Source organism: Orbicella faveolata, unplaced genomic scaffold (genome assembly GCF_042242905.1).
Source record: "Orbicella faveolata isolate gen_17 unplaced genomic scaffold, um_ofav_v1 contig_1, whole genome shotgun sequence".
Classification (NCBI taxonomy): Eukaryota; Metazoa; Cnidaria; class Anthozoa; order Scleractinia; family Merulinidae; genus Orbicella; species Orbicella faveolata.
In genome coordinates this window covers 14170995-14235000 of record NW_028301536.1, presented here as the reverse complement: position 1 = coordinate 14235000, position 64006 = coordinate 14170995, and the positions used below count along the sequence as shown (strand labels likewise).

Below are 64006 nucleotides of genomic sequence, written 5' to 3'. Positions count from 1 at the left end.
TTTCTATCGTCTTAACAGTTGATAAAAGCCCTTTCGTGCTTTCCCACATTTACAATCACGCAATCTAGACAGTCTAGTCAAAGGTTTTACTCACGAACTGTGTTTCATCCTTTAGCTAAACTTGAAAGGCAAACCTACAACAAAACACTGAAGAGGTTCAAAGGAATCCAGAGCAAACTTTTCTTAGCATGTGAAATAAGAGAAAAAAGAAGAGGAAAATTTGTTGGAGTCACTGTAAGTATTTCTGGGGTTTTGTCAGTTCTATTTAAGGTGCTATATCACGGAAATCTAGATATTCTTCTTTTAGATGAGCTCTATAAACTTCAAATTGGCAGGACAAAAGCATAGGCACATAACAGAAGAATAATTTTTGGGTATCATAAATGACGCTTTCATATAAACTGCTGTAAACTTGAAAATATTGGGACAACGTTTTCAAGTTTATACGAATGCAATCCGTTTTAATCTTCTCCAATTTTATGCATGATCCACGCCTCCTTTTGGTTTTACCGTGCTTCGTTTGAGTTCATGTAAAGTTTTCAGCCGCTATTGTGATATTTCAGTTACTACTTTGACCAGTTGTTGAGCGTTGAAGTCGCCCAAAATTGCAAACCTTATATCAAGGACAACGCAGGAGACGATGGGAATATCCCCTTTCTAGCGTTTCTCGCGCGCTTTCCTTCCCCTCCTCCCAGGCCTTCACAGGGTGTAAAGCAGCGAAATGCGCAGATGCTTTATACTTGTTTACGTATTTGAAACCATTTTAAAAACTATTTGCGTTTTTACGTTAGTTACTTAATAATCACAAACGCGGTGAGATTCTTAAACGCTCCACTGAAAAATTTCTACTATATTTATTACTGTTGATAACGTTTTTCTTTCTTTTCACCAACAGCAGCAGAACCTTGATACCAACTCTCTGTTCGTAGAGCACATGGAAGAGAACGGTTATTTGACTTACAAGCCGCTGGATTTCCCGGTACATCCAAACAACACAGGCTATCTCGCCATCAAAGACAATGGCAAGTTTAGAAGAATAGAACGCTCAAAACCAGGAATGCAAGCCTCACAATTCACTTTTCTACCGTCACTTACATGAATGGACAGCAAACACGTGACATTAACTTATACGTAAGACATCAGGATAGAAGAATATGCATTCGTGAGCAACATGTTGAACATGGATAAAACAGAGTATTTGTTCAAGGTAGAAGAGAAAGGAAGAAGATAGAACAGTTCCATAGCTTCCCAGCCATAGTAGTTGTAGCTTATACAAAGAAGGTTTCCGTCGCGATTTTAAGGTGTAAGCGATTTCATTTATCTTCAGCGTCACATTGCCGTCCCACACATGCCAACGGATCTTTAGAAAGTGATTTCCTGAGGCCTTGGGGCGGAGAGTTACATAGTTTATAATTTAATTGAGATTAACTACGGACAATTATTACTTAAAATGATATGTCAATATTCTGCGAGTTAAGGTTTTATTGATACAGTACGGGCTAGTATGTTCATAAAGCGAACGGCAAGAGGTATACTGTGATGTGGGCTGGCATCCCCATTGCGCAGGCGCCATGACTCCATAGCAACTCGCAATTAACGTTTGGCTTGTCTAACAAGAAACCACATATAGAGCAGTTTTCAATTGAGTGTTGTAAAATCAAAACCAAAGTAATCACTCTAGCCAATCAAAAGGACACAGTCAGTACGGTGAACCAATCAAAACTCGAAGTAATTACCTGCAGCTCACTGAAAGTGCGGGAAAACGAGTGCGAGCGAGTCACGATTGGTTTTGGTTTTACTTCTGATTGGATCAAAAAGTGGCGCGAGTTTTTTTTAGCCAATCATGTAGAGTAGTTGATGCAAAACCAATACTTTTCGACACTCAAATGAAAACCGCTCTGTCTTGTGATAAGAGAAAATGAAAAGTTCCAGAAAAGCCGGTGTCCAAACAGACATTGTCACGTGAGAAACTTCTCTTCCGTTGCTTTCTCTTTTTCTTTCATGGTGCGTTGTGTTTATGTGAACGAATTAAATTTTAACTGGCTATGAAATCAAAAAGCAGGTTATGTCTGCGTCAAAATTTGAACACAAGTTAAGATTTATGTCTTATGCACGTTAAACGAAGGCGTCATGTACAGACATGGGGCCTGAAGACACTTTCGCTCGCAAGAAACAAAATTTTAAACATTGTTCTGATTTGTAAAAAAAGATACACAACGAAAATCAATAAGAAATGATTGTGCGCATTCAAGATTATCTATGATTCGCATTGATTTTATAAGTAATTTGGCACAAAGTGCATCTATTTATTTATTTTATATGTAGCTGTTGGTTATTTAAGTGATATAAAGACAAAAACGATAAATGGTTGTTTTCTTGTATAGTAATGGCATGCTGAATTTTTAAGAATTAAGAAGACAACATTACATGAGTGAAACCTTTCCCTCTACCAGGATCTATTGTCTTTCTCATCTCTCATTCTCTGAACAACTTTTAAGAGGATAAGCAGGTTTAATCCTCCCATCTGGAAATATCTTAAATATAGAACTCAGTTAACAAATTATAACGCAAGTGCGAAAATCGACCGAAGAGAATATAAAGAGCTATCCGTATTTGTCAAAAAAAGATGAAAAAAAAAAAAAAAAAAAAAAAAAGGAACGGTATCCATTTTAAGCACATCTAATCCGCTTTCCTTTGAAAGGTTTTTTCCATGAAAAAGAGTCAACGTTAAGAAAATCAGACAAAAAATGCTACTTAGGTTTTTAAATTACACTTCAGGAGATCACTTGCAAATCTTGACCAATCTTCTTTAACTAATGGATTGTAATTCCTCGTATATGATCGGTTCTCTCATTAGCTGTCTATTCGCTGTTAGTATAAATCTGTTAGCGTTCTATCACGACTGCCGTTCTCTGATTGGCTACGCTACCCACTATCTATTTTGTGATAGATAGTGAGTGGCTTAGCAGTGTGCCCTTGTTAACAAAATGACGGCCGCTTTTTGGCGTTTTTGAAGTGTCTTTGAAGAGGATTTAGATAAAGTTTTGAACGACTAGTAAATCTATACTAATAAAAAATTAGATTATGAACTCGAGATTTCTATGCGTGACAGTTGACTCGGGCTGCGCCCTCGTCAACTATCCGGCAAGCGACAGAAATCTCGAGCTCATAATCTAATCGTTTAATAGATAGAAGACGATCGCGAGGGCGTTGCACTTGAAAAGGAAAATTCTTCTTGATTTTTGATTGAAAAAATAAAAAACTTTTCCGGCTGTAATCCTTTGAAGTGTCTAGAAAGACAGTTAAGCACCCTGGTTTTTCTACTTGCTCAGAAAACATTCGTGGTCGTAGTCCAACTGTTAAAGAGCTTCATCTTAGAAACATTTCTGCTAGGTCCGGAGGTACATAATGAAAGCAATAACCGGTTACACAGTTTCACTGAACTCCCACGCGCACATACAAATTGCAACAGCACTGAAATTTTTTTTATTGCAAACAGTGTTCGTATTAACTAAAATAGACTTTTGGTGCTTCTTAACGACATGACTTCTTGGTCTCACCCTGCAAAAACACACTCTTTGATAAAATTAATTAATTAATTTTGTATTTATTAGCTGTCTTTCGTGCCCTACGTTTATAAAAATTTCTGTATAAAAAATTTTCTTATAAAACTGGCTGCGACCAGGAGTAGAAGTAACACCTTGACATAACAGCATCTCCACCGGAGACAAACTACTATCTATTTCAATCTTGTTCAACCTGTTAGCTAAACAGGTTTACTGAAGAATGATCGAAGACGTTGAGGCGTGGTCAGTCTACCCTTACCTTCCCGTCCGTAACAAACGAGGCGAGAGGGAAGAGGTGAGGGGAGATCGGAGTTGTTGAGCTTAGATAACCAGAGAGTAAATTCTAAAACGTAAGCACGGCCGCAGTCGTCTAAGAATTCATCAAAAAAATATATTTACAATTTGGATCGGTCGGAGCAAACCTTTAAAACTGATCAGACTCTGAGAGTCAAATGTTTGAGTCCTGTTGAAACATTGTGTGTGATCATTTAAATGAAAGTCAATAGGAGGAATGTATTTCATGTGGTGTTTATCCCTAAATAAGAAGGTTCTGACATCTACGGGTGAAGAAAATGTCTCACTAATGACAACCTCTAAAGCAAATGACAAAGTGTTTTCGAAAATTTAACATCTTAATTACACATTCAGATATTATTCTACTTCTGGGTTTTTAAATTAAATCATTTCTATAGTATAAGTAGAAAGAAGGACGTTTGTCGCAAATAGAATCGAAAATATGTGAAATTTGCAAGCCCAAACGTCATGATTTCAGATAAATACTATTTCTGGAAAATAGTGTCCGAGGATGCTGACGAAATTCCCCGTAATAAGTAACTGAATAAATAGCGCATGCTAATGAGGCCCTTATCTTGGTACTCTGTAGAGCCCCATCACATGACAGGCGTTGTGATGTAACTTCCACTTGAATATCCGAGCGTGTCCATGCAGACTGGTAACGAGCGCGTGGTGTCGCCATAAGTGTTGCCAAATCTGAAACGTCTCTCTGTGAAAAGAAAGATATAGAGAAAGGCTCTGATAAATGAATAAGAAAGTAGATAAAAAATAAGTCAAGAATTGAATTTTCATTTCCTATTCTGCAACTCCAAGGACGCTTTAAACTTGCGTGATGTATTAATTCACTTTTTGCGATGCGTAAAGGAGTTACGTCACGGCTTGCCCATCTTGAAAAGTTTTGCCTAAATTTTTATTAGGAAAATTCTTCGTTTGTAGTCCTTGTCAATCTTCACCATTCGTTGCCATCCTTGTTTTGCTACGGTTCATTTATACTCTCTTCGGTGGTATTCTTTCCTAGTAAACTGCTAATTTCAGCCGAGTTTTCTTCAAGGTAATTTTGATAAAAATAAAAAAAACTCTGAAAGAAAACTGTGGTCCCTGACTGACGTTTTTACTTTGGAACCGAGAGTTCATTAATACATGTGATCACGATAAAGCAGTAGGAAGTTTACACCACTGATCCAGGTAGGCAAACGAAAAAGTCGCTTCAATTCCTATCATCTTCAGTTGATAACTTTGGAGGCTCAAGTCAGCTCTGTGTGTTTACTCACGTGGTATGTAGCCTGTATATTTTGGTTTCATTCCTATTTTCCTGTACAGTGTTCCGTGCTCTGCGATCAGCGGTTTTACAGTCGCCTCTGGTAATCTACAGAAAGGGAGAGGTTTGTGTGTTATTTATAGATAACAAGAACATACAGTCATACCGTCTCTAAGTTTTGAGAGTGATTGGCTTAGAACTAGTGATATTTTTAGCTCTGGAATATGAAAACTAAAATGTTCTTTCTCTTCGAACTTAAAAATGAGACTTTAAACTTTGTCAGAGGTGGAGGAAATTATTCTACTCCAGGTTGAGACAGCCATAACGCTTTGCATAACGACCTAAGCTCAAATTTGGTCCGTCCAGAATAAAACATAACTATAACCTTTTTTAATATCTTGTTTACCTAGTGACGTCAATAGCCTGAGTGGCCAGGCCTTCCTGTTTATTGCGCATTTCAAGAGAGTCCGTAAAGCCGTCCTTAGTCCAGGTAGCGTATCTAGTACCCAGGTCGTGTTCTCGCCTCCGCGGTACGTAACCCGTGTAGCCTGGTAACGGCGCCTCACAAAATTCCCGATGTTCACCTGTGCGATAACAACAAACACGTTGTGTTGGCAAGTTTTTATCATTATGAACACTATAACAAAAGCCTATGGCAACAAAATTAACATTATAAAATGGCTACGCTCTGCTTTTTCACGAACTCTCACTAACATTGATTCCAAAGAAGAATTTATTCTATAATCATAAGACCAGGCAATTTTATCGTTCACCAGCTCATTCTACGTGCAACCGACTTAACTGAGATATAACGAATCATGGGAAGAGATTGGAAACCACCACGGAATCGAGGGCAAGTGGCTCATAACTTTGCCACCGATCTTCCGGCATGGCTTGTTGTCTGCAGCACAGAAAAGCTTTCACAGTGCGCGATGAGCTGAGAGAGCCCATGAAAACGCAATATACACATCGACAAATATTCGGTAGAACCATTTGCATAAGTTGCCTCATTTAAGCAAGAGTACATTTTTTTCAATGGACCACTTTCTTGAACTAATCAAGTTCGAATATCAGACTAGCAGCATGTTTGTCAGTAATCCATACTTACTAGGGAAGTACCCTTTAGCGTATTTTGGTGTCAGATCAGGGTAGTTCGTGGGTTCTCTGTAACTCGGTACAGGCTTCAGCTTTGGATGACTGTACACAGATTTCTTCAAGTCATCTTGTTCTATTCTGTGATTCTTGTCCTTCTTCATGAAATTGCTAACGGCTTGTTCTGTCGCTTCTCTGTATCGGGAACCGTAAAGAAATCGCATTGTGGGAACATAACCTAAATATAACACAATACATGGTTAGTGAGTGGCAGGTCTCCCACTTGGAGATCAGGTCTTGATTTATAACTTCCTAATGCAAACAAAATTTTCCCTTATAGCATTTTTAACTGGTTTTTATCAAAAGTTTTCGCAAGCTACCGGGATTAAATCGGCGAGAAAAAGTGGTTTTGTGGGTCTTGCCCCAAATCGTTTTCTTTGCTTGTCGCTTTTGCTAAATCTTCGCGAAACTCCAGCAAAGGTTTCGTTTTTCATGCTCCAATAAAAACGAGGCGAGGACTCGAGACCGCCATCCCGACTGTTCTCCGAAAATTGTCGGCCGCCTTCGGCCTGGTTCTTCGTGTTGTCTTAGAAACTTCCGCGTAAAAACTGCGGGCTTTATGAAGATCACAAACCTGCAGGTGGAGCATATTTTCATATAAATGGTTTCACAAGAAGGCTTGTTTTAACACAGAGGAAAAAGGCAACTCAGAAATGGCCTATTTTATTCTAACTACGGAAAATCCGAATACACTTAATCATAGTTTTTTTTTTGCCGTTTAGATTAAAGAGAATGCTTTTATGGGAGCGCAATTTAATTCAAATAAGGATTTCAACTGTCAACCTTTTAAGACCTCTTTTTACTTCAAATTGAGTTTTTAAATCCTTATCACACGTAAGTAAAGCTTCACTGATTAAGCATGCCTTAAGTGTGAGTAATAAGATCTGTTGGTACGTGACTTTCGATAAGTAATCGAAACAGTCTTAGTTGTTGAGGATTTATCTCTCTATGGGTTAGAGTACATATCTGGTTTTTGAAACTGAATGCACTTTCATTTATTGTTTATATATAAATTTGTCTACTTTTTAGAAAATTCTGAAATGACTCAAAGCCGAAACTTTCTGAGTTATAAAAATCATTGTAATATCGGTCTTAGGCCCCGAAACTAGTTCAAAACTCACTGAAGGCAATGACCACGTGGTACTAAGTTTTTTTTTCCTTGCCAATTCGTAATGACCAAACCAAACCAATGTACTTGAGGCTACAGTGAGCTGCAAATGCCTTTTGAAGTAGCGGCTTGCCAAAACAAAGGAAGAACAATAGAGAACGCAAACGAAGGCATGGGAATAACAAAAGAGATTCTTTGGTATTAATGAAGTTTTAAGTGTGTAAAGAAATGATATTGTGTTCGTATTGCCTGTGTAATATGGAACCATGGCTGCTGTCAGTTTGTTGTCCCCATTTGGTTGTGGTAGATATGGTATTCTCTCCCGCGGGTCTGGTAGAGTCATTGGAACAAGTTTCTCATTTCGCATGTGTCTCTGCGGCAAAGAAAACAACAAATTAGTTTTCAAACAACTAGTCGTGCACGTATATTGAATTAAAATTAAGATAACAAAGCTACCAAGCGGTCAGTAACAGAATGAATTAACTAACATGTGCTAAAAACGTGTTAGCATCTTTCGTCGATGTTTCATCTATCTTTGCCTTACGTCTTGAAACTTTGCTTTCCAAGCAAGTAAGTCAACGTTTGCGATAGAACATTGCAATTATCTTGTAATGCTAAATATGCGTTTTTCCTCAAAATCCACTGGCGAGGGTTCCTTCAAAATTTTATCATACAATTTCACGCGTCAATGAAACAAGGATACTGTACTTATGGTCGTATACAGGTTTTGGTGTTTATAAGAAACACTTTTAGAGCAAATACTCATTTAAGAAAAAAAATGACCCTATAATGCGTTAAGTTGTTTCTTTTGTTTGGTAAAGTTTAGCGAACTTTGTTTAAAATGAATCTTTTATTTATTATATTTACTTACTGTAGTGAGTTTGTCTGTTGCTATCCCATATGTGTGTCCACATTCATATTTCAACTGGGGACAGTACCCTCGGTATCTGGAATGAGCAAAATATCAGTAATCATTAAATTTGCCGGTGAGAGTTCCTAGCAACCTGCTGTGTAAAGTCTGAGATACATGACGTTTCTAAGCATGTATTAAAGATCAACCTGGACCAAATTAACCAGTTTATTCTTCGGTAATTTAGAGCTGGGGTTGAACTACAGTAAGGAGAAAAAAAATTGGCATAAAATATTCTTGTCCGTCACAGCCAAAAGTAGCTTTAGGCAGGAACTTTATTGTTTTACCCTGCCGAGGCTTTTTCTCGTCATCATTCCCTGGTTTCTAGTAAAAAGTTAACTATTAAGGCTTGGGTCTTTAACTGGCTTAATAAACACAGAGGAGTTGTTTTTCGCTTTCTATTTTTAAAATGTATTTCCAATTCAGTTTTTCCTCTTCCGAAACGTTAGACTTCAAGTCGTCGTACGATAAAGTACAATCTTAACTGAAGTACTTCATATGCTTCATCTCTTCATCGAATCAATAATTCATCCACGATAGATGCTCAATGTTTTACGCTTCTTCAGTATGTATCGTGAACGTTTTCTTAGTTTAGCCGAACGAATTGATTACTCTCGTTATCAACTGCTGTGTTCGACTTGTTGTACTTTCTATTTACACCATATACTACCATTCAAAAGTGTCACCGATCTAAATGAGTCACTTAATGCCGAACCGACGCTATCTCAAACTAAGATAAAATCAGTAATTAATAGTTTTCTACTCACCCAGGCAAATTGCTAGCTTTATGCGGATTCGTCAACTCGGTAAAACCCATTTTTAACGCGTCAATCTTCGACTGCGGTCTGTAGATTCTGTTGAATTACTGAGCAAACTTTTCAGCTGTGCTTCGTTGTCAAGGTACACAATATCCCGTTGAGATGGGAAGAATAAACACCATAATGCCCGGTGAATACGTAATGTACCTTTGAAGCGGTGTACAAAGAAACACGCGTTCTGCACCAATAGGATCGCTAGGCGCGCAGTTGATAAGTAAACTATGCACAAAAGGTGTCATTTACCGTCTAAGTTGACTCCTTAAGTGTTAGTAGTGACAGCTGAAGTGAAAGTTTATGTAAATTTTGCCAAACACACAACTCGTTGAATTTACAATCAATTCGGTTAAAAACCTTTCATTTATTCCGCGCTGGCTCTTTCTTGCATTTGCCAGTGAGCAATTCCTGGTCGTCGAGATGCGTTTAGGGCTATGCCGTTCTTTCAGACAAAGGAAAAATTCAAGAAAAAGTGTCAAATATTTTAAGGAGGTCGGCTTGTTAATTTACAAGAGACTTAGTAACTGAAGCATTAAACGATGAAGCTCTCGAGCAAACATCAACGAATCGTGGGGTAATAGTTAAATGCATTCTCAGTTCTTGTAACATTTGCAAATGAAACTTTGTCAAGTTATACAGGACCAAACGTTCAGTAAGGTTGACTCAGTAGACCTCAGTAACCGTAAACGGAATGCAGTCCCGGAACGACAGTCGACATAACAGAGCAATCCCTGAGAAAATTTGTCAGACAGATCATGACTCAAACTGTTGTTTCATTACTGCCGTTTCACTCTCAAAGCATATGGATCAAAGAATTATTCCAACATAATAGTCATAGTACTATAGAGGCGAAATCAATCTTGAATCAGTTAAATTCAAAAATTGCTTGCACTTCTCGAAACTTTCCAGAGTCGGTTTCAGATACGCTTTTAAAAAGAAAGAGGCGGAGGTGGCCGGGTTTTGGGTGAAGATCAGTGAAGAATGAAGCTTTTCGCTTGAAGGGTCTTGAAACAGTGTTGAAAGGGGAAGGCAGAGTGAAGCTACGGGCTTTCGATGCCTTACCGTTTTGCAATAAAAAGCGGGGACTAATGACCTGGTCTCCATTGCCCCTCCCGTCTATTTTAGTAAAACTTCATGTTCAGGAGTCCTCTTAACTTCTTGTTGTGCGGTCGGGCATTTACTCAACTACATTATGCAGTGCAGATTCATGTGAAAAGTTTCAGGACGGTCACAGCCGCCTCTTCCCTTTTTTTTCGGGGAGAGGCGGCTGTGACACAGGTTAGAACATGGTTGGGAGAGTGACTAACCGAGTGTCCTTGAAGCTTTATTACTATAATCAAGAGAAAATGAGGTCATGCTCTCTTGCTATGATAAAAAAGGAAATATTTTAGCAAAATAATTTTCTTTGCCTACTCTCAACTACTACTCCCAGGCTAAGCCTGGTAAACGTTCAAGTTGCGACTTGGGAAGATTGGGCACATTTTTCCCATTTGTGCCTGCGATTTTCCAGCGGATTTGCCCATACAAAAGTGTCATGGCGGAATACATGTGCAATGGTTAAACGGATTTTTGCAAGGAAATATGTCTGTATTTCAACTTCTTAGAGCAAGGGGCCTTATTTGGAGAACAAATGGACTTCTACGTTATTGTAGAAGTGTAAAAACCAGACGCTTCAACAAAATCGGCCCATCAAAATTGCGTGTTAATGGCGAACGCGAGGAGAGGTTTATAGTTCGAAGATACTTCAGAACTTCGGCTCATCTTTCTGACGAGAAAAACGATAATGGCACAGATTCAGAAGAGGAGAGTCGAGATTTAATTTCATATGACCTCAGTGGTAATACGTCTACTGCGGGGACGCCATCTGAGGGCGATTTCAACACGATATCTAGCGGAGAAACGTCTCTTGTTGAACCTGAGTTCTTGAGCATCGAGGCTTTCACAGATGTTTACGAACAGCCTTCTCCTAAGTGTCCAGGTTGCGGGGCTACTTTTCAAAGCGATGATCCCGGGAAGGGCGGTTACATTATACCTTCCAAGAATCCGACTATTGGTCAAAAAGGCCCAGAGACTCACTTAAACTCTCTTACATTGGTTTGTCAAAAGTGTTTCAATTTAAAGCATTACAATAAACCCTTTCCTGTTACTGAAACCTCAGGCGAGATCATGGAGTACCTGAGTCAAATTCAAAGACAAAAAGGGTTGATTCTTTATGTAGTTGACATGATGGATCTCCCTGGAAGTGTCTTTCCAGATCTTCTTGAAACTGTGGGTGAGGCAAAGAGAATCATTATTATCGGAAATAAAGTGGACATGCTTCCAGTTGAGGGTAACCGTACTAGCAAGCAAGAAGAACACTTGAAAGAAATGCTTTTCACAACTTGTAAAGCTCATGGCCTTGAAGGTGCAAACATCAAAAGTATGTGCCTTGTTAGCACTAAGACTGGCTTTGGAATCACTCAGCTGGCAAGCAAAATAATGGAACACTGGGATCACAAGGGTGATATCTATCTTATTGGTTGCAGTAACAGTGGGAAAACATCTTTATTTAATCTTTTCTTGGATTTGTTTAGTGTTCACAAGAAGGCTGATTTGCTGCAGAGGGCAACAGTCAGCTTGTGGCCAGGCACAACACAAAGAATGTTAAGGTTTCCTATTGGTCACTGGATGTTACAGAAGCTGTGTTTAAGAATGAGACAAGGTGTCGTAAAGGTGAGTCGGTGTAGGAAGCCTACACTGCCTTCACTAACATCTAACTCTGATTTCTTATGGCAGTAAGTGAACAGGTGTCTTGCCTCTCCTCCTTTATAGCTTACATGGCAGGTATAGAAGGGAGCTAATCAGGGGGGAAAGGAAGGCAGAAAAAGAGAGACAGACTCCTACTCTTCCTATCCTTAAGTTTCAAGAAAAAAATCCCAGGCGATTTTTTTTTCAAGATGTTTTGGGAATCTTGGGATCAAATTTCCTGATAATCTGTCCGATTTGCATGCCCAATCAAATACTCATTTCAACAGGAGACATGCATTTGCTGTACCATTATATGGTGCAGCAAATGCACCAGTTATCCAGTGTTCCAGGTAAGTAGGAGGTCTCAGGACTAAAACCCTACATGGTCAGCCACATGACCTGACAAATTAATAGAAAATTTGTAATGATTTGGTGGAAGCAGTGGGAATTGACCTGTTGGAATCTCTTGTTGTCACTCTGTATTGACAACTTATCACTTGACACTGAGCTGGGGCAAATTTAGGGGGATCAAGGGTAGTGGTGGTCTCCCCTTTTCCCTGCAGTTTTGATATATGGTCCCACAATTCCATAAGCAGAATTTCCAGGAAAAGTGGATTTTTCATTTTTCATTTTTTTTGGTGGGGGAGGGGGAGAGGAGAGGGGACAATGGGGAGGAGGAACTTGCACTTTGTCAGCACTGTCTTCGACCCCCTTTATTTTAATCTGCCTCTGCTGTTGATGTCGTAGTGGATGCCACAATTGCAGAATAACAAACCACGTAAAAAACAGAATTACAAACCACTTATGTGTAAATGCTACAATGTTTACTGGGGATTCTGAGGCAACTGCCTTGTGTTCAAATTTGCGACAGTGAGCACATGAAATCACCTCATGCATTAGTGGTTTACAAAGCACTAAATGATCAATCATTTTCATCAAAGATCATGTTGGGTGAACAAGTTTGACTGTTTGGCTACTCCAATTTGAAACCAATTTTTTTAGCCTTTGAAAGAGCTTTGGGGAAAAAAAAATGTTTTTTAGTGAATCACAATCTAAAGTTACATAACCTAAGTTCATTTTTCTCAACAGAAGCCAGATGACAGTGAAATTGGAATTGATGATGAAATCATTAGCAAAGAAGAAACAAGCTACAGAGATAAATTACCAAGAAGAAAATTGACCAGAAAAGGAAATCCAGTAGCTCTGGTTCCTACTCAATCACAGACTGCTCTCGACATTCTTAAACCAAGTTTTGTGATGGATGAACCTAACAAAAGTCAGACCTGGCTGTATGACACACCAGGAATTATCAATGAAAACCAGGTTTGACATGAATGGGTTTGACTGTTTCTTAACGAGCTCCTTAGAAACCTGTCTCCTAGTTTACTTGTGTTTGTTTGTATTGAATGGTTTCATGTGGTTAGTTCAACCTGGGGAGCACCAAATCAGATGAATTGCTTACTTATTAGACAAGGCTTTTCAACAATACAGCTCTCCTTCAATTTAGACATTTACACTGCTCTCAGTTTTCAAATATTATTATTGTTTTATTATTTTTATTGCCATACCCTCTCCATTAATCTTGTAAGTCACAGCTCAAAATACATGTACATGAAGCCCACTATCATTGCAAAGGACCAAGGGCCAATTACAAAATTGGTGACCACTGGCCATGGGCTTTTGAGAGAAAGATGTAAATAGTACAGTTTGGGTCACAGCAGCGTGTCCACTTAGGAAAAGTTTGCTTTAGGGGAAGATTGATAAAAGTTCCTTATTAATCTTACGTGCATCTAATGTGTGCAGAGGCTTCAAAGGTACAGAGTGCTGTTTACACTGTAGATGTAACTGCAGCCCTGTACATATAATGGGGTCCCATGATATTAGTTCATACTTTCATGTACAACATACTAGTATTATATGAAGATATCAGAAGTAAGTCTTTATATCCTAACTTGCCTTGATTACACGTTTATTTGAGTTTGATCATTTTGACAGATAACTAATCTGCTGACAATGGAGGAGATAAGACGTTTGAATCCAACCCTATGGTTTGTACCCAGGACCTTTATTCTCAAACCGGGTCATTCCTTACTTTTAGGTGGCCTGGCCAGAGTGGACTATCTTGAGGTGCTGTAAAATGTAGTTTGTTGTAAAGTAATACAGTTAGATCTGCTCTTGAAATTCAAGTACATGTACACTATGTTAGAACACCGTAACGTCACTGAGGGTCAGGGCTAGGGAACACACAAAATTTAATTTCATTAGAAGACACATGAAGCTTTGTATTCCTTTTTTAAATGTTGACTCCATGACCTTTATCCTGTTTTTCATCAGAGTCAAGGCTCAAGACTGCTGTGCAGTTAGTGGCTATTTGCTTTCAGTTACTTAATAAAACTTTCTTTTTTTATTCCTCGTCACAAAGATAAAAAGAAAAAAGCAACACAGTGACAGTGAGTGGGACACAATTCCAAAGGTGTGTTGTTTAGTAGACATTAGTTGTTGCCATTACGGAGCTGGCAGCAAATACAACTGAGTCTAAGAGACGACAAATTGTACCTCTATTCCAACCCAACTGGTAGACAACCAAAAACAAAACAAAATAGAGCTTCTCTAATTAAATGATCATTTTACTCGGCCCTCATTAGGTGGCATTTGGCCTGCAATGTACACGTGTTTTCTGATTGGAAAATATAAATGAGAATTATCGGCTTACCAATTATCTCTTGTGTAGGGACCACGGAATCTTATTTTCATTTAGGAAGAGGATTGTACCATACAACTAGCAAAAAGAATGTTTGGGAAAATGATAAGTTTATTTAGTGTGTATGTATTGTGCTTGAAACTGTTGATGGTTAATTTAGTTTTTTCATTCCACTGTTCCAGGCGATCGAGTCTGTGTTCTTTACTGTGGTGGCATCTCCTAACTTGCCAGTTCACGTCTGCAGTGAAGAGCGCGCTGATGAAGTGTACAGCAAACATGCTGGAACAGAACTACTTGGGGTAAGATTCTTTTCTAAGAACGAATTCCTAATTTCTCCCTACAATATCAAATATTTCCAAGCAGACTGATAATGAAAATATAGAAATTCGTCAAATAAGGGTATATAGTCTTGATACACCAAGCAGTAAAAAATATTTTCGTTTGTTAAACTGGACTTTAACATGTAAGTCACGTTTACACACGTTTGAAAAGATGCAACGTGGAGGAAGATCTCTGCTACTAAAGGGAGGAGGCTGGGACACGAAACTTTTTTACTGTATTAGCACTTTTGTACCTACATGTTCATGTGTAGCAAAGGTTTGCTTGATAACGAGCAGAAGCTCACATGGTGAGTTGAATGTTAAGGCGTATTTCTAGAAGTACCAACAAAGTTCTATGGCAATGTACAGTGTTTTCCTGAAAATTGTGTACAACGCGCCAATGAAAATACATGTAGGGAGATTTTGCTCTAGTTTCTTGTTAAGTCACTTTTTGCGATTCACAAATAAACGTATCCTCAAAATAATGATGCTTTACCAGTTAGAAAACAGCGAAAGCAAAACTAGAATAAAGATGGCTGATTGTGAAAGGCTGAGAGAGATAACAAGGGAACATTACTTTGAACTTTTTACGTTACCCTTTTTGCCTTTTGCTGAATACTAACTACAAAGTCGCATTTTTGACATCAAAGATGGCCAAGGTGTGCACAGTTTCTTTTTTAAGGTGCAACAGTCGTGACGTAATTCGTCCCATAATAAGTGAATTTAGTACTAGGTAAATTGTTTGTTTGTTTGTTTGTTTTTTTGCACCCAAGACAGTTTCTGATGTTGTTAAGTGTTTTGTCTCAACCTTGTCCCCGTCTTCCCTTTTTTTACAGATACCCGTCGGTGGAAAAGAGCGCATGGAAACTTTTCCACCGCTAGGCTCACAAGACTTCACCATCAAAGGAATCGGCTGGGGCACTAGTGCTGCTGATGTAGTACTGTCCAGTGTCGGTTGGGTGTCTGTGACAGCAGGGGTTGGGTCATTAGTGACGGTGAAGGCACACACTCCTAATGCTGTCGGACTTCACATCAGACAACCAGCCCTGCTGCCAACTAGTGTGCAAAGGAGAGGTGAGTAGTCTGACTCGTGTATTCTGATGGCTGCAAGGGGGAAGGGAGGAAAGGGTAAAAACGCCATGAAGACGGAACTGAACTGCATCTTAATCAAAGGATGAATTTGAGAAATCTGATTGCCTGATTAATTTGGCGAATCTCTGATGCAATCCTGGGAGCGAAACTGTTCCAGTTGAATCACCAGGAAAGGTAATTGCCTCTGAATTCGACATCACAGTGGTAGTTACACCTTGTGAATTATTCAGAATTATACCCAATCGTCCCGACCAGCTTATAAAATCGTCCGGTATGCTTACTTCTTCACAAAGATGCGCTCACAAGACAACTTCCGGTGTCCTCGCGAGAGAGGTCGTGCAATTTCTTGATTGGCTAGCGGGAATCGGAAATGGTCGGGTTGTCTCGGCTGAATTCGCTCTGACCAGGGCAAATGTAGAAATCTAATTTCGTACTTCTTGCGTTTTATTTTTAGGCAAACGCGGAGTGAAATATCAGGGGCACATCAGCTCATCGCGATTTGAATGCACTCGGAAAAAGAACCCACAGTTTATAAGCCAGGTGCGAGGCCAGATTGCAGGCGAGTCCCAGTGGGTCAAGGAAATCGAGAGAAAAAGAAAGGAACAGCGATTCCTACTCAAGGCTGAAAAGCGAAGAAAAGCTAAAGACAGGAACTTACTGCAGCGAAGCGCTGTCAGCGACCCTCCATACATACCAGGGGCTAAGTGGCTTCCGCTACCCCGGAGAAAGCTAGAGGAGGAGGAGGAGAAGGAGGAAGAAGAAGAAGAAGAGAAACAGAAGTTAATTGAATGAATGGGTTATATGTAAAGGAAAAAAGCCAAGAACCCCACGAAATAGACTTCTCCTTGTCGAGAACAGTTCGGATCGATAATTAATTTGAAGTGCATTTCTTAAGCCTTCCGATAAGTTGATCCAAAGGTCCTTGCATTTGGATTTTTTTCTCTGTAATTTTACCCCCGTTATGTCGAACTTCCGTTTTCCCGAACTAATTTACTCAATTTCCCTTTGAGGTTGAAGAAATTGGGATTCCCCTGCAAATTCCCTATTTTTCCTGTGGCTTCAAGACAACTTCGCAGTCCATTGCACCTATGTAGTATGACAGCAGTTTTTGAGATTGTTCGAAATTCCTTCTCAAAGAATATACGCCGCGGCTGGCGTACCTTAGTATTTCAAGCTTGCCAAGTTGTTCGCGATTCGTTTCGTCCTCTGCCGGACTGCCAAGCAAGGCTTGGTGTAAGGCACCATTTACAACAGAAAACGGGATTGTCAGCTTGTTATGTTACTGCATAACTTTAATGGTGTAGTTTAAAGAACGATTGACAATGGTGATGTGATGTGGAAACGGTTGTTTTTGTCTTGCTTACTGGACGAAGTAATTGATTGATTGAACTTGCGCTCAGAATGCCAGAATGTTACGTTGTCAACATGACTGAAACCGTTTTGCAAAAATGGTTCTTTGTCGTTTTAGGTCTTTGATATAAGCCCCATCCGTCACCACTGCGGGAGTTGAGGTGGCCTGATGTCTTTAATAAGTTCGTTGCCCCTTGCTTTATATTGAGGCCTTCGAATGAGGGAGGGCCAGGCATGAGTATAGTGAGTACCAGTAGACAGAGAAAAACAAAGTGACATCTAGGGAGATATGCTCCTTATTACAAAAATTACGAAACCCAGTGAAGCATGTTAAGCGCTGCCACCAGATGAGACAGACTTAAAACGGCGGGACTTAGGGTAGCTTTTGCAAACTGCTTGAATGTTGTTCATTATTTGGTTAACCCTCAGCTATACCTCACTACCGTTTTCCAGCAGTTCCAAGTATTCACTGTCAGTTCTCAAGCTTTAAAACGGGCTTCATTGTCATATTCTAGGCGCATCCGACACAAGTTAAATTAAAGCTCCAAAACATACTTTAAAACAAGAAAAAAACGAGCAAAAACGCATTGCCCCTTTACCAGATATTTTCAAATTTTGGGCCGCGACGCCGCAGTTTTTTCGCTTCAACAGGAAAAAGAAGACAGAAAACTTCTGGGTTCAGAGTAAAGGAATATCAGAGTGCCACAAAGAGGCACGCATGGGTCGATAAGACTGAAGAAGATTGAACGTTTTCCGATTAAGTTATCGAATATCGTGCTGACAAAATTGTGACTACCTGTAACCAGTCCTCCGCGTTCACAATATTCAAGCACGTGGTACAAACATGTCACGTGCTTGACACGGCCGTCTGCTTTTGACGGGTTTTCTTGACTGCTACCAGAAAACAAACAATGCTGTTAATAATTCAGCCACATGGTGTGAGAGCAGATGACTTCAAAACGGGTAACGTATATTGGCAGCTTTTGGACAAAAAAGCGACTTGTGTGAAGCGCGAGGGCGAATGACGCAAACCGTGCGTTATCAACGATGATTTAATGATCCCGTGTGGTTGGACTGATTTGTCCCAAACTGGAATTTTCTCAACAAATCAAGATCGCTGATTTTCCCGGAAATCGCCGGTAATAAAAGGTAAGAAACTATAGTTCAGCGAGGAACTCCGAGACATTGTTTATCCATAAACTAAAATCCAATTAGAGAGATGTATAAATCTCGTGGAATCATTTTGGTGACCGGTTCCATTTTAAGGAATTCGGCGAAATTTGGTAGTTTTATAATAATTTCTGCAGTTGTAGAAAGCGACCCAAGGAAGGAAGATCAGTCAATGGTTTTGAGTGAGATCAGTGAACGAGTGCATGGAGATTTATTTTTAGAAAGTTTTCTCATTGAATAAGTACCCGCAAAACGACGATTTATCTCCAGCATACCATTCTCTATTTTCATTGCACTATATCGCCCTTTTCGAAGCATGCAGATGTTTCTGTAGAAAATCATAAAAGCTTTACATGGAACAGTGTTAAACATAGCCAAACCATGACGACTTTAATTCAAGTTTCGATTGTTGGGCAAGCTTATTTGAATGATAATTGTGTTTAACAAGGAACAAAGAAAACACAAGGACATTTTAAAAGCATCTGTTTTACTTTGGACAGCGTTTCTGAGCTTTTAGAAGATGTCTTAACAAGCGCAGAGCCATCAGCAAAAGGTGCATAAGTTAAACCGCGTGCAACGCCAGACACAAAAGCTTCCTTGTCGTGCTGTGTTTTAATAATGAGTGCAAATTAAATTACCATATTTCTAAGTTCCAACCAGCGACCACGAGGTTTCCAAGAGATAAACAATAAACTAAATCAAATTTTATTTCAAGTTGGAAATCAAAGTAGCTGTATGGTGGTAACCATAATAGCGTATATTTTGCTCCTTTTCAATCCATTTGCGCGCAGTGCTGTAGTAATTAAGTTAAAAGCAAGGGATTCATCCTTTACGTTAGTAAAGTGAAATTCCGGCCTGGCGAAAGAAAATTCATTAGCTTCTCTCCACGTTGCTGGTACCCAGGCTACACTTAAAATAGCAGAATTGTCGACCATCCTAAAGCATAACATCACAAAACCAAGACTACTTTATAGGGACTTTAATATACGCTCACAAGCCTTACGAAGCAATTGAATTTGTTGATGTACGATTTAATTAAAAGTTCTTTTACCCCGACTTCCTTTCTCGAATGTTCAAAGGCAGAGAAGTTGCCTAGCAACATCAATGATTTTCATGGCGGCACATTGCGTGATAACTTTGGGTGTGAATGCGAGCTATCAGTTGATTGGACGAGAACATCGAAACTGATCTTAGAGGATGTCTCTACCGTAGAGGGTAACCGACATCAGAACTAAAGTTGGTGTTGGTTGAGGCTAGGGAATTGATTGGGTTGTAAACCAATTAAGCTTTGAGATAAAATTCTGTCAAGATGTGTCAATATCATGAAACAGAACATTTCTGCTCATCGGGGACTGTACACAGTTTAGCAAGTGTTTGAAGCGACATTCAGGGGGTATTCTTTTGACAGAACTACCTGAAAAGAATAGGAAACTCGTTATATGCGGGGTTTTAAGTTCTAGCTCCAAATTTTCACGAGATTAACATGATGAATAACCTTTGCTAATGAAATTGGCATATGGTAGGAGCCATTACGTAATGGGCTCCTGTATATGAGTACTCGTTCGTGTTTCAGTCAAGCGCATTTGAAAGGGCGCTAAGATGGCATGACCTCTTGCAATATAACTCCAAAAATAGACTCCTGGTCAAACTCTCCTATAAACAGGACGGGTATGCTCTTCGGAAATTTTGAAAACAACCCCTAAGTGGTACCAAGATCCTGTCTTTTGGGCGTGGCTTGAAATTTTGTTCACCCCTAAGAGATATCAATTCTAAAGCAACACATTGACTGACACTCTCGTGATTTTCAGTAGCGATAAAGACGATTGCTTCCAATAACTTCTACTCGTCGTAATTATGAAAGCATTTTCATAAATCTTTATCCTGTTTAATATAAGTTGCTTTTTCGGCTCAATACCCTAAACAGTACCGCGAAAGCTTCCGCTGCGGACGTTTTGAGACTGAACACCCTGAGAGGTACCAAAACCGCGTTTTTTTTTATCCCAAAAGGTATGACAAGCACCCCCGTCCTTTTTACATGGGAGACGCCCGCCCCCCCTGCCCCCGGGGAAATAAAGACGTTTTTGTACTTGCATGTTGCCAACAGGCCACACAACACTGTTTAGACTGTGTTCAGAAATATCAGAAAACTGATAACCTAGGACCGTGAACAATAGAGGCCAGGAAACAAATCCACGCGATAAAACATCACAATTCAGTTCACCAGTTCTCTTTCGAGCGCTAACACGGTACGTTACTGCGCCTCCAGTTGTCCTTTATGGTCGGTTAGGTGTTAGGGAGAGTTGAGTGCTAAGTTGAAGTGACTAAAAAATTGTAAGTAAGCATTTGACCGCATTTTAGACAGAAATGGGTCTGTTCAGTAAAAGTTGAAATCGATTGAAACGATAACTGACCAAAACTTGTCACCTCGTAAAAGCGATAAATAGTTGCTTTCCTGTTTCTCAAACAGCGTTGGTTTTGCTAACTTTATATTTTCAGTGGTTTTGGATCCTCACGTAATTAGTTTGTTCCGCAATAGCAAGCTAAGAGAACGTTTTCTTAGTTAACATGTTGCCAGTAATATTGTCTTGCGGCCTTTGTACATGTACCGTGCGGTATATATAGGAAGGTTTGCCTTTTTCATTTAAATTCTACATGCTTTGTCCGTCTGCCTCCTCCACAGCTGATTCATTCCGTGTCTTTTGTACTATGAAAGGGTGAAGCCGAAGTGTTCATACTATGTTATATGTTACTGATTATTCTGTGTATCTTATACAACGAAATAAACATGTTATATAGGTTTAGAGGTTTAATATTCCTGTGTTTTGAAAACCCACGTTCAATAACTCGATCTTTACAACTCAACTTACTTAATCAGCATTTGGTAGATCAAGTTCTGTTATTTCTAGAGTTTTGACTCGTCAAAACAGGCTAGATATTGAATGTCAGTACTGGCCCCACGCAATTTTTTATTTCGTTGACACTTTGTCTAAACTACGAATATGTTCCTTTTAAAGAGCGCAAAAAAAGCAAATTGTGAAAAAAAAATCTAGATACGAGCGGAGAAAACAGTTCAGGACTTATATTAAAATTTCCCCTCGCGCGAATGGGGTCCAAAGCGGCTGAAAGCGAAACAGCTTTAACATTTGTTTTGTCCCAGACTGAAACCTCATTTTAGATCTAGTCCCACAGGGACACTTCATGCTGGGTCTATGTATTGGTTTGCTCTTGACCTTCGCTCATTACCACCATGAAAAGTTTAAAACTTGACTAACTTGTGTCCGGGGTCAAAAGTATTTTTTTTTAATTCTCTCGCGAGATCATGCGCGAGGTTCTTAGTCGACTCCCGCCTGAAAACGATCTTTCCCTTAGCATTGGAGCATTTATAAGTCTGAATTTTTCCCCTTTCTTATCAATTATTTGTTGCTTATGTGTCTTTGTTGAGACCTCGCGGTTTGGAAGCCTTTAAATAGAAGCTCAAAATGGAAACTTAAGAGGAGAAAGAAACTGATACGGGTCTACACCACGGCTGGGGGTTCTACACCACGGCAAACAAAGCCATCGAAAATGAGCTGTTTTATAAAGTTTCGTGTTCGTGTTCAGCTTTATACTTCTCAGTGACACTGCAAACAGGCTTCAATTTAATATAGAGGATCACGGATAGTTAAGATTAGAAACGAATGATTTCAAACTCACTAGTTCGGGTGCCCGTGACCCACTGTGGCCGTCCCGTTTACTTGGAGAGCTGGCAAATTTTAACTTCACTAGAATTGTTCCTTGGACCTTGGTAGTTAATACTCGGATGGCAGTGGAAACTCTCGAGCGGGCAGTTTTTTGCAACGCTAATGTGGGGGCCGGGGATAACTCTGTGCCACTAGTTCTATAGAGACTATGCTAAGAGTCAAACATATTTTATTAAGTAAATACTTTTGAGAATATATACGCGGGTAGGGGCACGATGAGCGACCCCTCACTTTCACGACTGAGAAAAGCACAGGTTAAATGATTACTAAATGGGTGCAGTGACCATCTGGCAGAGTAAACTTTTATTTTTTCCTGAGATAGACGTAGATAACTTATGAGCCTGTTTTTCAGTTTACGGACGGGACTTCCCAATGCTACAGGCAACTAAAGTTTCAGTAGTCAGATTTTTATTTTATTTGGATGTAAAACGCCTCGTATCTTCTGTCTGAAGTGTGATATTTTTCTCAATAGTTTTTAATTGATAAGTGAAAGGAACTTTATTCAAAAATAAGAACAAATGTAAAATGCCCTCTCCAAAAAGACGTTTTAAGATTGCGTGAACAGATAAATTGCACTCGGCCGTATTGACTTTATCCGTTTTTGTCAATTTTATGACGTCATAGTCTGATCACGTGACTTATTAAAAACATCATCATGTTATCCATGGCATGAACTCAATCTTATGAAAATTTTGCATTGTTAGACAAAATCTGTTGATGGCTATAGGTCATAAACTATTTCCCCCCTCGTCCCAGAGTGTTGTGAAGATGACTTTTAAAAACACATAGACACTTAGGAGGGGTGTACTTTGAGGTACTGTAAGTTTCCATGGCCCACTTGGCCAGCTCCACTGCCATCCATTATTATTCCCTAAGGTCTAAAGAACATTTCTGGGTGAGTCAAAGTCTGCGAGCTCGTCGAGTAAACGAAATCATTTTTTAACCCCCTTTCTCAGCGTGGGCACCCGAACTACGCGCTCATTCCTTTCCTTGGTCAGAATATCGTGGTATAAATCTTACCTAGTAATTATAATCTTGCTATAGATGAGTGTTTTCCTTCTTTCAGCTCGAAGTAGTTTGTTTTGTTTTCAAAAGCCAAGTGCAATAATTCTCTGGTATTAGAATAGCCCATTTCCGAGTTGCCTTGAGCCTCTCTAACAAAGCGAGGCCTGATGCATGACCATTCATACGAAAATGAATTTAATTCGGCATGTGAATGAAATCTCATTTTCAAATGAAGGGATGGGCGCCAGGACTTGCTTTGAGAACGAGCTTTTTCTCTTGATTTGTATCGTTTCAATAAATTGGTGTCTGAATCTAAGCTTGATATATCGTGAACAGCTAGGTAAAATTTTACAAACATTTCTTGATACTTCCTCCACCGGTATATGCAGTTTTTATGAATACTGCTATGTTTTCCAGCTGGAAAAGAGGCTCAAAGCTCGTTGTGTTGTGATTTCAGGATGATACACTAAGGCTTGCTGGAATAACCAAGGAAGGAAGTCGCGTCTGAGCTTTGGAAAAAGACTTGAACCTTGAACGTCAACATGGAGTCCAAAGAAAAATGGTGTCGACCAAATGAAGAGATAGTTGCTTTCTATGTGGCTCAAGAAGCAGCTGTTGAGAAGAGAAGCGAGGTCAGTTGATTCTTCTAAAATAATTCTGGAATATGTCTTGTTCAGGAAGATTTCCAAATTTCCGTTACTAGATGATGAAGTGGTGCTCTATTGCTTAAAGTAAACATTTGAGTCGTTTATGGCTCCCTAGAACGCTCTGAACACCTAAATTCAGTTGAAAGGATGACAGCTGCTAAAACTTCCATACGAACTGAAAAGCTTACAAGATTTTACAGCCAAACCTACAAAAGGACCCCACCCCCCCCCTCCGCGCCCAAATAAAAAAGAAACAGAAGAAAAATTAAATGTTAAAATGCTGTTTCTTTTTTGTCTTATTTATAATAATGTTAAATAATTTTGAAATCAACACCCCTTTGTACAGTTATATAAACAAGGCTAATTATAGAGCCTTGTACTAGAATAATTCAGTGTTAGACGGTACACAGCCACACGCTCTCATCGTTGGTGGCACGAGCAAAGTCGTTGGCGAACGAAGCGAGAGTCAGCGAGCCAAGCGAGCCGGAATACTCTCCTCGCTGACTCATCTCTAGCGACTCTGCTCATCGACTTTGCTCCTGCCGCAACGCCCGAGAGCCTGCTCGCAGGCAGTTAAACGGTCGAGTATGTTCAACTATTTAACGACCTCGGTTAATAAGTGAGTAAATTTTGGTTTTAGCATATGGTCTTTCTGTGATATTTTATAAAAAAAAAACTGGTTGTGTGCACTGGGTTTTGAGAGTTTACTTGCATAGAATGCTGCATGTCGAGGTTACTGTTTTTTTGTTTTGTATTGTTTTGCAGGAAAACAATGTTGTTCCTCTCATCAAATTTCTTTCATTTGTCTGCGTTCTTCTTGGCTTCGCCCTGTTTGCTTTGCGCATGGAATATCAACCTTCTTTCACAAAGAGCTGGTTCAGTAGGCCATTAGACCAACCGATAGATATGGAACCGTTTGATTGGGGAACTGAATCAACGCAGTCAATAGACGCCAAACGAGAAGGGAATTCTGGTGAGTAAGAAAAGAGAATAAGTAGCATCTGCGAAATGCACCATGCGAAAAGGCAATGCGTACTATGTAGGGTCAGAAGTTAAACTTTATTCATATTCCTGCTACAAACAAGCCAATCAACCGAACGACAAAGTGAAAAAACAAACAACTCTCTTTCACTCGTCCCAGCTGGGACGTAAGACCATCACGACATTATTCTCCACTTCTCCCGATCCCTGGCAATCTTTTCAGTCTTCGCCCAGACCAAGCAAACAAAAAAACAAACAAACAAAATACAGAAATATGCAAACTGGTTAGCTGGTTAGGAACTAACGAGCGAACGAATAACCAAACGAAACTAACTGAGCAAACAACAAGCAGACAAGCAAAGAAACGGAAAACAATACTGAAGCAAAAATATCAAAGCATAAGAGCCCATCTTATTGTCAGTTCGGGCAAACTTCAAGTTAATTCAATCTTTGATAATAAGATATAAAGCAGACTTGATGACATTGAAGATTGATCATCGCAGACAGTTATATACATAATATACAGAGCTGTTTATATTCCAGTTCGACCAGGATCGATGACCTGCGTGAAAACCAGCTAAGGCGGATGTGGCTTCCTCTCTAAATACTGTAAATAACTGCAATGATCAATCATGTCTTTATATCTTTCTCCGCGGTTCAAAGATATGATGTTTCATATATACAGTTGTATAAAGTAGACTGTACGTTGACATGCGCATAGATTGTCTTGAGTCACCGAGTCACGCCACTTACTGAAACGTCTTTCAATCTATCAGAAACTTCAGATGTTCTCCCCTTAGCCGTGTGGGGTTTGTGGGGGCCATGGAGTGCATGCAGCAAAAGAAAATATTGCCAAGAAGGACAACAGCATCGTCGCAGAGTGTGTCTATCCCTGGAAGATTCCGCTCACTGTGTGGGTGTCTCAATGGAAGCACGCGACTGTCCGGCAGCCGCCTGTGTCCATGCATGTAAGTTGCAATGTACACTTGTTTAAGAAATCATGCTGCTGGTTTCGCTGAGGTTTAGCCGATGCATACCTGCACCGTTTGTTAACCAATTTGCTTTTTTAAAGGATGAATCGCATACAAGTTTTTTTCAGGAGCGACAGTAATAGCCACCGGATTTTACATATCCGTAACATACGGTCACGCCGTGATGATCACAGACATTAATTTGTAAACACTTATCCAGTGATCGTTCTCCAGTAAAACAAGAGATAACAATAAAGAGCAAAGGGCTCTTTCCGTGGGATAACATTTCGCATGAAGCAGAGTATAATTCTTTTTCTTACAACGACATCACAGTGTAATTGATCGCACTGCTTAGGAATTAGGCTTGATGAGACCAGTTACTGTTTGCAGGTTGTAGGAAGAGGACTGGACTTGAGAAAGTGGCGGATGTCGAGACTCCAACCTGCTTATTCCGCGTGAGGCCTACTTTTAGGCTAGTCTTTTCCCGGGTTCTTGTGATAGAGACTCGAATCAATTTTCATATCACTTTCCTTGTACGTTGAATTTAATGTACCTCTTTTACTCTTGCAGATAGCTCTCCTCCTGTTCTCGTAGATCAATCACCTGCGCCCGCGACATCATTCCTAGCTCAGGAATGTAACGCCACAGTTAAATACGCGGCAAGCGGTAGATACAGAGATCTTGTTCCAAGCTCTGTTTATCATTTATATCCTTCCGCTAAAAAGATGCTAAAAAGTGGATTTTTCGCTGTGGAGGTCATTCCTAAAGTTCTAGAGAAGGAATCTGCCATAACTAAGGTATCAAAAATAGTCCTTTCCCACTATAAACACACAAACATTGGCCAGTCAGCAAGCCAGGCAGTCAGTAGGTCGGTCATGATCAGCGAGTCAGTTAATGAGTGAGTGAGTGAGTGAGTGAGTGAGTGAGTGAGTGAATGACTGAGTGAATGAGTGAGTGAGTGAGTGAGTGAGTGAGTAAGTGAGTGAGTGCCAGAGAGTGGGTCAGTCAGTCAGCCAGTCGGTATCGAAGTCGGTAAGCCAGTCGGTAGATCGGTTGGTCAGTCGGTTAGTCAGTCAGTCAGTCGGACAGACTTCCAGTCCGTCCGTCCGTCCGTCCGTCCGTCAGTCAGTCAGTCAGCAGGTGAGTGAATGAGTGGGTGAGTGAGTGAGTGAGTGCCAGAGAGTGAGTCAGTCAGTCAGCCAGTCGGTATCGAAGTCGGTAAGCAGTCGGTAGATCGGTTGGTCAGTCAGTTAGTCAGTCAGTCAGTCGGACAGACTTCCAGTCCGTCCGTCCGTCCATCAGCCAGTCAGTCATTCAGTCAGTCAGTCAGTCAGTCAGTCAGCAGTCACTGTATCAGTCGTACAGTTAGTCAATCAAACAAGCAAATCAGTAGGCAAACAGACAGACATCATCGACTAACAAACACTTTTCAATTGACTCTGAAGATGACCTTCCGCTCAGATTGTATAAACGTCAGTCACCAACAACAGTTCTTTTCAGAACTACGTTCACCCAGACGATCACACTAAACAAACTACTAATACTCCAGACTTTAAACCATTTACTAAACAAACAGTCAGATGAATGTAAAGTTTACTCTTGTTTACTTTAATCCTCAGGTGTGTTTTGAACCTTTTGGTGTATGGTCCCTCTCAGCGGCTAGAAAAGTGTTCCACCTCAATAGATCCACAAGGGCCTCTCTTAAGGAACTAAAATCGAATCGTCTGGTTGGACTTGCTATAGCTCTTAGACCAGAAGGCTCGTTGTACGGGGTACTACTAGCCACGGGAACTCCAGGAGGACTCTATAGTAACGTTTATTACAGGAGATTTCGAGGCAGAAGTTTTCACGAGGAAATATCGTTCTGAGAACAAGACTTTGTTCAACTGCTTCCTGGTCAACGAAAGATTTTTTACCAGAACAACGTCGCAGAAGGTTTATTGGTTTGCGCAGACAGTTTGTTTATCGATATAACAGTTTTGTAAGTTCGAAAAGATTTTAGGGAAGTTTTTCAACAATATGGGTTAGGAAAATATGCCGTATGGCTTTGGCAAGGACTGGTTTGTACGCAGTTCATCAGAACCTTTTGCGTTGCATCTGACGAAATCATGAAAGCTATTTTTCCTAAGGAAATGTGCGCAGTTATTGCTAGTTAAAACTCCATGCTCCTCATGGTACCGGTAGCTGACTACTCGATGATCAGAGCCTGCGCGTTTCGTTAATTTTCTCCTATACTGTTAGTGAGGGAAGCAACTGCTCATGTATTCACTTGGAATGATGTCTCTAAACATAAATTATGACCGGGTCTGCAGGTTTTGCAATTGATGAATTCTGTCACAAAAAAACTTTTGTTCAGCGAGTCTTCAGACTACTCGGTCAGTGGCGGGGTGCGGCAACAATCTGACCCAGGAGAGCTGGTGCTTTGTTGTGACTGACGAAGAAGTAACGGAAACTTGTCGCGCATATTTTGGAGTTCAGTAATATTCATGTAATTTGTATTAACACCCGATCTGTTTTCACTAGTTGTAGTGACATTGAAACACATTTTTTTGTGCATGAAACATATCTAAGTACGTAATTAGTTAGGTTAAATTACAGCAGATATTTATTACGCTACGAAGTGGAGGTGCAAACTTTAAGTTAAGCTTACAGACAAATGTTGAATTTTTGAAATTGTTTGTAATGTTTGTAAATCTTTTGAATAAGAAACCTTAATTCCAAGAATGTAACGTCTCTTTTTAATAAACCCTGCAAACAAGCCCGTTTAGGTATCTTGTTTAGCAAGCTACGTAAATCTGTTCAGATGAGACATGTTCTCAAGAATTTTAAAAGCAACTGCCTAATAAAACTGAGAGAATTTTTATCGCTTTATTTTATGAGTGATTTTAACATAAATCACACGACATGTTCGTCTTCCAATGGTCTTCCAATGGTCTTCCAATGGATGCTTTATGGGAATGATCAGAGCAACCTCTCTACTAAACCTCAAAATTTTGCGGAACACCTTAAAGCCAAGCACAGTGAAAGTGATGGATGACAGAAACAACAAAATTGTAAAGATCAGAAGTAATACCAAAAGGAGAGTATAAATCTCCGAAGATTTTTCGTGAGTTGGATCCGCGTCATTTATTTGATCCAAGAAATATCTTGCGTTGACTTTGATGACGTAGTAGACAAAGGGGATCTCGAGAATCAGAAGTATGAAGTTTACAAATCCAAGAACAAGGATTCCTTTCTCGTCGCTGCTTAGCATTTCCGCGACTTGACCAAGATGCCACTGAAATAACGTAAAAATGATTTTGTTAAGGGTATATGGGTTATTGACCGAGGGTGTTCATGGACTTCGACTCCTTCTCGATCCATAAACGCGCAATAAAAGAACTTGGCCAATATCCAGCCATCTTGACCGAACAAGCTTGGTCAATAAAGGATTTATTATACGGATAAAGAACACTATTTTCTTGCGGGACACAGCGGGTAGTCCCGAAAGGGTAAGGTAGCGTCATCTTGACCGCTCAGTCATGTTGTAAACTTCGTAACAAAAAAACCAAGCCTTAACAAGCTTTATTTTTTAGTAAAAATGCTAAAAATTAAATAGACTATCCAAAAAGCCCAAAGCATAAACTTTTTTGGTTGAACAGAATTTAAATTCTCAGATTCCTAAACTGTCTGAAGCCAATAAGGTGTATGTTCTCTCTTTTTGTCATCACTGCTAAGTAACGTTGTAAACAAATCTTTCGGAGTGCCCAGTAGGGTTTCTGTAGAAGAAGTAGAAACCCAACCTACCTCGTGTAGAGGTTTAAATCTTCTCTTGGTCTCGAACTTAAAATGACACAGTTCACAAGTGTCTTGGTTGCGCAGGCCCAGCCATTTCCCCATGCACAGCTTGTGCACGAAACCGAGGCTACCTCTGCAATCACAAGGACTAACAATGAGCTCTCCTTTTTCTGCCTCAGAGTTTCCAGATGTCTGGCAGATCCGACAGTCTCGTGTAGAGTTGTCACTTTCATTGACATTGAGACATTCAGTTGACAAAGGCCGTGTAGAGAGATTAATTATTATTTCTTACTTGACCTTTTAGAATTGCAAGAGTTATGGGAGTGGATTTGAATTGAGTTTCGCGGGCAATCCGAAACCTTTTTGGGTTTTCTTGTCCCCCGCTTTATGACTGGCTTAAAAATCTCTTTCTTAATCAATCGAATGCTAAACTAAAACCATTTGTGACTTAGTCACGCGTGTTTTCCGGCGTTTGATGTTGTTTATGATGCTTCTATTTGCTTTGAATTCTCATTCACTTATTACATTGTCGCGTCTATTGTGATAAGAAATTGCATTTCAACCTGTATATGTATGTTGTAGGCACTATCTTGTGGATGGACACCACAGCCTGAAGTGTTCTCAAAGGCTCTAGGCCACTGTTTGCGCATCTTGAGAAGTTCAGCCTAAATTTTTCAAGTTCCTCGCTCGCAATCCGTGTCAATCTTCTCCATCCTTCACCATCCTTGTTCCTCTATGGTTTATTGTTATCTCTTTGGCGTTTTTTCCCATCTTAGTAAACTATTATTTTCAGGTTTCCGTTAATTTGAAGGTAATTCAAATAGCTCAAAATACCGTAAATGAGCTCCTTTAAAAAAACCTTTAAACGCTAATACAGTAATTTTTAAATTATCCCAGTCAGTACAAAGGACTTGTATATGGTATAATACTTATCTTACTTCCCGTTTGTAGGAAATCCCCAAAACGTTTTTTTATCGTGTCCTGCATTAATTTATAATTGGTCTCTACTGGTAACTGAGCTTTCCGACATACTGCTGTTAAAAAGCAACACTAACCAGCAACAAGAACAGCAACAAAAAATAACAACAACAAAAATCAGAACAGTAACAACAACACGCCAACAAGAACGGCGACAGCTATATAGAACAGTAATTACCAGTCTGTAATTAGACAAAAACGGCACAGCAATAGCAATACAACAGCAATGTCAGAAGTAGCGTGAACCGTGACAACAACGACACTGCAAAAAAAAAAATTATGTAGTCTTTCAAGCGCTTAGGCTCTTGGTCAAAACTTCTAGTCGGCCATTCGCTGTAAACTCGAACTGCTAATTTTCTTTTTTATCGGTTACCTGGGGCAAAGGTTTTACTGAACTCGTCTATTTCTGTTCTCATCACAGTAACTTGTGCTACTCACCGAGTGAACTCTTTCATTACGCTGAAAATCCTCTGATCGATTATAATCCACATCCATTATTTCCTTGGAGCAAAATTTCAGTCCAGACTGTTATAATACTTTTTTTTCAACTGCAATGACGCGTAACTCAGTCCTGATGCGATTCGAAGTAAAAAAAGTCGTTGAAATCTGAACAACGCCATCAACGCCTTGTTGCACGCGGCATTGGCTTTCAGTGAATTATTTTGTCGGGGGTAAAAACAAAAAGAAAATATCAAAGTTGTCCAACTGCACGATTTAACTTCCAGTGGAAACACTCGACAACATTCAACCTTTTCCCTCCACAAAAAATAAATCGCCTGGAGAAACAGTCATGGTTAGAATTCGCGCGTGAATCCAAGTGTTAGCGCGCGCTGTAATTGGGCGCGAGATAAAATCTTTTTCGATCAAGCTTGATCAAGCTAAGATTGAAAGGGCGGATAGCGACTAACCTGAATTTCGTCGTCTATTTTGTCTACCTAAACAGTAAAACTCAAAAAAGTCTTTCACGGGATAAAGCGAATTCAACTTCAAGCTAAAGTGAAGAAGGGAAAAGGTAGGTCCGCAATGCATATTTTGGAATGACTTTATGAGCCCGCAATCACACCGCATCCTCTGACGTGTCCTTTTCCAAGATGGCGGACAGGCAGGGTTTTGATTCCTCTCAAAAACAAACGCCTTTACACGGGATTTCGTTGGCAAATTTTGGAGGGAATTTGAACTTTGGGCCAACGCTTGTGCCTGCTTCCGATTCTCCATCGATTTCGTTTGGAAATCAACCTACCGCAACCCCGACTGCCAGTAGAGGTAATGTAAGCTTAAAAATAATTTTAATGTAATTTCTTTTTTGATACTTGCAAAGCGCATTGAATGATAATTTGAATCTTCGCTTTTCTTTCATTTGATTACTTGGTTATCTGTTGAACTCTTGGAAGCTGATGTTTCATCAACCTCGATCAGAGTTTCTATGTTGATTTGTTGGTTTCAATTTTAAGTAGGAAAGATAAGATCTAGATTTGTTTCGCGACATGTTGGTAGCATCCTGAAATACTTCATGTATTTCAAATCTGATACTTGGGAAAACAAGTACTAAAGAAACAAAAAAAAGTCCTTCCGTGCTATTGCATTGCTAAATTCAGCTGGAACTCAATCAACTACAGTTGTAACACCGATTCAGACAAATGAATGGATGATGAATTTAATAACCTTTAGAAAATGGCCCAAAGAAAATACGCATGTGGATTGGTTCAAAATAGTTATTGTGTTTCTATTAAACAATTAGATTATGAGCTTGAGATTTCGATTGAAATCAAGAGCGAATAATCAAAAGCGAATAATCTGATTGTTTTAGTATAACTCTACTAGTTGTTCAAAACTTTATCTAAATCCTTTTCAAAGACACCTTGAAAACGCCAAGAAGTGGCTGTCATTTTGTTAACAAGGGCACACTGCTAGCTACTCACTATCTGTAGTGAGTAGCATAGCCAATCAGAGAGTGGCATTTGTGATAGAATGCTAGTAGATTTATACTAAAACTCGATAGAAACACGTGTGGTACGTGGTACATGTTTTCTGTTTCTTAGGTAACACAATACCTTGAGAGTACTACTTTTGTCGAATTTTTCTTTTTGAGCAAAACAAAATGGTCATCATAAAATTCTAACATTTCCCAAAAAATGAAAGTAAAATCTTAAAATGCACTTGAGTTATTTTAGCAAAAAAGTATTTTTTTTATTAAATTAATGAAACAGTTAGGTGTCATAGTCCTCATAGCGTGTAGACTTTTTGTGCAAAGTGGTTTCCTCTGGTAGCTCTTATTACAAGGGCCTCATTAGCATTTTCTTGTTTACGCACTATTTCGCAGTTGTGTTTTCGAATTAATTCGCTCTTCCATTCTACCTATCATTCCTTATGAGGTCATGAAACCTGCTTAAGAAGGAAGAGAAAAATCCTTGGACAGCGAAAAAATTGAAGCCAGGACCTAAGAAGAAGACTAAAGCGGAATTTCTCAAAGACAAGAAGAAAACTTTGACCAACAGTGGCAAGGGATCATGCATACATGTACTTGTAACTGAACTCTTGCCACGCTTATTTCTCTTGGTTTTCCCATTTTTTATGAGTGGTGAAGACTGCTCTTTAAATGCATGCTGAAGTTCAACCAAAGAGAACATGACTGTTACACTATTGTGCCTTGGAATTCTCGCGAAAATCATTTCGCTCACTGTGAACGCTAGGGGTGCCATCATTTCATTGACTGGTGGCATATTCTGTTGTCATACATCTGAGTAAAGGCGTGACAGGTTCACAACTCTTCAAACAGTGATAACTTGCAATAGTTTTTCTTGAGAATACCATCTCTTTAAATGAATTAATAGGTGTAGAATTGGCAGATTTTCATGAAATTTGGCCAGAACATTCCCTAAGCATCGAGGAACAAAAGGATGTCAAGGATTTTTTATATCATGGATATTTCTCTTGTGACAGGTGTGAATGCAACAGGGTCACCAAATTACTCAATACTATTAACTTTATGGGTCTATAAAAAGATAACCAATAAGAATACTGGAAAACTCCAACACCTTTTGAGAGATTGACACTTGCTGACTAACACTGTCTAGTACTTAAACATCACTGCTTGCGTTTGATACCTGATTAGTTTGGTGGAATGACAATGGGTCGTTTTGCATTTCTTGGCTTCTTTCTTCTCAACAAAGGCATGGCCAGTACAGTGGATACTTTTTTTAATTCTCCAGTTCATAACCTTTCAATTGATGTATACTTTTTGGTAGTTTCCTTGAAAACAACCCTTGTGTGAATTTTTTTCTGAAGGGCACCCGTGAAGGTATTGTGTAACCTTAAATGGAAATCGCAGGAATCCCAAGTTTCTGATCTGGACAGAAGCTGGAGAAATTATGTTTGTGCAGTTAAATACATACCAAATGGCAAATATGTATCAAATATATATCACATGACAATTGAGAAAGAGAGGGAAACAAAATTCCCTTCTTATAGACATCCTCATGGTTACATGTAGTTCTATCTGTGATAACTGGGTGTCTTTATCGTGTGTGTGTTTCTTTTGAGTAAGGCTCTGCTGTATTGCTAATTACATGTAAGTGACTAAAATTACACATGCTCACATTCATTAAATGAATTTCTTGGCTTCAGCTAATTCAGGTCTGGAACATGCTGGTGAGATAGACAGTTTTCTTGGTCAGCAGTCAGCTCCACAACTGCAGGCTCAAGGACCTTTTCAATCACCTACAAAAGACTCACCAGGGGTACTGCAGGGAAAGAATCAAAGTTCTCCATTCTTTACAATGGCTTCCCCATCATCATCTGGTCAAGATGATTTTCTGTCACCTGCAACAACAACTCAGAGTGTGGCAAGTAGTTTTCCCAGTCCACAGGTTCCTGCCACAAAATCCCCCTACCAGCCATCAACAGCTGTGGGGTCTGGGCCTCAGACTCCTCCAAGACCATCAGCTGATCTTCCCCAGTCTTTTCCTCCACCGCCAGCCAGTCGGTTCCAGTCTCCACCTCCACCTGTGACCAACCTGCCCCAAACTCCACCTATTCCGTCCAGCAGTCTGCCCCAGACCCCACCTCAGCCTGCGGCCAGCTGGCCTCAGAACCCACCCCAGCCTGCTGGTGGTTGGCCACAGACTCCACCGAATGCAGCAAATTTATCCCAGTCCAAATCGCCACCTTTTGTTCCGCACACCTCTCCTCAACCCTTGTCACACTCCTCATCTCCTCAACAAGTGCAAAGTGGCATGCCGCCTAGTGTGACACCGGCTGCTACAGTTGAGCCTGTCCGACCACACTGGTTTTACAGGAAAGGAAATTCTGCCTGGATTCCATTTTCATATATTGATTCCGATTGCCTGGAGCAGGCTTTGAAAACATCTTCAGCCAGTGGGGACAGAATTGTTGCCACAGATGGGGGACGATACGATGTTAACCTGGACAAGAGGCTGCGATACCCTCTCTACTGGGAGGAGGATGTGTCTGTGGTGCGGCGATGCTCATGGTATTACAAAGGAGATGCACAGTCCAAACTTGTGCCTTATAAGGAAGACATGGCAGCTAGACTTGAGGTACTTGAATTGACTCTAAATATAATTTTCAGGAATACAGGTAGTTTTTCTGCTAACTTAACTTGGAGGGTACTCAGGTATATTGGTGATGGGGAGGTGTGGATGATGCTAATTTAATCAGGCAATCTGATTAAACCAATTCTATTAGGCTTAAACCGAAGCCAAGAGTGTAACAAAACAAACCTGTAGACAGTGCTGTGTTTGGACTAGAATGATCAGTGTGCTGGGAAATTCTGGGAGACTTAAGTTTGCCAATCTGTTGCCCCGGCTATCAGAGGTTTTCTTCTGACTGTGAATGAAAAGCCTCTGGTTCCCAGGATTACATACATGTATGATTACATTTAAATTAGTTACTACATTTGCATTACACCAATAAACAACCCTGAAAATCCACAGAATTCCTTTTCATTGACAAACGAAACAAGACTAAAATAACGATAAAATAATAATGCTATGATCTTCTGAAAATTAATTTTAACACATAATAAATTTATTCACCTCACAATTGTACTTCCCTTACACTTTCATACCATTTACTGATCTATGTTGCTGGTTTGTTTTGCAAATGAGAATTTCAAGCATACAGGATTAAACTTGAAATGGTCTGCAATGCCACACTTTGTCCTGACATACAGTGTACTTAACCTTGGCAGAAACTCTGCTGCCATATTTACACGGTTGTCCATTAGTTTATTGTAAAAACTGTAAATGTCCCATGAGGGGGTCAAGTTTTCTTTGCATACATGTTTACTCATAAAATGTAAACATGAAAAGTAAAGTAGTAAAGTAGTACAGTACACTTATTAGAAACACTGCTTGATTTTGAAGTAATTTATTGATGCAAATTTTCATGCTGTTTACACACGGTCATTTCAGGCTGAATTTCTTTCAACATTTCGTGAGAACAAGTGGCCTCGCAGAGTGGAATTATCAGATGGAGAGTACATTATGATGCACAATGCTAATGTTATGGTGCATTTTGTGCCAAATAATGAGTCGGAAAACTGGAGTGGAGAGGATACTGTAGCAAGGCCAAAGGTTGTCAGGCGAGGAGTGGCAGATATTGAAGATGAGATTGATGATGGTAGGCTAATTGAGAAGCTGTACGTGTATTTCAGAGAACAGTTTTTATGTCTGCAGAGTGAATTTTGACTGTGGCAAAATCTCTCTTCAAAACCACATTTGAGAGGTTGTCACTTCAGAGAGTAAGTTGGCTACCACAAAGGAGTTGGTGATCTCTTTTGGGTGACCACCTTGAAAGGATGGCCACTTGCATAAGGCAATCATTGTTAAGATGGCTCTCTCTTTAGTGTGAAATCCTTGCAACAACATTCATCTCTATAACATGATCACCTTAAAAGACAGCCACCCAATCACCAATTATATTTATTTCACATTGTTGTTTGTTAATTTGTGTGCTTTACGGTCCTTATAGGTGAACCAGCTCAAATTGATCACCTGATTTTTGTTGTCCACGGTATTGGGCCAATTGCAGACTTAAACTTTAGAAATATTATTGAATGTGGTAGGTATTCCTATACAACACTCCACTTGACTACAATACATTTGGGCTGATTAGCCTTTCAGCATAAAATGCTTCCCTTAGTTGGGAAAGTATAGTCTGAAAATGTTAAAAGCTACATAACCTGAATGTCAAATTCATTGTTATTTAATCAGGAAAATTAGACTCCTGGAATACTTACACAAAAGTGACACAACTTGGCACAGTAGACCGTAGAAGAATTATATAAAACTGACAATGATTGACCTGCAACTGTTCAATAATTTAACAGCAATTTTTTGCCTATTAAGTGATGCATATTAGTTGCAAACGGCTGTATCTTAACTTGTCAAATGAAAGACAGAAAACCTGATGTAATGGAGAGCATTGGTGCAGTCACTGGCAAGCAAATTAAGTTGTAAGAAAATTTACAGAAAATTGACAGATGTATAGTTCTAGATCATATCAAATTAAAAACCTTTCTTTCATGTACAGTTTTTTCACTCCTTCCTTATTTCCATGGTTCCAGTTAATGATTTTCGGAAAGTGAGTCTTCAAATGTTGTTTGATCACCATGAGGAGCTGTCCAGAGGTCGAGCTATTGGCAGAGTGGAGTTCCTTCCGGTACAGTGGCATTCCAGACTTCACAACGACTCAACTGGAGTAGATGAGTAAGTGTGTTAGAGTGTTTGTTTTCACTGGGTGAATGGAAATTGATTGACATTTTATAAGCGTTTAGTCAAGACTTATTTATTTTCCAAGGCCTTTAGTTGAGTTTCTAAGCTTAATTTTTAAATTTATAATAGGATTTTAGGTTGTAATTCTTAAGATTAGATGTTTTGATTATATTTGTAGAAAAAGTGCAATATAAGTATTAAATATTGTTGTTGTTATTATTATTATTATCATCATCATTATTATAATTATTATTATTATTATTATTATTATTATTATTGGAAGTACAGTGGAAGAACTGGAGTGTTCAAGAAAGTTCTATGTACATGTAGCCAGGAAAATTGTTGTTTATGAACTTAGATCTGCAATAAATTTCTTTTTCTCTACAGGAGACTTCAGTCCATCTCTTTGAGTAGCATACGCCGTCTAAGAGAGTTTACAAACAGCACTCTTCTTGATATTCTGTTTTACACAAGTCCTACATATTGTCAAGTGAGTTGCATCAATTCTGAAATTTTGTGAGACAGTTAACAGTAAACAGTGAGACACTTAACACTTCAAAGTTCTGATAGCGTACAATGCTTGCTGGCTTTATTCATGACTAATGGCAGTAAAAATCTAAAGGTTTGGCTTGAAGTTGGAAATGCAAGGAAACCGTCATTAATACAAGTGAAAGGGGAAATTCGTACCCATGTGATAGCATGTGATTTACACCCTTTTAGTACCAAGATTGATGGAAATCTAATTTTTTCTCACAATATGAATACATAATCAAGGAGAATGGAGATGAGAATAAAGTAAATCATCAATAAGGGAATATTGTGTTGGTGTATTACCAAACTCTCTGAACCTAAATTACAAGGAATGTGCGAGAATAAGCACTTAAATAATATAAGAGAATTACTGGTTTGATTTGGATCTGTTTTACTTTCCACAGAACATTGTCAACACAGTAGGTGAGGACATAGAGCGACTGCTGGAAATCTTCAAGAAAAGGAATCCTATGTTTAGTGGAAAATATTCAGTGTGCGGACACAGTTTAGGTAACGCAGCAAATTCCCAACTTTGACAAGATAATTGAGAGGCAAAAGCGCGATTTTATAGCTTCTTTATTTCTCGCGAGAATACTTCTCACAAGCAGGAGAGATCCACGCGAGGTACACACGCGCGTACTTCCTCGAAACAATGCTGTGTGAGTCTTCCTCTTTTGTTTAAGAGACTAACTTGAAAGTGCGAACAAACATGGCGCTTTGAATGTTTTTCGACTGAGTTGATATTGTTGTTCTGTTTGAGATAGAAAAGTAACACGAATAAAGCGGGCATCATATAATTCTCTTTATTTTCCTTGCAGGTTCTAGTATCCTGTTTGATATTCTTCAGCATCAGGTATTTGAGTGTACTTGAGCATTTGATTTTTTGTGGTGTTTTTTCCTTTGACGAAATGGTCGTTCATTTTGGTGGACAACGTATTTGATTTTGTTTGAAGTACTAAGCCACTCTCATGGAAAAAGATTGTTAAGATGAGCAATTGGTGCAGTACGTTATGATTGTCATGTCAAATATTAGTCTTTTCCTTGTTTTCTTTTTGTAACTCAGAAAGTTCAGCGTGGCCAGCCCCAGACAGCAAAGCAGCCTACGATTGAGCAAGTGAAGTAAGCTTGATTTTGGTTGATTCTGGTTCTTATTTACGTATTTGGCTTAAAAACCGGAGGCAGCGTGGCTGAATGGTTAGGGTGCCAGAAATCCGGAGGTTGCGGGTGTCTTGAGTTGTTTCTCGGTAGACCCTAGTTCAACTCCGCGGTCATGCTTGTAAATAGCCAACTGGTCTGCCTCACGTCAGTTGGGATTTTTTAAGCCTATGGAAATATTTCTTTCTTTCAAGTAAGTGGTATGCCTGAGAACTACAGGTGTAGTTAGCTGTAGCTAAGCGCACTGATCACTATAAACATTCTACTTTCAACATTCAGCATTCAACATTAAATCTACCCTGATACAACCATGACGAAAACATGTGTCATCACGCGACGGACGTTGATGCGGGATATGACCCGAGTACTGCTGCAACGTAACACTGTTAAGGTTTAGGATTGTTTTCCCACAAATAAGGGGTTTAATTTCATTTACAACGAAGCCACCGTTACAGCGCCTTCTGAAGTGATTCCGACATCGTTGTCCTGTTGGATAACGTGGAAGTGTTTATTACATTTTGCCGTTTTCAGTGAAACGTTGAACACAGACGGTGCTGCAGCCACTGACAACAACGACACAACACAAGACTCAGACGAACAATCGGATGACAATGAAGAAGAGTCGTACCCAGCTCTCGGAGATGCTCTAACACAGCTTGGTTTACCTGAATACGTGGGGCTGTTCGAATCTGAAGAAATGGACATGGAGACGTTTGTAAGTTGATCTTATGACCGTTACTTGTTCTTACTTATCAGATAGCCAGACTAGAGAAGAGTTAATTAAGCAGATTTCTGAGATGGAAGACGAGCGACAACTTTTTCGCTAACTGGAGAAGGCTTAAACCTTTTTTGAGTTACAATGTAGGTTCTTGCAAATTTCAGTGGAACCTGAGTCAGACTTCAAATTTTCGATATTGCAATAGACTTCCATCCTCGCTTCCTGCCGTCAACACACATTTGTATTTCCTAATGGGTATTGATATTTGTCGATTGCTTTTTTTGCGACATGTCGGTTCAGGGAGTTGTATGATCCAAGTTTATTCCGTTTTGTTCGTGGCAGCTGCTGTGTGGCGAGGAGGACATGAAAGAGATGGGAATTCCCATGGGACCGAGAAAGAAATTAATGGGATACCTGAGAAATCAGAAACAAAACATGGTAGGTATTCAGTTTAGTCGTCTCGTCTGTGAATATCATTTTTCGTTTGACTACTGTGTTTGTTATTTTCCTAAAAACAAAATCAGACGCAATTACAGAGTCAATTTACTATGATGGGAAATAGCATAACAGTTAACCAATCACAAACCGAAGCCAAAATATGTGACCAGCTCCAAGCGTGGCAAAAGAAGTTTTGTCGTGTAGTTTTTTGGTTAATGACTGAGAAGTCATACAAAAGTTACATGTTTGTTCTGATTGATTACGTCAGATCGTACTGCAATAGACAATGGCAACACATTGCAGCAGTAGACCAAAACAGTCACTTTGACAGTCAGTTAAAAAGCGCTTAGTTCGGCAAAACAAGTAAAAATCAGCTGAAAATAAACACATTACTTTCGTTAGCCTGCGTAGCAGACGTTTTCTTTCATTTTCCAGGCGGAGAGATCGAGCAAGCGAGCGAGCAAACGAGCGCGACATGGTTGAGCAAAAAAGGGAAGAAGTTTTGCCTCAGCCTCTCCCCCTTGCTCCTTATTTTTCGCACTCGCTCGCAGTTTCACCTCCTTCGTGTGCTTTTGGAAATGACCGCCTGCTACGCAGACTATACTTTTGGAAGCCATTTCAGATTTGAAAGGTGATATCTTAATGCTGCAGGAAAAAAGAAAGCTCGAAAGAGAAGAGAACAAAAAAGCCAAGGCAGAAGCGAAAGCTAAAGCAAAAGCTGAACTGCAGAAGTTAAAAGAGGCAAGGACAAAAGAACAAACAACTTCTAGTCCTGAAGTGACGTCTTCCACAGTTTTGGCGGCGAAGCCAGATGTAGGAGTCGGTTATTCATTATCTTTAGCTTCCGTAGGCAGCGTGGAAGTCGTTTATCAACAGGGACTGGCTGGAACGGGACAGCCTTACGTGGAATACCCACAGCTGGATCTCAACTTTTACGCTTTGTTTGCATTGGGTTCCCCTATTGGAATGTTTCAAACTGTAAGGTAAGGAAGACTGTGTTGCTTATTAGTAACTAGATATTGTGGCAAGTCGGCGTTACAGTCTGTGGGAAGCACGCTGGCCCAATGGTCAGTGGGCTTGATTCCAAGGTCATTGTATTGTGTTGTTGGGTAAGACACTTCACTTTCACAGTGCCTCTCCATCGTTATCTCGAGGGCGAGGATTAGAAAGAGACAAGACAAATTATACTACCCACGTATCTACCTCTGTGGCGTTTTTAAATGATGTACTAATTTTGGTTTAAAGGGAAGGGAACACTTGATAACACCAGAAGCATATTCTTCTGATAACAATGAAGACTGCACTCCATTGCTCAGCCGCATTTCTGTTCTTTTAACCTTAGTGATTCAATTTAAAAGAAGGGAAGTTACCACAGTTTTTGTCAGTCTGTAGCTACCCGTAAGACTTTGGTAATTAGAGTGGGTTGTTTACGAGCAGTGACTTTTCAAAATAACTTAGCGGTCGATATTTTCTTTTCGCAGAGGTGTCGATGAAATCGGGCTCAACTTTCAGTTCCCAACCTGTCCGCGACTGTTCAATATATTCCACCCGTTTGATCCTGTGGTGAGTGGTAATTTTTGTCGAAATATTAAACTAGCTTTTATAGTCGTTTCGTTCCAGACTTTGACTTCAAACAATTCTTCTTTATAACAGGCATATCGTATCGAACCTCTAGTGAACCCATCAATCCAGGCTGACCCTGTTGTGGTGCCACATCATAAGGGAAGAAAACGAATGCATATAGGTAAGGCTTTGATAACGAGGTAGTCTTGCCCGCATTGGTTATTACTTACATAAATAATGTTGTCGATAGTTTTTTTCGCGAGATCACCAAACAACTCCGGAAAAACACTTGAGAAAATTCGTCGATAATTTTTTTTAAAAAAACGTTGTGAATCACCTGTCATTCATTTTGTTTAGACATACTCGAAATCCACTGTCGGTAACAGCTGTCTTAAAGGGAAATCATTCGACTCTTGGCCATAATGACTGATTGAAAATCTAATTTGGGTTATTGAAGAAAAGTGAAGACTTGAGTGTGAATTAGTATTTTTGTGGAGAGGTTTGTTTGTGATTAACAGTTAGCGACTGCAGCTGAGGGTACCCGACGTTCAAAGAAGTAATTTAACTTGAGTTTGAAAGTTTGAAAAGGTTAGAGGGTTTATATTAAAAAGGTGCTTGAGATCAAGATTTTCTTTCTTCCTCCCATTTCACTCAATTGTGACGAGGAATTATGTAATTCTGGGTACTAAAATGATACGTTTGCTTTTTTCGTTCTTAGAACTCCGTGAGAATCTGACAAGACTGGGCGCTAATCTTAAGCAGAGCCTCATTGAGTCTGCGCGGAAAACGTGGGAGTCAATCAATGAATTTGCGCGAGCTCACTCGACCCAGGGCGCTGACGAGCAAGACGCTGCTGTAGAGGTGGCTACTGAGGCGATAGGTAACATAGAAATTATGAATGAGCTCACCGTGAGGGTCGCCTATTACCTCTCGTAACGAGTTATTTTTGTCATTGGTTCTTGAAAGTGTAGATAACAGGTCTCTGTGTACAACAGCGATTGCAATCGAAGTTTAATGGTGTGACAACCACTCCAACCTCGATTCAGTGAATCAGTGTGGTTTTAACTTAGAAGTCTCTGAATTGAGTTTTGTTGTGTTCGTGGTTAGTACTCTGGGTTAAGCGGTTCGGGTTCGATCCCTGGCCAGGGACATTGTACTTCTCTCCACCCAGGTGTAGTAACGGGTAGCGGCGAATAGTTGGGGCACGAGGAGTAACCTGCGGTGGACTAGCATCCAATCCAGGGAGGAGTAGAAATACTCTTAGTCGCTTCACCATAAAGAAAGCGCAGTTAGGCGGCGAGAGCTTTGAGACAGTTGGCCTTAAGGGGTCTTACTTTTTTTGTGTGTGACTGTTCAAGTCAAAGTTAATGAACAGCGTTTTTGTAAAATTGATTATCACGCTGTGCAAGGTGGTTTCGTGGATGAAATCTACCTATGCTGCGTAACAGCTTTTATTGAAAAATAAAGCTGCTTAGCAGTAAATTTTTTGTGCTAACCTATTGAACAGTGCTTTTATTCGGTGCTGTTTATTGTGCTATACGTAGTGGTTTTAACATGCAAGTATGGATGAATCTTTAGTGCGTGACCGTACATAGACTATGAAACCTCCTGTGGGGTTGTTTGTTTTTTGAAATGGAATTTGGCATTTTTTCCCTTCAGGGTTAAATGTGTCTTTACGAGTGCCGATAAAGACGCTATGTTGGGTACTAAAAATGTCTGCTCTATTCTTCTTTGTAATGCTAGAGTCTCCCCCTGATCCCCCAGCGGAGGTAGTTCAAGTAGGACGACTGAACGGTGGTCAGCGGATTGACTACGTTCTTCAAGAGAAACCAATAGAAAGTTTGAATGAATACCTTTTCGCACTCAGCAGTCACGTCTGCTATTGGTGAGTGACGTCATTTCCTTTGTCTTGATATTCACGGTTTTGTCCAACTACGTTACCACGGTCGTCTACCTCAGAGAAATTGGGAAATCGTCCGAACGATGTTTGTTTCTCGTTCCACAAACCTTCTTTTGCTTACAAGCGAAAGAAAACGAGACATTTTGCTTGGTTCGCTTCCTCCGTACTTCAGTTTTTCGTAGCCCTTTATAAATTCATAGTTTGCCTACCGACCAAAATCGCTATTTGGAAAAAGAAACACATTTCCCAAATCTGTGATTACTTATTGTTTTTTTGTCAAATCATCTTCGTTTTCTTGCAGGGTCTCCGAAGATACCGCACTCTTCATGTTGAAGGAAATTTACAGAGATTAGCAACAAGATTGAAATAAACTTATCGAGAATTCACGCCCACGTCAAATTCGTACTACCAGTCAAGAAATGATTAAACACGTGTTAGCTCAGTGTTGTTGAATCAACTTGTTCTTAATACAAATATTGCTATGACCCTGGGACCTCAACAAGAACCGTCTTGTTGGATATTCAAGACGAGAAATTCAACAATTTCAGTTTACGCTTTATTTTGGGAACGTTCGTTTGCTTCTATTGGGATACTCTTGTGGAAGGAAGACATTCATAGCAAGACATCACTTTGCTCTGAAATATCAGAGAGAAGAAGGAATAGACATGTGAAATCGAATGGGCAAGGAACTGAAAAACAGATCAGGACTTTTGGTTTGTTGCTGGATGATTTGGTTGTGTCAAAAAAGACTGCTCTTCACTGAAAGAGGAATGTGCGTTTGTAGATAGACACTAGTTTAGGCGGAAAATGTTGAGAAGACAGACTTTTTTTCACCAAGAAAGACAGACATACAGAGAAATCTCTAGCCGTTTAAATCTGCTGATCAAAGCTGATCAGAGTTGTAAGATGCTCTCAAATTATTTTTGAAGGATTGCGAGTTGCTATACAATTCGGGAAAGTTAGAAAAGTAGCAACATAATAGGTTTTGTAATTAATTTCAATAGCGTTTGTGTTTTAACGCGATCAAAAGAAGTTTCAACTTTAATTTCAGTTGATTTAAATAATAAAAAAACAACAGTTTAAGTAGAATGTTAAGATTAAAACTAAATAAATTTTGCTTTGCTTTGCAATTTTCTTTTCCTCCTGTTCCAATGGTTGGTCGCGCAACACACGTTTTTAAGGGCCCATTAACCGATCTTTTCGAGCAGTTGCTAAGGAAAATTTAGTCTCATATAACCTCATCATTTTTAGTTAGTTCAGAGTTATTTCATTTGTTTCAACTTTTTCATGATCAGTAACACTAGTGATGACGTCATCAGGCCACGCCCATGGTCATGTGACTAATACAGAAAAAATGCAAAGACTCCCAGGCAAATTACTTTCTCAGGATTTTTTTCATTGATTTAATATTTTAATTTAAATCCTCAGTACGCTATGCATCGATTTTGTTTCATTTCTAAAAGGTCAGAATTTGAGAGCATTTCAAAATATTGAAGAATTCCTAATTTTCTAAAAAAAAAGGCATGATTTCGAAAAAGGAATGCATAGCTATGTTGCCAACGTTGGCTTTAATCGAAATTCGTCGAAAAAAGCTGGATTTAATGAAAAACCGCGTTTCCTTTAGCATTTAAAGAAACCGGAAGTGCGTCCGATGTCTATTGGAAGTTACCCTATCAGCGCGTGCGCAATTTACACTACCAGTGCACTTCGATAAGATCAAACAACGCCACGCGGAGTTAGTTTTTCTCTTTCTATTGCTCTTGTTTTTCTGTCTTTCTCTTATTTTGTCTTTGCTAGTTCTTTTTTTACTTTGCATTTTGCGAAACACAAAGAAAAACATCTAAAATGTATGCGAATTTGCAAGCTTTTGGGTTGTTGTTATTCTCCGTGCTCAGGATGACGTAAGCGACCGGAAGTGAAGTTTCACCTCCTTAACAACTCGCGCGAGCGCGCGCATGAATCGGTTAATGGGCCCTTAAACGTGGACAAAGTTAGTCACACCTCGCTCGTGTGAAACGCGCATTGTTCACTTGCAGAAAGAAAACGTTCCCTCTCTAGATCTGATCTTGTATGGTTTTTCTGATTTGAAGTAGCAACTTTGCATATAAGATATACTAATTAGGAAAGAGTATTAGGTAGGTGACGTTAAACATCACCTGGGACGAGTTGTTTGAAAGCCGGTTACGGCTAACCTGGGATTAAAAGTTAGCCAAAGCATTATTTTTTCTTACATAGAAATGTTTTTCATTGCTTATGTTTTGTGAAGTCTGAGATTATTCAAACTAAAACTTGAAGGACAAACAATGTAAACAGAAAACCTCAAAGCAAAGTTGCAAAACTGAAATCAAAATTCTTGCTAATCCTGGGTTAGCTTAATCGGACTTTGAACAACCCGGTCTTGACCTGCGATTGGTTAATCTGGAATTATGCGACAATGGCATTTTTCCCGAAACAATTCACAGTTAAAATTATCCACTGTTTTAGTTAGCAGTGAACTAAAGAAATAGAACGCAAATAATTTTAAAAGTTGTTATCATAAACATCATTTTCGGCTTCGGCCTGTATATGTAAGGGAAACAAAAGCAGAAATGAATTATTGAGTTGTTGCTTTTTCATAAAATAGCCGTTGGACATATATGGAGACCATGGGCGCTTTCCATTGGACGAAAAATTCCGGTTTTAATTTCCGGAAATGGAACAGCATTATCCGGTATTTCCAGCAGGGGACAACCTCGCGAGGGATACCCAAATGTTCGGAAATTTCTTACTGGGAATTTCCGTTCCATTTAATTTTATTCCCGGAATTTCTGGAGGAGAGAGAGGTGTGCTTCCTATTCGACCAAAAATTCCGGTTTCAATAACCGTAATTTCCTCTGGAATTTTTGGGAAAAAAGAGGACAACTTCGCGGGGTTTACCCAAATTGTCGAAAATCTCTTACGGGAAATTTCCGTTCCATCTGACATCTGGAAATTTTCCGGAAAAGTTACGGAAAAATCTATCCGAAAGTTAATGAATTTCCGAAATGCCAACCATTCCAACGAAAATTCCGAAATTTCTGGGAGGAAAATTAAAGGGAACGGAAATTTCCGATAAGAATTATATCCGTAAATTAGTATCGGAAATTTTGGAAATGCTGTTTCTCTCTGGGTATTGAAATTAGAATTTCTCATCGAATGGGAAGTGGCCAAAAATCATTTTTCATATTTCCAGAAACTTTCCATACCAATTACTTCCGTTCCCAATTTTTGTTTAAATGGAAATTGTTTTAATGCATGATTACGTCTCATGCTCAAAATTCACCAGCAAGCCTCGTGTGCAAGAAATTTTCTCAAGCCTCTGATACCTTCGTGTTTTTGGGTGCTTACCATGTAGCCAAAAAATCTGAAACTTTCGGTTGAAAGTCAAATGGAACAGTAATTTTCCAGAAAATCCGTTCGGAAATTGTAGAGTTCTTCAGAGGTAGTCTTCATTTCCATTCAAAACGTTAAGGCTGAAATTTCCTTAGCGTTTGCTCCATTTTTCAATTTCCAGTCTCTCATCAGTCGAAAACAATTACGGAAAATTGATTGTAAATAAGCGCCATCTCGTTCAGTTTGTTTGCTGATTTTGGCAAAGCGCTTACAACTATTCAGCGGTCATCCCAACCGGTTTATTCTGACCAATGGTAAGTACCCTTTGTACGATGGTGTTCTTTTAATCTCTGCTGCTTTGGGAATTTGTCCATAAAGTTTTGGAATTTGCGTTTTCAAAGTGATGCCTCAGTGGTGAAATGTCGCTATGCGCGCGTGCTTTCAATACATGTGACCAGTCCCTAGCCTTTTTACATATTCATGCAACTTAATGTATTCAAAATTTGTTGCACGTGTGAAACTTTTCCTTCGTGAAGCCACGTTTTGTTGCAAGAGTCGCCGAAGATTATGAATCTTAGAAAACGTTTTCTGGTGAATACAGACTTGGAAAGGTCGAGAGACTTACAGGAAGAATCGCTTTACGGTCTGTCTGGGAAAACCCGGGTGACATGAGGTAAACCTGAGGTAAGTTACATGAACAACTCTATCTTCAAACATTTAGGATCAGTGCAAGCAAAATCCTTTGTCTTCCTCTTGAGCTTAAAATGTTATCTTTCATACTGCCGTTCAGTGGCGTATATTGTTCCTTACGAGCTTGAGAAACTTATTTGGATATGTTTTAAATTCGACGTGTTCTTGAACAACTTTCAAATGAGTCAAAAGTAGATGTTAAGTAGTTATGTTTATCTAATCTCTAGGTTTCTGGTACGTTATGCTTTACACGACTTGGGAGAAACTATAATAGGATTATTCGACAGAAGAACTCACAATTGCGTTCTTCACTTGTTCTGAATACCCTGCCAATCATTCTTGAAATCAAAATCGCTGTAAAAAGTAGATCTAATATTCTGGATTTGTTGATAAATGCGGCTCAATGGTTAAAATTTGGTTTACAATTTAAATTTTTTTTAGCCATTCAAAAATTTGTCTTAAATTTTTTCCTTTTTGACAGTTCCTGCGCGATTGCACAGACGATGGAACAAAAGACTGGAGGAGGACTTCTCTGCATCTGAACCAGGTAAGTTTGTGCACATTGATTCCTATTTTTTAAATGAATCCTTCAGAATAAAGGATCCTTGGATTCCTTAGCTTTGAATCAATTGAGACAGGCCAAGAATGCAAAATAGTACCTCTGTTTACCTGGCACAATCTTTTTTCTCGTGGTGAAATATACCCTAACTTGCTGAAAATTTATCTATTCCATAATGTTCGCCTGCTAGTAATATGTATTGAAGTTCTAACTGACTTGAAACATTCATACGGTTAGTCAATTATCGGTCATCAGCCTTTCATTTCCTATATTTAGCCTAAGCATTTCGTCTCTACAATAGAGCAAGAAAGCAGTTGTTCATTTATTTTACTTTTGATTTTTCCAACAACACAACTTGCAAACGACTGGAAATAACCTCTATATATCATGGCAAATGGCGAGTAACGTTTTCCATTTCATTTTGAATAAAATTTACTTTTGTACAAATGATGAAACGTTTTTTTGTGGATTTGGCAAGCCTTTCAGCCCTCAAATCACCCTGGGCGAAGTAACTTGTGTAAATTCTCCTCTGCAAGTGTTATTTGGCAGAATGCTGGTAAGGATGGGATAATTTTCGGCTATACACGGAGGATGTAGCAAAACTATCCCTCAATTAAGCAGATACTTAGGGGGATAAGATCATTTCTCGTTAGTAAGTCCGTGTAGGAGTTTTGTAGCCTGAACAAATAGAATCATCGGCATAGCTTGGACATCTTATGGTATAACTGTATGCCTGATGCAAGGGTTAATATTTATTTTTTCCCGGAGCGGATGTTGTAGATGGGTAATATATTGGATTGTGATGAACAGTTAATAATTTTCCGTATCATGCAATATATCAAACACGAAAGACTATGTTTGACCGCATTTCCAAACACCGAGAAGAGAGTTGAAAATACGACGCGTAGCTGAGTATGTTTGACGAACTTCGAGGTGGTTGGCGATGATGTGGTCAAACACTGTCTTGAGTATTTGATATATCTTCTCAATCGAACCCAAACGAAGGAGAAAACAGAGGAATAAAATCGAGATAAATAAAACAGAGAAAACAGAAATAAAATCGTCAAAATAACATTTTGAGTAGTCGTTATGTGGTTGTACAAACTGTTCTTGTGGTGTTTACGGGCTCTCTTATGCGATTTGCTTTTGTTTCAGGTTTAAAGATATTTACAAGAGGCTTACTGACGGAGTCACTAACAAGAGAGCAAAGACGATTGTGATAAGATGTCTTTAGTTTCGAGCTGTGACTGATTTTGGAGATAAACTTTTTCAAAATTGTTTTCGATGAAAATTTCCGCGTTCTTGACGAAATTAAACATCCAAGATGAGAGATTTTCGACGTTAGATGAGTCAACTACGCATTTCAATTGCAAAACGTTTGAAAATAAAACAAAGTTTTTTGGCGGGAAAATAGTCTTGGAGTAAACATTTGCGCTTTTAAAAAATGCGACCGGGAAAAATTCGGAAAAAAACTAAGTCTTTTGGCGGGAAACTTTTTCTTGGTTAATGCTTGGTTGCGCTTTTAAAAGGGACCAAAAATAGTCCGGAAAAAAAAACTAAGTCTTTTGGCGGGAAAATTGTCCTTAGAAAAAAAAAGTCTGCGCTTTTGAATTGTGTCATGTTTTGAGTCAAAAATATACTAAGTCTTTTGGCGGGAAAAATCTTTCACTGTGTAATGGATTTCTCCCATCAAAAGTCAAAGTATATGTTTGATTTCTGGCTAGACTCTGTTCAAAAGCGCAGAATTTTTTTCTCTTTGGCAACCTTACATAGTCAAAAAATAGTAAAAGAGATAGCCTACATTCCGACTAGTTTCCAGGCCCCTTTTAAAAGCGCGATTTTTGTTTTATTTATTTGCTTATTCAGTAAAGTCAAAAAGACAATAAAGATAAGAGACAGTTAAAGTTGTGAATACTTTATTGATTGCTTTGTTTCATCTACTTAATTTACAACTGATTAAAGTAAACACTAAACTTATTTGCAACACTCAATTACAAGCAATGATTATACAACACTTTCAAAACTGCAAGGTCGAGAAAGCACGATTACCGAAGTCAAATATAAATGAACACTGAGATAAATACTAAGTCAAAATGTGGAAAACCATTAACAAATTGCTGGGTCTTCAAACGATCGATTATTAAGTCTAATGACAGCCGTGTATAGATGAATAAATAATTTGGAAGTTTGAAAACAAAAATTAAAGCTTTCTGAATATTTTCTGGCAAAAACGAGTATTAAAAAACTGATTGTTGATGAAACATTTCATTTGATTAACAGACGATGCGATTACAAGCTCTGGCTTATTCTGTCAAGATTTTTACAATAGTTTCTGATAAATCTCGTAAAATGAAAACTAAAATAATCACAGAATAAATCATTGCCACTACAAAATAACACAACAGAGCATGCAAGCAGCACATGTGTTTACATGTCCTGATTGCATGCTGCATCACATTATTTTGTAGCGCCACTGATTTGTTCTGTGATAACACTGGAAAAAACTTTCGCAAGCTATTTCGCAGAATTTTCCACGTATTCGCTTCATTTTTTGAAGCTCAGAAAAAAATTTGAAAGACAGCAAAAGCGTAGGAAGAAGTTTCTTCTAAAACGCTTACAGCTCAACTTTAAACTCAAGTCTTAACTTTGCGCTATTGATTTTAAATATCAGACTATTGGATACTAAATCATTTGAAAGCAACAATAGTAGAGTTCCCTGAGCTGTTCCAGTGCTTTTGCTTTTGTTTTGCTCTGATTGTTTCACTCTGACAACTAAATTTTCACCATTATTCAATTCAGTTTCACAAATTTTGCGAAATCAACTCTATTCAACAATTTCTAGATCACGATAATCTTTGAAACATTCTCTCGGATGTGGGAAAAATACTAGCTGAATAAACCTCACACTATCTTGTCTTGTTCTCCTCAGTTCTTCAAAAGTCCTTGTCTTCTCTCTTCTGAATTTTGATCCAAATCATCCGGCAAACGTCGATGAGCACACTGGAGAAATACAAAGGAACGTGCACGTGTTAAAAGACAAAAAACGTTACAAAACGTTACCGTAAAAAACGTTACAAGGCTATGATAAAAACTGTTTGCTCACGGAGCCCAAGTGAAGCTTCTCAAAAGAAGCGCCGGTTTAAAAACTATTTCGGCGTATTCGTTCATATTTTCGTACCTGCAGTCACGAATTAAGGTAATAGCAAATTTAAAAGGTGGAACTGAAACGTTTGCTTCAGGATAAATATCACCCACAACATCGCACATTAACAAAAATATATTTCTTTAAATACTAGTGTTGAATCAAGGTAATATTCCCATGCAAGGTGATGATTTTATTTCTTCTCTCAACCTTTCTACTCGACAACAAACAAATATTTTAAGAAGGAATAAGATGTTGATCGGTCCAAGGGCCGACAAAATTAAAATGACAAACGAGGCGCAAAAAGTAATTCAGAAATTAAAATATAATTATTGACAGGTACATGTATCACCATTAGCTATTGTTAAATGATTTACATTTTCATCAGGTGTCTGTTTGATGTTTATATTCTCATGAAAATAAAGCTGTTTAAAGCTAGAGAAAATAACGTGATGAAAATGACAAATTTTGGACGATATTTGAAATTCTTCATACAATCACCACATTTCTTCGAATAGTACAGAGTTTTTAAAATTGCCTAAGAAGCCGTAACTAGAGTTGGGTTACTGAATGATCAAACAATCATGAAAAACCGATGGATTTCAAAACAACTACAATACTAATCATTTAGCCGTCAACTGTAGTTCACGAGAGAGAGCGGTCAGTTCATCCTCGAAGAAAAAGTATTGAAATTACTTTTTTGCTCGATATAAATAGCGAAAGAATGACAAATTCTGCAAAGAAAAGCAAATTCCGCTTCAAAATTAATTTATAGGCCTTATTGTTTTCAAGTATTTCGTCAAATGCTGTTTTTTTGCTTTTATCAAAGAGCAAGAATAGATCACTAATGCAACTAAACCAGGCTATTTAGCTTTCACAAAGAGTGGATAAAATAGTAACTTCCAAGCAATGACACTAACTTATGATTGCTAAGGTGTTTGAAGTTAAAAAGTTGGTCTCCAAATTTTTTTCAGTTTTTTCAAAAAAATTCAATCGATAGTAGACAATTTTTTGTCCACATTCCGATCATACCAATATGTGACTTGCAAATTGTCGAAGCAGAAAATTAACACACGCACGGTAAATACCACATGCCTGCGTGATAATAGCGAAAAAAAAAAAGCTTACGCAGTAATTTGTAATGTCTAACCCTTGAAAGATTGCAAGAAAATAAATAAATTTCACCCGATTACGAGCTCGACGCTGTCCATCTGTAAGGACACACAATACTTTTGGTTGTCCATGACTAAACTTTTTGACGTGCGTGTTAGCTGACAAACCAAGTGAGGTGCTAATAGAACGCTAATTATAAAGCATTGTCTAGGATTTGTTGACTGATGCAACTTTGGGATAAAATTGAAAAGAGAAAACAATCACTGTTTGGTCGATTGAACAGTGAATGATTCACCTGACAAGCGTAGTTTTCATTCCATTTCTTGATTAAATTTTTGCTTAGAAGCCTCGGGCATAGAAGATTGGGCATAATTCCTATAGACACAAATTTGAGTGCAGTGCACATTTACATTTGCACCGATTTTGAAAGCAAGGATGTTGCCAAAAAGAAACAAATCAAGAACACTGTCGACTATTTGCTTCAAATTTAAATGGCTGACTATGATTAGTACCAGTACTTTTTTTAGAGGAAAGGGTATCTAAATTTAGGATTGAAAAGTCTAAGGGGAGGGGAGGTAGGGGAGCAGAGGGGCTAGCTTATAATGCCTTTGCAAACTTGAAAAATTATTACTGAACTTAAAAAGTGTCATGAAATAATCACTGACGTTTATGAAAGCCATTAAGGAAATTTTTGGTTGCAACTTTTTGTTCACAGAACTTGACGTTTTCATGCTAACCACGTATTGACATGCACATCTAAATTGTGACTTTTACTGTTTACGTTTCCACTCAAGTTTCTTGCAATTTCTTGTTTTCGTTAATTCTGCACCCCTTTATAAATTATTTATAGAGTCATGAAACATCACTAAATCCATGATAGACTGGATCCAAGATGGTGGATTTTCAGAATAAGAATCAACCCCTTCCTCTCCCATTCCGAGTGACATTTATCTGGACAGCAAAGCCAGGTGTGAATAAACTTTTAAAACAAGTCCTTTCTTATCAAATACTTGTTAACAAATAAAAAAAACGTCAGTTCTGTGTTTTATCGAGGTCTTGAAGACGGCTTTGAGCGTACTTTTTTGCAGTTTTATAAATTATAGTTGGACATTTTTAATATCATAGGCTTTTGTTTGCCCCAGCAGATGCATTATAGTATGAAAACCATCATGATAGCCGTAGGATACGGCAAGGACTTATCCACTCACATATATTTGGCCACTCAATGCATTGGCTGGGGTGCGTTACCCTCTGTTGATTTTTTCCCACCCTCATAAGGGGGTAGAAGTATAACATGCTGATAGGATCACTTACACCTGTCACTTTGAAAATACACCCCCGGTAAATGCAACCTGGTTAAGTATCCCACTCAGGATAACATTGAAAAGAGACAGGGCCTTAAGATTTTGATGGGTCCTTATAACCACTCTTTATCACTTGGTGCTACAATCATGGTATCAAAACACTGCCCAATCATTAGTGAACACATTGTTATCATTTTTGTGATGCAATAGGTTACCATAGCAACAGTATGACCTCCTAAAAACACCCTTAATTACAGCTTTAGGGGCTTATAATTCAAAAATGGTGCTGTGAAATTTTTTTATATTATCAACTTTTGATAAGCAAAGTTAAAAAAATTCTGTAGGTGGGGTTCAGAGCCACCTTAAATTTTCGAAAATCTATACCTGTTTCATTCACCTTTTTCTCTTAGACTCTTGATCCTTTGGTCGCCAAAAATGGCAACAAGCAAGTCAACAACACAAACTAGTTTTTTGATAGTTAAGCTGACGTATGTGCCATTGTCATGGCATCATGAATAAATATAAACAGGCCTTTAAAATCGGTTTTGCTTATTTGCAGAAAATCTAGTCATTAGAATTTCTTCATAATTTGCATGCAACAAGCTTGCAACGATGCTCACAAGTTAACACTCTTAAAACAATAATTTAACAGAGAGATCTTTAATTATCCCTTCTTGAAAGTTTTTCTGCATTCAATCGCAATTTTTTGACTTACTACACATGCGCTGCATTTAACTGGGTTCTTTCGGTAACAAACAAAAATCTGTGAATTGCTTGGTTCATTGAGTCGTTACCTTTTCTAACATACCTGTGTAATAAAAGACTAAGACCATCAATGCACTGTGTTCAGTTATGAAGAAAAATAGCACAGATAACGCAAGTATTGACCAAATAAAATGATCATATATTGATGCCATGTTTGACTTAAGTAATCCTTGCGCATGCGCTGAATTGCACTAGCAACAGTGCACACGAAAATTGTGTTCGGCCACCTTAAAGGTGGTTTAGGAGGTCATACTGTTGCTATGATAACCTACTGCGTCATGAAAATGATAACGACGTGTTCACCAATGATTGGGCAAATTTTTGATACCATGATTGTAGCGTCAAGTGATAAAGAGTGGTTATAACGACCCATCAAAATCTAAGTGTTGGAAACTGCTTCGAGCCACCTTAAGGGGACTATTAGAGCTGTTCTAGGAGTTTTAAAGCATTTTGCCAAGCTTGCAAATTTAGGTGCCACACAAACTACGGCAGGAAAACAGCCCAGAAAACGCGAATACAATTTAGTTATACATGTTGACTCACTTAAAATAAACAAAGACATGTTGATGTAGCCATTCTTAGAAAACACACCAAAGCCACTAAATATGAACCTAAAAGGGGACACTTCTGATTGGTCTTGTGCATATTGTGCTTACATGTACCTCAAATTATTCTCATAAGTTTTTGTAACTCATATCTTTTCCCCAAGTTAATGTAATTTTCTTTGCAAATGTGTATTAAGTGTCAACAGTAAATAAAGCATTGTTGTTGTTGTTGGAAATTTTCAAATTTACAGGTTGAGAATGTTTTTTTGGTTGTTGTTGTTGTTGTTGTTGTTTTTTTTAAAAACTTTTATGAGATCATCATCTTATTTCTTCTTGCAATGTTCAGTATATATTACTAAGGCAACAGTAGCTTTAATTTGTTACAGTGGAACCCTGTTAATATGGACACCAAAGGGGCATGATAAAATGTCTGCATTACCTGGGTGTCCATATTAAGCAGGCTAATTTAAGAGAAAATATATGAGCTTTTCAGTTGTCGGGACAAAGAAAACTGTCCGCTATAAGCGGGTGTCTGTATTAAGCACGTGTCTGTAGAGTGGGATTTCACTGTATTTCTAGATATGATTGGTGACTTTGTGCTTCGTTTTTCTCTTGTCCTCCATTACGTTTGGTATCCCTATAGCACATTAATCATATAACGATGACTGCTGATAATACTACTACTACAAGAAGTAAACAAAAAAAAGGACTTTTAACAAGACATTAACACCATAGGTCAACTTTTAATTCCAACACTGACCACAGGCCAAGATGTTTTAACTTGCAGAATTTCCTCTAACTTACCTTAAAGCACATCTTTATTGAGGGTTTCTTCTTCTCAGATCTCACATCAAGGTCTGTGATGATAAGTCATCTAAACTGAGGAAAACAAAACACTGAGAAAATGAGAAAAAAGAAAATTAAGGCAATGGAACAACTGGTCTGGTCATACTATGACCACAGGACAAGATGTTTTGATCTGTAGAATTTCTTGTAACTTACCTCAAAGCAGATCTTAATTTTGGTGGTTTCTTCTTCTCAGATCTCATATCAAGGTCTTTTATGAAAAGTCATCTTAAACTGAGGAAAAAAACAAAAACATGCTGAAATGAGAAAAAAGAAAAGGCAATGGAACAACTGGTCTGTTCATATTATGACCACAAGACAAGATGTTTTAACTTGCAGAATTTCCTCTAATTTACCTTAAAGTACATCTTTGTTGGTGGTTTCTTCTTCTCAGATCTCATATCAAAGTCTTTGATGATTAGTCATCTGAAACTGAGGAAAAAAACAACGAGGAAATGAGAAAAAAGAAAAGGCAATGGAACAACTAGTCTGATCATACTATGTCACCACAGGACAAGAAGTTTCAACTCGCAGAATTTCCTCTAACTTACCTAATAATGCAGATCTTTGTTGGTGTTTTAATTCTTCTTGTCAAATCTCAAATCATAGGTTCTTAATGATATGTCATCTGAAACTGAGAAAAAAAAGCTGTAATGAGAAAAAAAAACAAAAAAACAACAACAACAACAATGGAACAACTGGTCTGGTCATATACTATGACCAGAGGCCAAGAAGTTTTAACTTCCAGAATTAGTAATACAGGCAATAAAAAGAATTTCCTCTAACTTACCTTAATGCAGATCTTTGTTGGTGTTTTCTTCTCTCCAAATCTCAAATCAAGGTTCTTCATGACATGTCATCCAAAATAATAATTGAGAAAAAACAATGCTGAAATAAGAAAAAAAAAAAGCAATGGTACATGTACAACTGGTCTGGTCATGCTTGTTCACTTATGTGTATTACAATATGTATGTGTATGTATACGGTCGGGGACTATTGAATAACATGCACATGCATTCAGAAGAGAGACCATTTAAAAGCAATCACGATGGTGAGAGGAATACTGCAGGGCTTGTCCACTATCAATCCAAGATAAGTGTTAATCAGTTTTTCACCAAACACAGTCCAAGAAGTTTAACTTGTGGAATTTCCTCTCGCTTACCTTAATGCAAATCATTGTTCAGTGATTTCCACTCAAGTGCCAAATCTCAAATCAAGGTTCTTCAACGTACATTGTAAGTCCGACCTGAAACTAAGAAAATACCAGAAATTGTGAGAAAAAAAATAGTAAGACAGAGCAACTGGACTGGTCCTTAAGTCATACAGGCCAATTGCATTAGTAGTGGACTCTTGATTAGCAACATGTATGCACATTCATTTAAAGTGAGAAGTTTAAGCAATCATGATGGTGCATTGAATATCCTATGAGTACAACATCCACATGACATTAATTTTTGAAGACATTGTCATCATTCCACCACTTCTATTAATAGATTCCATGTTGCTGTGCGTCTATTCAGTAGTACTGTTCATTTACATATAGATCACAGATGAGGTCAAAATGTTGTAAGAACAAAAGGGTGGCTTGTCACTGAAGTTCCATAATTTCTTCTATCAATAAAGTTTATTATTGGGTTTTCTTCTGCTTACCTTCACTCTTTTCCTTCACTGATGAGTTTTTCTTGATACATCTTAATAAGATTCTGTAACCATACTTCTCCTGAAATTCATAAAGAAAATATATCATCTGCAACCTTCTGGATACAATGTAAATATACCTGGACATGATGATTCATTAAAAAAATTACAGGTACAATGATCTTGAAATGTTTTAATAATTCAGCCATATAAAATTTTCTCTCAGACATTTACTAGCAATTTCTGCTGTGTGACATCATTGGCAATCTAGTGACATCATACAGTAAGTCAAAATTTATCAGAAATGACTCCATATCTCAAAATATATCTTATAGTAATTGTTTGCTTAATGTAAAACGATTCATGACAAACACATCAGTCATTAACAAACAACACAGACTCAGGGCTCGACACTAACTTTTCAACTTAGTAGCCTAGTGGCTAGTGACAACTTAGATGTTACTAGCCAAAAAATTGTTTACTAGCCAAGCCTTGATGTTGGCAAAGTCCAATAACAGCAGAATTACCAGCAAGACTTGAAAACTATAAAACGTAAGCGATTCTCTTTAATACACATTGTTGGTAATTGCATCGTACTTAAACCAGTTCCAATAATAAAACAAGATATATTATATTTTATAAATCAATCTGAAAAATGGAAAAGAGCACATTAGCATTTAGACTTACACCTTTTTTCTTTTCAGAACTCTCATTTTTTGGCTTTTTCTTTTTTACTGCTGGTAAAAACCCTTTTATATCCATTATGGAATTTTAAGAAAAACAAAACAATGCAATTTTGCATGTAAAACCTCGACTAGTTGACATATAGTCAGCACACCTTGTGTCACGCTTGACTGGCAACGTTAAACTCCAGGGCGAACCAATTTATCACCAAATTGCACCAATTTTAATTTTTGTAATTGCCTTGTGTTTTCCTCACATCAAATCTCTCAGGCCAACAGATCACAAAGAAAAATCCAGTGATTTTCCCAAAAAAACTTTCAGGACTCTGTTTTTCTTTGAGACTTCCTTGGAAAAATAACGAGACCCCAAGATGTCCTGGTAAAAACTGTCGAGACTTCTTCAGTCTCTTCACAGACTGGAGCTGTAGAATTCAAACTGTTTCAAAAGCTGTGTTAGTGAAATTCAACTGCTAATAAATGTTGAAGGAAATAAATCTTTCTCATGTAATTATTTCTGCAGTGGTAAGTTTTGTCAGTATGGACACAATGACAAATCACCTATGTGTTGTTAGGCTAAATGAAATGTTCTCCCTTTACAGTTCTGCACGATTTTGCAAATGATTTTGTCAGGATGCTCATGTTTTGTTCCACTAATTTTGTAACAAAAAAAAGAACATCGTTGTGTGCTTAAATGCTGTCTTGTTTGTCAAATATTTCTTTCAATATAATGACATGTTCAGTTTTTATACCCTTTCAAGTACCATGCAGTGAAAAGTAAACATGATACAATGTACGTCCACAATGAAATTCTGACCTTGTTTCCGAGAAAAGTGTTTTTGTTTTGTTTCAGCATCAATTTTGTTGCCAGAAAAGTGTTAGTGTTTGTCTTCTTTGAGGAAGACAGAAACTAGTTTGGCCAATTTCATTTTGTTTACTAGCCAAAGTGGCTAGTGGAAATCAAAAACCTACTGGCCAAAACTAAATTTCTACTAGTCTGTGGCTAGTTGGCTACCATTAGTGTTGAGCCCTCACAAACTTTGATGCAATGGTAGTACCAGGCGATGGTAAATAGCACAAAATAAAATAACTCCTTTAGCCTAGGAAGAAAAAGCCGTTGGAGAAAATAGCCAACATCTAGCTATTAAAGAGGTCATGGTTTACCTCGCCTGCAAATTTCAGAAAACAAACTCGATGGACTAAGTGAAAGCAGGAGCCCATCATGCCACCATGGACTCCTGGTGATAGAGGGACTACTACTAGGGATACCTCCTCTCTAGAAGTTTTTTAAGGGACAGTAACTTTTTCTTTTATAAGTTTCTGATTTTACCGGGTTGTCAATCAAGGTAAATAGAATAAATGAGGTTCCAAAAGAACTTTTTTCGAATGATAACAGTTTCATTAGACGTGAGAATGGTGAATGTTTTTGTTTTTACTGCAATTTGACTGCATTTTTGGACAATAATGCCACTGCCTTCCCCAAGTCCGAAGGTGCCCGTATGCCTATGAAAATAATCAACCTTTCTTAGAGCCGTTTTCAATTGAGTGTTCTAAAACTGAAACCAAAGTAATCACACTGGCCAATTACAAAGGACAGAGATATTATAGTGACAATGTATGTGAGCAACTCAAAATTGGTTTGGTTTTGGTTTTGATTGGACAACAAAGAAGCACAAGTTTTTTAAGCCAATCAATTAGCGTAGTAATGAAAAACCAAAGCTAACTAATGCAAATTACTTTTGAAGCTCAAGTGAAAACTGCTCCAATGATAAATTGCTAGTTACAGTAGTCACATGGACACATAGCCTGCGAGTAGGCTCACACGATGGAGCACAAGCGCGTGTGGCATAGGCACGAGTGCGAAATTGAGCGGTGAAACAAGAAAGTGAGCCTGCTCTGATCTCTGCAATTTATTTATTTCCACCCCCGAAACCGCAGAAAAGAATAAGTCAATTAATTTTCACTGGAAGTATGAACTTTGGCAGCTCAGATTTCTCAGGAAAATTGTAAATCTTTTTCATAACAACATGTAGGCGCCATATCCGTTGTTTATAAAGTTTGGCTGAAGAAAAACTGTCAAAGCTTATGTCTACTAAGCACACACACTTGATTCCAAGTGATCTTGCTTTGGCAATCTGGTCTTTGACGATGCTGGTAAACGGACGAACGCCTTTGTGTTGTTTCGTTGCCGGCTTGCAATCACATATGTTTGTAATATTTAACTCTGCCTGTATGCAGTCGGCAACACGACAAGTACATGTACATCTTGATTCATTTACATACTTTCAACTGCTATTTCTTGCTCTCTCTTTAGTTTGAAATTTAACCAGAAATAGACTGGAGCTTTGTTAACACATCAGTAATATGCGCACTCAACTCTAGTTCCTCTGACTCCAAATGTGGATGACTCATCTGTTTATTGTGTGGTAAATTACCGACTCCATGGGCATTTAATCACTCTTCATCAAACATAATAGATTGACAGTTCTCTCGCGTTTCCTGCTTTTTGACCAATGGTATTTCACTTCACTCAGATGAAGCAGAAATAAAAAAATTACAGAGATCAGGGCAGGCTCACTTTCTTGGCGCCTCTTCACCAGACTCCTTCCCACCGGATCGCTTTGCTCCTTGCCACTTGTGCGTGTGACTTGAAGGTGAACCTGCTTGCAGGCTAATGGACATATTGTGGATCTATTTTTATCAATAGTGCCATATTTTAAAAAAAAAATACCTTGGCCCAGTTCCTTTCTTTTCTTCTACTTGTAGGAATTTCTTGCCAGGATGTTTCTGTAGTAAAACAGAAAAAAAGAAACTAGATATTATGCTCAAATTGTCATCGTACTGCTAGGCCAGGCTCTGTTAAGGTTTTATGAGGATCCATGAGAAATTATGCAAACACCAGAATATGAGATTTTTGACTAGAATGTTATTATTGCAGGCACAAACAGGAACAGATGAGATGAAAAATGCGAGGTGGAAGTGTAACAGAGTGCCTGCTATAAGAACTGGGGTTTCACATAATGCCTGCCAATTTCTTTGTAATCTAGCTGCTTTCATCAACCCAATGATTACTTTCAACCTGTTTATCGGCCAGAAACTGGCACATGTTTTGTGATACAGCTGACTTCCTGTGAGAATTTAGTCAGTTTACAATGTTTCCCATAGTGAATACTTATCAAAGCATGAAAAATGTGAAAATCTCACTTTGAGACAATCATGGGGTTATTTTACAAGTAACATGGAAACGTACACTACTTTCAAAAAGAGTTCAATAAGAGGGAAAAAAGGAGGAATATGACTGCAATAATTTCTGCAGGTTCTGTGGTTTTAAAATTTATTTACAAAGTTGACAGGAGAGACTGAGAGTCCAGTGAATGTGTCAGCCAACTGTTGTTCTTCGATTCCATTGAATTCTTCCAATAATGAGCATGAATCAATGCGTTCCCATTCAGGTCATAGTTCTTGGCACAAACAAACATCTAGTATTAATTAATTGTTCACTATACTATCAGAGCTGTCATGGCTGATTCTTGATTGGGTCTTAACAAAAATTTGGGTAGCAATATTTACATGTAAATCTCTTCAAAGTCCTTAGCTTGGTAATACGTCTTCCTCTGCCACCACTGTGCGTTTTTTTTTTTTTTTTTTTATAAATTATATTTGTGCTACTAATGATATTATTAAGTTATTACTATTACGTCTGCGGTTGCTGCAGAAGTGAACAAAAGGGAGTTCTTATAGCAGGTGTCCCTCCTCTCCCTCGTCCCTCTCATCCCAGCTCCCCCTTCCCTATCCCCCATTTTATGCCTGCTACACAGGCTCTCTTGATCTATCTTTAGCAGTTTGTGGCCAACGGGTATTATGGCTGCAAAACTTCAAGTAAATAATACTAACAAGCGCTTATGGCATAATAAGCTTCAGGCTTTAATCTTAAATTTTAATTACTTAAGCTTAATCGTCGCAAAAATATCTTGAATGCAATTCGAATTCCACCATAATACAAGCCGGAAGCAAATCATCTAGAGAAGGTTTTTAAAAGTGCTTTTCACAGTATTCGACGGCAATAACAATTTGCATTATTTTAACTTTCGATACGGCAACCAGTTCGTTTGTGAGCTTACGTGTTCGCAGTGCAGCGCTCACCTTGTTCTTCAGGTTGTGTGGTTGAAAAAACCTGAAAAAACGCTACGGTGGGTGGACGGTCCACATCAGGTCTTCGAGTGCAGAATACTCGACAATTCCTTCCAAGTTGACGACATTTCACGACATTATTCCTGCACTTTTTCGCATTATTTTTTTCAGTCAGTGTCCTGTAACTGGCTTGACCACGAGGAACCGAAAAATGAAATGCAAATATGAAAATCGCGCTCCACGTTTGCAGTCGTTTGCACGTGCAAATTTTGCGGGCTGTTTGCGCCCGCGCCAATTTCGTTTCCAGATCTCTTGTTGTGGATGAGACTACTCGCACGTACTTGAGAGTGTATCTGAGGTCTCACACCAAGTACTACCCCTCAAATTGCTGGATTTTGGTTGATTTTCCGTATGCGCACCCGATTTACCGTTAGACACCGATCACAATTATTCAACTCTATTCTGTAGAGTACAAATAAAGCGCAAGACTGAGTCGAATATCCCGTTACTTTCAGTCGGGTACCTCTTACGTCACACACACGGTTTCGACCAAACAATGACCCCCCACTGACCCCCCACTGACCCCCTATAAAATCAGTGGAAAAAAGAAAATTTAAAAGAGCCCAAAACTATCAAAAACTATCTTTCGTTTCAAGTTTATTAATAAATTGAGCTTACCCGAAATTTCCAAGATGGCGGACGCGTTGCGGATTTCGACCCTCTTCTCCTTTGATTGTAAGTGTAGGTTTCGCTTGCAGAAAATCGAGCACAGGATAATTTGGAATACCGTCGAATATGGTATTCGTACCCATTAGGAAATTAAGCAATGAAAGTAACGAAGAAATGCTGGCAAAGGAACATGCTCGCGGGCGACAGGTACTCAGGGTCAGAACTGATCTGGCCTTTAAAATCAAAATGGCGCCGATCTACGACCAAGCTGGCTGATTTTGAACTTATAACTTAACTCAACGGTAGTTCACACCCGGTTCTTTTGCATGATGACGCTCATTTGCATCGAATACGGAAATATACTACGTACAAAAGTCGAAAGCTCGTTGTACATTTATTAGCAACAACTACACTGTTACAAGCCAAGACCATAATCAAGAAACAAACTAAACGACAAAAGTGCAAAGTACAGTTACTCGGCCACAGAATCACTGGCCTCGGTAACAGTGATCTGTCCCACGTGACGTCGGTTGGAGAAATTGTTATTGCGCGTGCCCATGTAACAGTACTCCCCAGGCTTTGTGATGCGGAAACACGGCGGGTTGCAGGAGGCTGGGGCGTTGTCAAGTTGAGCCTGTAGTGGTTTCTTCTCATCTGTGTAACATCCCTTGTTGAGGTGGAGATTCAACTTTTCAGCGTCAAATTTATCAACATGGTCAACCACTTCAAGAGGCAAGCTGGAGCAAGCTGCTGGTTTAAGAGAGCTGCATCCTTCCTTTACCCAGCATACGTTTGTGCGATCAGTACCTGAAATGAAAACGGTAGTACTGGGTTCGCACAATGTTACACTTATTTTCCTTGGCTGTATCCTCTGAATTACCGTTACAACATATTTTAAATCAGTTTGTTGCTTCAGTAAGGTAGCGCGAACTTTAGCTACTTTTCCCGTGAAAGGAAATTCAACCGTTAGATTAA

The 64006-nt window shown here is 38.7% G+C and overlaps 6 protein-coding genes and 1 long non-coding RNA gene across 11 annotated transcripts in view; 4 read left to right on the top strand and 3 right to left on the bottom strand.

The window, feature by feature from the left end:
• The window catches only part of LOC110061336 (fibroblast growth factor 1-like), a 24091-nt gene extending 21726 nt beyond the window's left edge, over positions 1-2365 (top strand). For all 4 annotated transcript variants that reach the window (XM_020768178.2, XM_089290865.1, XM_089290856.1 and 1 more), the window contains exons 3-4: positions 116-234; positions 896-2365. In XM_020768178.2, coding sequence (XP_020623837.2) covers positions 116-234; positions 896-1099 — 323 coding nt within the window. In that variant the 3' untranslated portion in view covers positions 1100-2365. The remainder of the gene's footprint in view (positions 1-115; positions 235-895) is intronic.
• A 1098-nt stretch (positions 2366-3463) lies between these two features.
• On the bottom strand, positions 3464-9200 carry LOC110061290 (ciliary microtubule inner protein 2B-like). The gene is made up of 7 exons (XM_020768134.2): positions 9056-9200; positions 8250-8325; positions 7628-7751; positions 6227-6448; positions 5525-5702; positions 5132-5226; positions 3464-4569 (listed from the first exon to the last, which is right to left on the bottom strand). The coding sequence occupies exons 1-7, from the start codon at positions 9103-9105 to the stop codon at positions 4457-4459; spliced, it is 858 nt and encodes a 285-aa protein (XP_020623793.1). The 5' UTR covers positions 9106-9200; the 3' UTR covers positions 3464-4456.
• Positions 9201-10617: 1417 nt separating this feature from the next.
• Positions 10618-17389, top strand: LOC110061288 (nitric oxide-associated protein 1-like). Its single transcript, XM_020768132.2, has 7 exons — positions 10618-11812; positions 12917-13150; positions 13823-13954; positions 14250-14300; positions 14711-14827; positions 15685-15922; positions 16395-17389. The coding sequence occupies exons 1-7, from the start codon at positions 10682-10684 to the stop codon at positions 16730-16732; spliced, it is 2241 nt and encodes a 746-aa protein (XP_020623791.1). The 5' UTR covers positions 10618-10681; the 3' UTR covers positions 16733-17389.
• Positions 17390-18223: 834 nt separating this feature from the next.
• Positions 18224-28663, top strand: LOC110061289 (uncharacterized). Its single transcript, XM_020768133.2, has 6 exons — positions 18224-18439; positions 23663-23837; positions 24618-24825; positions 25610-25801; positions 26375-26601; positions 27424-28663. The coding sequence occupies exons 2-6, from the start codon at positions 23748-23750 to the stop codon at positions 27670-27672; spliced, it is 966 nt and encodes a 321-aa protein (XP_020623792.2). The 5' UTR covers positions 18224-18439; positions 23663-23747; the 3' UTR covers positions 27673-28663.
• Positions 28664-31638: 2975 nt separating this feature from the next.
• On the top strand, positions 31639-44728 carry LOC110069635 (triacylglycerol hydrolase DDHD2-like). Its single transcript, XM_089290823.1, has 17 exons — positions 31639-31822; positions 34184-35115; positions 35992-36199; positions 36551-36640; positions 37146-37287; positions 37681-37783; positions 38229-38334; positions 38643-38677; positions 38888-38943; positions 39511-39694; positions 40040-40135; positions 40787-41118; positions 41617-41698; positions 41789-41879; positions 42417-42578; positions 43442-43583; positions 43900-44728. The coding sequence occupies exons 1-17, from the start codon at positions 31651-31653 to the stop codon at positions 43949-43951; spliced, it is 2985 nt and encodes a 994-aa protein (XP_089146949.1). The 5' UTR covers positions 31639-31650; the 3' UTR covers positions 43952-44728.
• A 5369-nt stretch (positions 44729-50097) lies between these two features.
• LOC110061309 (uncharacterized) lies at positions 50098-59385 on the bottom strand. 2 transcript variants are annotated; one of them, XR_016207690.1, is made up of 8 exons: positions 57564-59385; positions 57076-57165; positions 56704-56801; positions 56465-56547; positions 56270-56345; positions 56070-56147; positions 55872-55946; positions 50098-51198 (listed from the first exon to the last, which is right to left on the bottom strand). It is a non-coding gene; the product is annotated as an uncharacterized LOC110061309 (long non-coding RNA). The 2 variants fall into 2 exon arrangements; XR_002297951.2 differs by lacking the exon at positions 57564-59385 and having other exon boundaries at positions 57076-57192.
• Positions 59386-63408: 4023 nt separating this feature from the next.
• The window catches only part of LOC110061363 (protein DD3-3-like), a 6126-nt gene continuing 5528 nt past the window's right edge, over positions 63409-64006 (bottom strand). The window contains exon 10 of the mRNA XM_089290808.1: positions 63409-63838. Within this exon, the coding sequence (XP_089146934.1) occupies positions 63504-63838 (335 nt within the window). The 3' untranslated portion in view covers positions 63409-63503. The remainder of the gene's footprint in view (positions 63839-64006) is intronic.

What these genes read in the sequence shown, in the direction of transcription:
- LOC110061290 (XM_020768134.2), bottom strand. Translation starts at nt 9,105, where the DNA reads ATGGGTTTTACCGAGTTGACGAATCCGCATAAAGCTAGCAATTTGCCT. An exon ending in CGCTAAAGGGTACTTCCCTA is followed by an intron (nt 5,703 to 6,226) that starts GTAAGTATGGAT and finishes GTTATCGCACAG; the next exon opens with GTGAACATCGGGAATTTTGT. An exon ending in ATATACAGGCTACATACCAC is followed by an intron (nt 4,570 to 5,131) that starts GTGAGTAAACAC and finishes TTCTTTTCACAG; the next exon opens with AGAGACGTTTCAGATTTGGC.
- LOC110061288 (XM_020768132.2), top strand. Translation starts at nt 10,682, where the DNA reads ATGTCTGTATTTCAACTTCTTAGAGCAAGGGGCCTTATTTGGAGAACA. An exon ending in TGAGACAAGGTGTCGTAAAG is followed by an intron (nt 11,813 to 12,916) that starts GTGAGTCGGTGT and finishes TTTTCTCAACAG; the next exon opens with AAGCCAGATGACAGTGAAAT. An exon ending in AACTAGTGTGCAAAGGAGAG is followed by an intron (nt 15,923 to 16,394) that starts GTGAGTAGTCTG and finishes TTTTATTTTTAG; the next exon opens with GCAAACGCGGAGTGAAATAT.
- LOC110061289 (XM_020768133.2), top strand. Translation starts at nt 23,748, where the DNA reads ATGGAGTCCAAAGAAAAATGGTGTCGACCAAATGAAGAGATAGTTGCT. An exon ending in CAAACGAGAAGGGAATTCTG is followed by an intron (nt 24,826 to 25,609) that starts GTGAGTAAGAAA and finishes TCAATCTATCAG; the next exon opens with AAACTTCAGATGTTCTCCCC. An exon ending in AGGAATCTGCCATAACTAAG is followed by an intron (nt 26,602 to 27,423) that starts GTATCAAAAATA and finishes TTTAATCCTCAG; the next exon opens with GTGTGTTTTGAACCTTTTGG.
- LOC110069635 (XM_089290823.1), top strand. Translation starts at nt 31,651, where the DNA reads ATGGCGGACAGGCAGGGTTTTGATTCCTCTCAAAAACAAACGCCTTTA. An exon ending in TTGATATTCTTCAGCATCAG is followed by an intron (nt 38,678 to 38,887) that starts GTATTTGAGTGT and finishes TTTGTAACTCAG; the next exon opens with AAAGTTCAGCGTGGCCAGCC. An exon ending in GGAATGTTTCAAACTGTAAG is followed by an intron (nt 41,119 to 41,616) that starts GTAAGGAAGACT and finishes TTCTTTTCGCAG; the next exon opens with AGGTGTCGATGAAATCGGGC.